The sequence below is a fragment of the Saccopteryx bilineata genome, chromosome 5, assembly GCF_036850765.1.
Source record: "Saccopteryx bilineata isolate mSacBil1 chromosome 5, mSacBil1_pri_phased_curated, whole genome shotgun sequence".
Taxonomy (NCBI): Eukaryota; Metazoa; Chordata; class Mammalia; order Chiroptera; family Emballonuridae; genus Saccopteryx; species Saccopteryx bilineata.
The window spans coordinates 231,916,588-231,988,676 of NC_089494.1; positions in this window are offsets into that span (position 1 = coordinate 231,916,588).

Genomic DNA, 72,089 nt, shown 5'->3' on the forward strand with positions numbered 1-72,089 from the left:
ATAAAGTCTCCTTCCTCTCTCAGCTATTTCAAGGATATCCTCTTTATTTTTTTCCTAAAGTTTTATGATGACATAGATTGCTGAGAGTGGCTATTGCACTCTAAGAATCCAGGGCATCATTACAGAAGGCATGTGTGAAAGGACGTTCATTTACATTATTATTTATAATGTTGCTCATAAAGTTGTGCATTATACAACGTATGTGACCAGATGAGACAATCCTATTGGGTGACATTTCATCCATTGCAGTGGGTACCAAGTAAATGTTTCAATGTGGAATTTTATGATTCTGAGTTATGAGATATTTTCTTGAATTGTTTTGCCTTTTTTTCATTTTCTCCCTTTTTCCACTCAATGTTTCTTTTTGAAACACCCACTATGAAGACATTAGAAATCATAGCTAAGAGACATTGATAAGAGTGTGGTGGTTACGGGGGGAGGGGGTAGAGGGAGAGGGAAAGGGGGAGGGGGAGGGGCACAAAGAAAACTAGATCGAAGGTGACAGAGGACAATCTGACTTTGGGTGATGGGTATGCAACATAAGTGAACAAGATAACCTGGAGTTGTTATCTTTGAATATATGTATCCTGATTTATTGATGTCGCCCCATTAAAAATAAAATTATTTTAAAAAAAGAAAATACTTTGAACAACAACAAAAAAAGAAACCATAGCTATACTCTAGCTTCTTTTCTTTCCTATTTTATTTCATTGTTTTACTCTATTGAAGATTTACTTAACTTTATCTTCCATTTATTCTGCTGATTTTTTCATTTCTAACATCATGTATTTATTTTTGAATGACTTATTTCTTTGTTCACTGAATCCTCTTTTTTTCAATATATTCTTATTCCTCTTATTTCTCTAAAGATAGTTTTCTAAGTTTGTGTGTGTGTGTCTGTGTATGGTTTTCTTCTCTCTTTACAACTTTCTCTATTAATTATATCTGTTTGTCTTAGTTTTTGTTTTCATAATGGAGATGTGCCTCAAAGGTCTGTTTATTTTTTATTACAGAATCATATTTAGAAGATGGGGACTAGGTGTTTTATAACTTCAAGTCTTACATGTAAACCTTTAATTAATTTAGAGTTTGTTGTAGTGTATGCTGTAAGAAGGTAGTCTAGTTTTATTTGATTTGCATGTATCTGTCCAGTTATTCCAATGCCATTTATTGAATAGACTGTCTGCCACTGTATATTCTTGCCTCCTGTATTATAGAATAATTGACCATATTGATGTGGGATTTTTTCTAAGCTCTCTATTCTGTTACATTGATGTATGTCTGTTTTTATGCCAGCATCATGATGTTTTGATTACTATACCCTTGTGGTATAGTTTGATATTAGGTAGCATGATACCTCCAACTTTGTTGTTCTTTCTTAAGATTGCTATGGTTATTTGTGGTCTTTTGTTGTCCATATAAATTTTTGAATTATTCCTTCTAGTTCTGTGAAAAATACCATTGGTGTTTTGACAAGGGTTGAATTAAATCTATAAATTTCTTTAGTAGTATGGACAATTTAATGATGTTAATTATTTATTTCCATAGGAACAGTATGTTCCCATTTATTTGTATCTTACTCAATTTCTGTCTTCAGAGTCTTATAACTTTCTGAGTTATAATAGGCAGTAAACTCTCTGACACTGCTCTAAGGAATACTTTTTTTCTGATATATTTTCTCAGGCAAGGGAAACAAAAGAAAGAATAAACAAATGAGAGTACATCAAACTAAAATTTTTTGCACAGAAAAGAAAATCATCAGCAAAATGAAAAGACATAACTATTGATTGGTAGAAGATATTCACCAATAAATAATATATATGATAAGATGTTAATATCCAAAATTTATAAAGAACTCATACAACTTAATGCCAAAGAATCAATTAAAAAAAAAAAGAAACAGAGGATCTGAATAGACATTTATTCAAAGAGGACATACAGATGGCCAATAGACATATGAAAAGATGGTCAACATTGTAAATCATCTGAGAAATGCAAATTAAAACCACAATGAGCTTTCAACTCATACCAGTTAGAATGGCTATCACCAATAAATCAAAAAACAGCTAATGTTGGTGAGGATGGGGGGGGGGCCCTTGTGCACTGTAGGTGGGAATTCAGGTTAATGAAACCACTGTGGTAAACATATGGAGGATCCTCAAGTAATTAAAAGTAGAATTACTTTATGACCCTAAAATTCCATTTTAGAGAAAAGATCAGAAGAAATTTTAAAAAAATAATTCAAAGAAGTATGTGCATTCCTGTGCTTATTCCAGCATTATTTACAAAAAACCCCAAGATATAGAGCAACTCAAGTGCTCATTTATAGATGATTAGATAAATAAGATATGGAATAAATGTACAATGGAATGTTACTCAGCCATAGAAAAAAATGAAATCTTACCATTTGCTATAATATGGATGGACTTAGAAGGTATTATGCTAAATGAAATAAGTTAATCAGAGACAGACAAATACTATATGGTTTCATTTATATGTGCAATCTAATCTAAAGAACAAAATAAACAAATAAAACAGAAATAACCTTATAGATCCAGATTAAAAGTTAATGGTTGTCAAAGGGAAGGGGTTAGGAGGTCTTGCTTTAAAAAGTGACAATATTAAAAAGTACAAATTAGTAATAGCAAAATAGTCATGGGAATGTAAAGTACAGCATAGGGAATATAGTCGATAATATTGCATAATTATATATGGTGCCAAGTGGGTATTAGACTTATTGAGGGGACTGGTTTGTAAATTACATAAATATATAACTACTATGTTGTACATGTGAAACTAATAGAAAATAATGCTATCAACTGTAATTGAAAAACAAAAATAAGTAAAAATAAAAGAGGGAGACTAATAACTGATTGGGTGACCTATGTGTATAGAAAAGACTGTGAGCTTTATTGTGAGTTAATCTAGCAGTGCTGTTTATTGAAAGAATTCTTGATGTTATTACTTCTAGAACTCTACTCTTGGGTTGGCTACACTCCCAGGAAAACTCTTTCAATTTTTGAAAGGACATAAATTATGGCTTTCTGTTCAAGGATCATGGTGAAATAATATATTTCGTGTCTAAATTTCCCAGTTTTTAGTATAGTACTCTGGTCTTTAGCACAGATCAAAATATTCTTATTTGCCCTCTCCTATTAAACCACCAGTCATCTGCCTGGTGTGTGTGTGTGTGTGTGTGTGTGTGTGTGTGTGTGTGTATGAGTGTGTGTGAGTTGTGTATAAGGCAAAAGATCCTTAGTTATGCAGAGGAAGGGAGGTAATTATGGTGTCTAAACAGAATTTCAACTGATCTTGCTTATTTTATTCTATCATCTTTATTCTAACTTCTATAAAGTTCTGATATTGCCAACTCTTGATTCTTTGGTCTGCAATGAATCATCTGAGAGATTCTCAGATTTCATTGTTGCATTATGATTCAGCTTTTTTGGATAGAATTTAGATCAATTTAATCAATACTACTTTTCCATCTGGTTTCAACTTCTAGCATGTTTTTCTCTTTGTTCTTGAGTTTATTCCTATTATAAAAATAGATTTTTAGAAAAAATGAGATTTTGTGAAAGAGTGAAAGGTACTGCTCTGGTAAACTTCTTATCTTTAATGAGTTGTCAAATAGTACTATTTAAAATGCATTGGTTTTGAGTAACAGTTAAAGATAAATCAAGACGTGTCATATTTTTCTTTTTATTAATTGGGGATATATTTTGTATTGCTTATTAAAGCAACATTAAACTATTGTAAGCATTTACTCACATATCATGATATATTTATCAAATACCGCATTTATGTTTTTATAGTTTTCACATCTCAGAATTTTTTGTCTTCATGCATGTTATACACCTTTTTGTACTAAAATTTTTTACTTTTATCGTATTGAATTTAAAGTTAATTTGGGCCATCTTTGTGTCTGCTTCTATTCACTATTTCCCCGCTTGATCATGGGTCACATTTTTTTTTTTTTACCTTTTGTTATTGCTGTTGATCATTGCTTAATAATAAGGCAAAAAAAGACATAATTTTTTTTAATAAAGTGCTTGGTACTTTTTTAGAATTTATTTCAATTAGAGTTCTTTGTGTTGTCATCTCTTTAATGAAGTTGTTTAAATGATGAATTCATAGCTATTGTCCTTTAAAATGTTTTGCATACATATGAAGGCATAAATCTTAGAAATTATTGTGGAAAAAGTAGACTGAGAATGCAACATGTGTTACCTGCAAATATGTAAACATAAATTCACATTGAAAGGTAAGAATGCCTATAACATTTGTAACATTTGAGGTAAAATGGAATGATACAGACAAGCATATCAGTGTGAGATTAGCATTCTGCCCCACAATAATGACACAAATGCCCACAGCAGTTTGAAATAACAATGTTATACTGAAAGTGCAGATTGTAGAACAGCTTGACAGAGAGGATTTGCCACTAGAGATGCAAGCAGTTTGTGCTTCTGTTCATAAGGGTTCATGTTCAGAAAGCTTTGCTTCAGGTTTTCAATATGACTAACAGCAGTGGGAGCTCTTGATTGCTTGCAGTTTTTAAGTATCAAAGAACTGATGTTGATTTGAATCATATAGGGAAAAACGTCTAAAGATAAAAAAAAACCTAGGCATAAATATTTATTTTGTTAAAATAACAGTTTTAATATTGAAAAATCTGAGTCAGAAAAAAAATGACAGCATTTTTGCATCATGTGTATGTAGTTCTTTTATGATAGCCCAAATAATGGCCTTCTAAGCTCTTTTCAAATGCACCAGCTATATATATATGAAATTGGAATTAAAATAAGAGAACTTAACATAATTACATACTTCAGCTAGTTCAGTGAGCAGAAATTGTTGGCACCATCTTGCTCGATTTCTCCAAACCGAAGCTGGCGTGTTTTGTATTATGAGCAGTTAAGCAGCTTGTGCATCGGTCCCTCCCCTCCAATTTAATTAGACTGTCTGTTGCAGACAAATCAGACTGTGGATTTTTTGTTCACCCAACTGCTATAAAATGCCAAGTCAAAATATGAATAAGAGGAAAACAAGATGTTCTGCAAACACATGCCACTTTACTGGGCAAAAACATGATAGGTGGATCAGCTCCCTGTCTCCATGAGAGATGAGAGAAGTGAGGCCTGGAGAACAAGGTTATGAAAGGTTCAGATGGATGCTGTTGTCTTTGTTGGCTCCAATAGAGCAGGGACTTGATTCCCTCCCCCCCATCATCCCCGTGTCATCTCGCTTTGACACTGCAGCCAACACAGATTTATGATTACACATTCTCCTACCATGAAGGGAGTGAGAATCACAGCAGAGGAAACACAAGAGACAAATAAGCTAGATTGTTGGAGAAATTTATAGTCCTGAATGTTTTGCATTCTTGTGAATGGTTTGAGCCATTATACTCTCATAGGTCACTAGAGTGTCACATTTTAATAATCTGTAACAAGGTTGAAAAATAGTTGCTTTCCTAGAAGAGAATGTTATCCACAGGCAGCCTTTAGTTATACTCCACGGAGGATAATAGCAGAATTGTGTAGGATGCCTTTTTCTAGATTATTGTCAGAGTTAAACAGTGATCCATAGGAAAGAAAACAAAAACAAAAACAGGTCCTAAAATTTAATTTCACAGCAGGAGTAATGCAAATGTAAAGCAATGAGGTAGAAAAACTGTCAACAGGTAACGGGTAAGTAAAACGTAGTGGTGCGTGTCAGGTAAGTAGGTAATTGGGTGTAGGCACCCAGACACAACTATGAGTGTCATTCAAGTAAATGAGGTCAATCAAATGAAGTCCAAGGCTTCAGGATGGCATGGAAAGCAAAAGGGTCTTAAATACTAGAGAATGATTACTTAAGGTTTGTGAACATAGCTTTTCAGTAAATGAGGGGAGAAAAGATGCACATTTACAATGAACTTCACTAAGAAACCCTGAAGAACTGAATCTTTCTTGAGAATCTGATGCTACACTTGATTATTAAATTATCTCACTACTTTCCTGAATTTTTTTTTCTAGTAATAGTAACATACTGTATGGAATTATATGAACCCTTCTGATTCAAATTCCATTGAAATGGTGTTTAAAAAGTTGATTAAAATTAAAGTTTGCATCTGACCTGTGGTGGCACAGTGGATAAAGCATCGACCTGGAAATGCTGAGGTCGCCAGTTCGAAACCCCGGGCTTGCCTGGTCAAGGCACATACGGGAGTTGATGCTTCCAGCTCCTCCCCCCTTCTCTCTCTCTGTCTCTCCTCTCTCTCTCTCTCTGTCTCTCCCTCTCCTCTCTAAAATGAATAAATAAAAAAATTTTAAAAAACCCTACTTAAAATTAAAGTTTGCATTTATAGGAGAAAATGTTGAGAATTTGTTCATCTTGGAACTTACCATTTATTAATTTGGCATTATTTTATGCTTAATACACTTAGCAGATGACCTCTTTAGACTTGAAACATTCTTCTTCACTGTTTCTTCTTGGTAAATGTCTTCTTATTTGCAAACAATATGGTACTTCCTCTTATGTACCTTCCTAATCTGCAAGGAATCAGTTATTCCATAGCAACTTGTATATACAATTCTAGTATGATTGCTATTATTTTCAAGAAATCATTCGTATTGAGTTATGATGCCAGAATGGTTCTAAATTAATGTGAAGAAGGTAGATATCTGAATGGCTACTGGTATCCTGGAAACTAATTCCACATCCTGAGCACAATATATAGAAGTAGATCTTTTCTCCACTTAAAGAGCCCATGTTCCTGTGAAGAGAAAGCATACTTTATCTACACCACTTTCTCATTTTGTTCTTCTTCTAATCAACATAACAGACTCTTAGGGAGAGTGTCAGGAGAAGCAAAAAGAAAGAGGTTATAACATTTCTCTTTGGGAATTACCACTTATTTTCTGATTTTCATTCTGTAGGATCTTAGCTTCTTATTACAGAAAACACCTGGATATACAGATTTATAAATACTTCTAAGAAACTAGATACTCCCACTTCTTAGAAACAAATGTCAAATTAAATCTATCTGGGACAAGCTACATACACCAAAATATGAGTGTGTACTCACAGAAACCTTTTAAGACAGGTAAAATTTTATAGCTTAGACAGATAATTACACATATTTGACTTGCATCATATAGAAGGTTATCAATATCTCACGGTCAAGGATAAAGGTCTTAGCCTTAGATAAAAAATAAAAATGTTTGAGAAGTTGTCTATTGCAAAAGATTCTTCTTTCCTGGAAGGCAGCAGAGGGTAAAGTTTGAGTATCCTCTCTTTTATTTATTTATTTTTGGTGGGAGGAGGGACCAACAGATAGGAAGGGAGATGAGAAGCATCAACTTGTTGTAGCACTTTAGTAATCCATTGATTGCTTTATCATTTGTGCCAAGCCAGCAACCCCACACTGAAGCTGGCAGTTTGTGTTCAAGGTAGCAACCTCGGGGTTTCAAACCTGGGTCCTCAGGGTCTGTATGCTGTGCCACCTCCTAGTCAGGCTGAGTATGCTCCTTTTTAAATCTGCCTTGAATTTTCCCTTAGTGTGATGTATTGAAATAATATCTGTAGTTACTTGTACTGAGAATAGACTAGTTTTTAAATAAATCTTTGTGGAATAAAAGAATTGATGAATTTAAACCAGAAAGACAATTTAAAGCTTAAGGCATATTATTCTTTTTTTATATTAAGGATGTAAACAGTTCTTACTATTTTCATTTAGCAGGTAGAGAACTTTATAAATTACAAAGCTGTTGACTTGAGACCAATTAAAAATAAAGTTATGAAGATCCTTTCTATCATTAAAACAATGATAACAAATGCCAATCTCTTTAACAAAGAAAAAAATGAATTTAAAAACTGAATATTAATAGCTGAATATAAATAAAGAATTTTGTTTTATCGGGGCCATGGTTTTGCTAATTAAAATCATGTGCTGGAATATGAGATAACATAATCATAATTCTGGCACTTGTTCTTGAACAAGAAAAACAAGGCACATATGCTAGGCAATGAGCTAAAAATCAAAAGTTTTGTGGCAATTTTTGCATTTTAAGTACATATTCCAGAAAATTAATCTATAGAACCATAAATGAATGGAGGTTTGGCATTCTCCTGAGGATTCAGATTTGTCTCAAAATCCAAATTCTTAAGAAGGCATCTCTTTTATATAGTAAGTTTTCTACCCAGTTTTATGCAATAGCAAAGTGATCTTTCTTGAATGATTAGTATTTGCATGATATTATAAAAGCTCTTTTAAAAGACGTTATTTAGGAAAAATATTATTATACTTTTAGGAAGCATAAACACTTTTTTTTTGAGAATACTAAGAGTTTAATCCCATCTTTAGCTAAACCCTAAAAAGAAAAGAGGACAGTAATGGAGAATGAACCTTATATATTTGTTTTTAAGGATGACCTGAAAGAGTTTATTTTAATGACAGGTTATTTTAACAATGACAACTGAACATTGCACTTCAATATGTTTTTACTTGATCTTTTTAGAAATATCAAACAAGATTATGTCCTCTTTTTGACGAGAGGATTCCAAACTTTGACTTCCCTTCTCTCTTTATAACAGATCCTTCTAGATGACTTGCTTAGACAAATAATTTCACTCACTAAACTCATATTATTTTATTAAACATCATTGTATTTTTAAACAGTTTGTTTTCCTGGATTACTTTACATGATTATCCAGAGTCACATTTATTTCCTTGCACACTTCTGAAATGGAACTGTATGGGTACTCCAATTCTGAATCCAAATTTTACTAATAGAACACCCAACTTATACCTGGTGATTAACTACATGGAACTTTGTCTCCCAACTCCTCATTTCTCTTCTTTCCTTCCTTCCTCTCTCCCTCCCTCCCTCCCTCCCTTTCTTCCTCCCTCCCTCTCTCCCTCCCTTCCTCCCAGCACATAGTTATTCGAAAAATTACTCATTATGTCTTGCACTGTTAGATCTAAAATATATTCAAGAACGAGACCAGCCTGACCAGGCGGTGGCACAGTGAACAGAACATTGGACTGGGATGTGGAGGACCCAGGTTCAAAACCCTGAGGTCTTTGGTTTGAGCATGGGCTCATCTGGCTTGAGTGTGTGCTCACCAGCTTGAGCACAGGGTTGCTTGCTTGAGCGTGGGATTATAAACATGACCCCATGGTCTCTGGCTTAAGCCCATGGTCGCTGGCCTGAGACCACAGTTGCTGGCTTAAGTCCAAAATCATTCACTTGAATCCCAGAGTTGCTGGCTTAAAGCCCATGATCTCTAGCTAGAGCCCAAGGTCACTGGCTTGAGCAAGGGTCACTTGATCTGCTGTAGCCCCTTGGTCAAAGCACATATGAGAAAGTAATCAGTGAACAACTAAGGTGCCACAACAAAGAGCTGATGCTTTTCATCTCTCTTCCTTCCTGTCTGTCTGTCCCTATCTGTCCCTCACTCTGTCTCTCTTGCAAAAGAAAGAAAGAGAATGAGAAAATATGTGGTATAAATAATTTGAAGAGAAAATAAAAATTTTTGAGGATTTAGTTTTATACCTGTATCAATTGATGATTATTGACATCAAGTCAAAACCAAGGGGAATCCCCAATGTGGGATTCAGTGAAGAAGAAAACTTTATTTAGTGCAAGCAGTGAGGAGGGCTATGGAAAAAGTACTGCTATGGAACCACTCAACAATGCTACAGTAGGGCTGACCCTGGAGCCTAGTCCCTCTCTAGCTAGACAGTTCTGCTCTGGTCCCTCCTCTACTTACTTCCGTGTTTCAGCTCAGCCAGGGAGACACAGTCTCCACTCTTCACTGGAAAGAGAAAATGTCCCCTCCAAGTAAAGGGGCACTGGTTTATGTGGACAAGGTTTATCACTTTTTTTCTCTGATTGGTTTTCCTTATGCAAATCAGGGTTCCAAATCTTAGATGTTTGATTGGTCCAAAAGACACTGTCCTGCTGGTCAGAATAGAGCCGCTTTGATTGGATAGGGAAAAATCTCAGTCTTATTGGTTGGAATTGAACTCCAGGATCTCCCTTATAAGAGTGGGCTCAGATGGCTGCAACAATGCAGGCAGGCAGTTCAATGCAGGCTTCTATGTGAAGTGCAGTTTGTGTGACAAGTCCCTGTGCAGAAATGGCCCCTAGGCTCAGCTTTTTTTTTTTGTACCCAATTAGCCATCAGAAGCCCTTCTTAATAGGTACCTTTTTTCTCCCCCTCAGGGTTTACACCTGTTCCTCTTAAAGTTACATTATAAAAACAGATCTTATATTTTTTGTACTTTTTCTCTAATTTTTGCATCTTTCACAATTTTTTGGAATATGTTTTATTTGTCCAACATCTATTTTCTTTTGAATAGTTTTAGAAATGGTTCTGATAACTTTTTATAGAAGTGAGTATGAGATCTGGAGTGACTTTATATGAGCAACCCAAATTCTTGGCACATACTTTAAGATGGTGCAGTCAGAGTATATCGTGGCGATTGATGTAGATACTGTATATGGTGAGAAACGTTTTTCCGAAACTAAAGCACTAAAGACCATTTTGGTCTTGAGTTTCCAGGGGACAGCTTTGTTAATACATGGACAGAATCAAATATGAAATGAAGCCAACAAGGAAAATAAAAGTGATAGATGGATAGAAAAATTCATTTTCTTTCTGACATTCTTCAAATCTCTGGATTCAACTTTACTTGAAAACTACTCTGAACTTTTCAATTATATAAACCAAATAATTATTTTTATTGTTTAAATAGATTCCAGTTATGTTTTGTATCCTGCAACTAAAATTTTAATAACAAAGATTTCTCTAATTGATAATGATGTGATAATGATAATAACAAAAGCAACATAATAATGGAGATTGGCTTATAGAATCATTTTTCTTTCCTTTCCATGAAAATAATATTTAGAGAATTTAAAATTTTTTTTATTTGAATCGTTTTTTTTCCTAAGTTGAGTTTGCAGAAACATTAGCAATGATTTTCCATAACCAATTAAACATTGCACTGTGTAAAATATTATACATTGTGTTTAATCTTCTCACAACATAGTTATCTTTAGCACATAAATACATGGTTATTTACTCTTAAAGTTTAAGAAGTGTCAAAAGAGCCCTATGTTTTTTAGAGCAGTGGTCTCCAACCATTCTTGGGCCATGGACCAGTTTAATGTCAGAAAATATTTTCATGGACCAGCCTTTAAGGTGGAATAGATAAATGTATCATGTGACCGAGACAAGCATCAAGAGTGAGTCTTAGATGGATATAACAGAGGGAATCTGGTCATTTAAAAAAAAATAAAACATCATTCAGAATTAAATATAAATAAAATGGAAATAATGTAAATTATTTATTCTTTCTGTGTGGACCGGTACCAAATGGCCCACAGACCAGTACCGGTCCATGGCCTGGGGGTTGGGGACCACTGTTTTAGAGGTCTCAACTCAAACTGTAATCCCATTTTTATGATGGAAAAAACCCATAGACACTTAATTGTAGATAATATTTGTGAACATTTATGATTCTGTCTCCATTTGAATACAGATAAAATGGGTGATAACATCTAAATGACCTAGAATTAATACATTAAATGATACAACAGATGTGGGAGCAACTGTGACCCTGACCCATAGTAGGCACTCAATTATATTTTAGTTCTTGTTCTTTAAGACCAGAGACAATCTGAAGCAGAGGTGTAGAATAAAAAATAATGTTTTTTTTTAAAGAAACATATTGTTAATGTCTTATTCACAGGTTTAAATAAAAAGATGAATGATTTATTTTTTCCCTTATACAATCTGCATTCTCAGCTGCAAACAAAAAGCACTATCTGGAAAGGTGAAAAGGTGAAGAACACAATATTTTTTTAAAATTTTTATTAATTTTTAATTTATTGTGTTTACATGGATTCAAGTGTCCCACTGAATATAACTCCCTCACCCCTCACCCCTGTGCCCCTTTTTATACCCCCTCCCCCCTCTCCATAACTCCCTCCTCCCTTCCTTCTAGGATTTGCTGTCCTGTCATATATATCTCTGTGTTGTGTATAAATAGTATCACTAATCCATTTACCTTCTCTGATCCCATCACCTCATCCCCCTTCCCTCTGACTGCAGTCCCTCTGGTCCCTGTGACCCTCTCTGCCTCTATTTTATTCTTCAGTTCACTTTGAAGAACATGGTATTCTTAATGGCTGCCACCATATTGCCCCTATAAGAGTGACATGTAGGCTTTAAATGATTGACTCATTACGATTTTTCAAATCGTTGAAAAGAAGGAAAACAGGAGAGAAAAGATTTTGTAACACCCCAAAGTATGCCATGGAAAATTCATATAAAATTTACAAACTTTAAAACATTTGTAGACTGACTAATAAAGCTCTTTCTCACTTTCCACACCCTACCACTATAATGGAATCTGTCATTAAGACATAAAATGTGTCTGGAGCTCTGACTTCTGAAGAAATAAAATAGCATCCAAAGAAAAATAGATTATAAACAGTTTTGAACACTTTGGACAACTAAGGCTGAAAGGAAAACCTGAACTCAGCCTGTAAACAATATTCCAGAGTTTATACAAAGTCAACTATGGGTAATTGATCATCAAGAGTAAAACAGGCCTGACTAGGCGGTGGCACAGTGGATAGAGCGTCGAACTGGGATGCAGAGGACCCAGATTCGAGACCCCGAGGTTGCCAGCTTGAGCACAGGCTCATCTGGTTTGAGCAAAAGCTCACCAGCTTGGACCCAAGGTTGCTGGCTCGAGCAAGGGGTTACTCGGTCTGCTGTAGACCCACGGTCAAGGCACATATGAGAAAGCAATCAATGAACAACTAAGGTGTTGCAATGCGCAAAGAAAAACTAATGATTGGTGCTTCTCATCTCTCCATTCCTGGCTGTCTGTCCCTGCCTATCCCTTTCTCTGTCTTTGTAAAAAAAAAAAAAAAAAAAAGAGTAAAAAAGATTCCTTTTTCTTTTGTTGCCTCTAAGAAATGCATCTGAGATGAGGTGGTATATAACAGAACCAAGGCAAATTACTCAGGTTATACATTCATCTTGTGTGAGCTTTTATGTTCTTTAAAGTAAGATATATCATATAAATGTGGACCTCATTTCAAAACTTTTGTCTCCTAGGTCATATGCTAGGAGAACAAGCATAGATATTTAAGAAAAGAGATTAGGTTCTTGAAAATGTTAATGCTTGTCTATTGATCTCTTACTCACCAAACCTTGGCTGGACGTTTATAACTGCAAGATTTTTTTTTTTTATTCCTACGAACAGAACAATAATTTAGCATATTTGCCAATATGTATGTGTCATATGTACTCCAAATCACTATTGTGTGTTCTTCTGACCTTAAAGGACAAAAAATAATTGTGTCAAAAATAGCACATAAGTAATTTATTATCTTTAATGAGCTTTCACATACATTACCTTACTTAACTATAAACATGTCACAACTAGCCAAAAACCTCCATATAGTTCTCCAGATTTATTTTTCTTCTATGATGTGGTTAAATTATTGATATCTGACTCAGTTCCATTCAAACAATGTTGGTATGATCTGACTCAATGCCAAGACGTATGTATTGGGAGGATGTGATGATGATATTGATAACTGTGATCCTGTGATGATGATCATGATGACCATAGAAATGATAATACTGATTGTAGTATTCACTAAATAATTTTAATATGCCCTGTTTTCATATGCAATAGAACGTATCTCTGGACCCTCTAATTTGTTTCATTACTTCACTTTTACATTTTAAAGGTAAGGATTATTCAGTACAGAGACTTTAAAATGTGTTATAATATCAGATAAGAAAGTTTCTGTTCACTATTCTTTTTCAGAATTTTATTGATGATTTGTAAGCATTTATTTTTCCACATAATCTGTCAGGTGTTTTTTTTTTTTTTTTTTCAGCACTTCTCAAACTCTTTCTTCTTCCTTCCCAGAGGTTCAGCTCTAATGGGATTTTATTAGAATTGTATTAACATTTGTTGTGGACTGTAAATGGCAAAAAGCCATTGTAGATTCGAGGCTTAGCAAAAGGCTAAGTTCTCCCCTCACCACCTCCATATTGGCTATGATGCTGAGTATTTGCACCCACTTCACTTGCTTGCTTAGGTTGCTGGAAGCAATTTACATGCCCTTACTCTTACTCTTTATTTGTTCAGATGTTGGTTGATTTCGCTTATGCATGGTGGGGGATTCCTGTTTATGCCTTGGGGAGTTCCTGCTTTAGCCTCAGATGTGTAACTTTGTATCAAGGACTTCCTTGATTTGCATATGGCTATATAATAAAGCAAACTGGAGCTATGGGGCACTCGGATATTGACATCAGCATTTGAAGAGTCCTCCCAGTCCCATCTTTTTTTTTTAATATTTTTAATTTAATTTTTATTTTATTTATTCATTTTTAGAGAGGAGAGAGAGGGAGAGAGAGACAGAGACAGAGAAGGGGGAGGAGCTGGAAGCATCAACTCCCATATGTGCCTTGACCAGGCAAGCCCAGGGTTTCGAACCGGTGACCTCAGCATTTCCAGGTCGACGCTTTATCCAATGTGCCACCACAGGTCAGGCAGTCCCATCTTTTTTGATAAGTCTGTTTCTTTAATTCCGCACCAATATTAGGAGCCGCTCTGGTCCGCAGCAAACATTTATTCATTAAATTTAGAACTACGAACATATTAATGATATTAAGGCTTCCTGTTCAATAATACGATATGGTTTTAATTGGCTTATTATGTTTTATATCTTACAATAAGAATTTATGAATTTAGAACCTGTCTTTACAATTCAATTTATTCATATGGATTTCATAAATTTTGTAGCTGATATAAATAAATGAAAATATTCCTTCTCTTTTTTTTGTTAAATATTTATTTTTGAGTAGAAAACAATATTGAATTACTAATTTTTGTTGATTAAATGTGCAGGAACTTTGTCGTGTTATTTATTCTATTAGTTTTTTCTTTTATCTTTTTTTTTGTATTTTTCTAAAGTGAGAAGCAAGGAGGCAGACAGACAGACTCCCTTAAGCACCCAACAGGGATCCACCTGCATGCCCATCAGTGGGCAATGCTCTGCCTATCTATGCCGTTGCTCCATTGTGATCAGAGCCATTCTAGTGCCTGAAGTGGAGGCCATGGAGCCATTCTCAGTGCCCAAGCCAACTTTGCTCCAATGGAGCCTTGGCTGTGGAGGAGAAGAGAGAGATAGAGAGAAAGGAGAGGGAGAAGGATGGAGAAGCAGATGGGCGCTTCTCCTGTGTGCTCTAGCCAGGAATTGAACCTGGGATTTTCATATGCCAAGCCAATACTCTACTGTTGAGCCAAACAGCCAGGGCTTCTATTAGTTTATTTTTTAAAGAAATCTTGGTTTTTGTCTATATAATAAATCAACTCATTCATAGTTTTATTTCCTAAATTTAATTTTTTATAAATATTATTTATTAATTACATTTTATTTTATTGCATGATTGCATTTGCAATATAAAAAATAAGTAGTGATGGTGGATCTCCTTGCTGAGCCTGAATTTAAATGAAATGCTCTTGAAGTTTATCTGTAGTAATTATTGTTTATTTTTATAAATTCTTTATCAAATGGTGGTTATGGGGGGGGAAGGGGAGAGGGGTAGGGGGAGGGGAGGTGCACAAAGAAAGCCAGATAGAAGTGACAGAAGACAATTTGACTTTGGGTGATGGGTATGCAACATAATCAAATGTCAAAATAACCTAGAGATGTTTTCTCTAAACCTATGTACCCTGATTGATCAATGTCACCCCATTAAAATTAATTGAAAAAAGGATAAATTTTTTATTATACTTAAGTAATTTTCTTCTATACCAACTTAATAATGATTTTTAGATGTTCTAAATTTTTATTATATGTGTTTTTATCATTTATTGATTAATAAATGATAATAAATAAATTTTATTAATCTAATTACTCTTTTATTCCCTTGGTTATATATTTAAAACCTGTTCAATATTTCTACATCTAGAATTCTGTCCCACATATTCATCTCAAATGGTTTAGATTTGGTAATGGGTGGAAGAGTAATTCCATTAAGTTCTCTATGTTCCTAAAATTTCCTATTTATAAATGATCCAAGATAATTTATAGGTTGCTTATTGTCATGTTCAGGTCATAAACAAAGGAACATTACATTAGGACATAATTTAAAAAGAAAATTAATGCATGCAAACAATGAAAAATAATTAGCATCTCTTTTATTTCCATGATTTCAAGCAAGCAGAACAATCTTTAAAAGTTGGAGCAAGTATCATTTAAATAAAATTAAGAACAGATTTATCAAATAATAGTTAATACTTAAACACAGCACTTTGTGTAGACAGGTACTCTTCTAATCACTTTACTTAGAGAATTGGACTTAACCCTTATAGTAACTTCATAAAGCATAAACTATTAATTTCCATTTTATGTAAAGAAAAAATGGGAAGGCAGAAAGGTTAATAAGTTTGCCTGGTGTCACATAGTTAACAGGTGTTGGCTGTAATTGAACACATGTAGTATGGCTCTTATTCATTGTCTAAAAGGAAAAATGAAGGGAGGGAAGCAGTGCAAGAGGTAAGGAATATTCTTGGGAAATACTTCCATGGAAGGTCAGAGGTGGGCAGGCCCTGCTTTTCACTCGTATAAACACATGAGGTTTAACAAAATGGGTGTTTAGCTACTGTCTCTTAAGAGAAGTGATCAGCAGAGTGTTTGGACAGTCTCTTATTTTTGAGATGTCATTCCCACATACTAACAGTTTCTCTCTTAGTGATTTTCTTTGACTCACATAAGGACAATATAACATTTGCCTTCTAAATTCTGAAATGAATCAAAATCATGTTTTAAGTATACCTATTCCAAAGACACTCAGACTCCAAAGCCTCAGTTCATTCTTATTCTATTCTTATCCAATAATGTGTCCAGCTATATAACACACTAGAAATTCTGCAGTGAGATTGACTACTATTTAAGATATTCCAAGATGCCAACATCAAGATGCTAATATTTGAATGCAAACTCCTATGAACTTCTCAGAAAGAAATTGAAGTCTAAACATATAACTCACTTTACATACCCAAGAAATAAAGTTCTTTTAGCCTTTTAATTAAAATTTGAAGAGACAGAAGTACAAAATGTATCCTCTCCCACTTCTCACTTCTGTGTGAGCTAGAATGATTCCTCATGCTTGGGTAGACCTGGCTTCTATCAGCAGCCACAGCTTGCACTGTTTCGGGAATAAGGTAATTCTTTTCATGGTCTGAGAAGTTGTGTTAGTTCAACCACAGAGCCTCTTATTTTAGAGTTCTAAGAGCTAATAAAAATTATCATATTCCTGAAATTAAGGTAACAGGCCAATCCTCACTTCTAAAATAAGTTATTCCAGGAAGTAAATTCCCAGAACTCAGTTTTTTATGATATTAAAGACCAGAGAAGAAACCCCTCTTATGTGATGAAGAAAATTTTTGGTTGCAGCCTCTCCAAGACACCACTCAGTCTGTTCCAGGTGTCCTAAATCTCTGACTGGTCAGAAAAGTCGTTAAGATTCCCAATGTCGTAAAATTCACATGGAGAAACCATGACTATCTGGTTTTAAGAATTCTGCTGTTTTCACAATTATCTTGTGTCTTGTCTGTGGACAACTTAACAACCCAGTGATAGAGCAGGAATACTGCCTCTTAGATAGAGAAAGGCCCTCTTGAATAAGACTCATCTCTGATGGTATTGAATACAGTTTTCTTACTTTCCTTGATGCTTACTTTAATGTGTTTTATGCATGGGGGGGGGCAATAGTGACATTTTTCTTGGAATATGATTGATAGTTTGTTTCCCTCAAACTTATTTTCTGGAAGACTCTGAAGAAAGCATAAGGCTTTTGAAATGGCTAGAGCCCAGTAAAAAGGATAGTTATTACATTGTCATCTTTCTTCCCCATCTTCTTACTCCTGAGTTTGCTTTCTTTTCTATTTCTATGATATCTTCTTTCACTTTTCTGAATGAATAGTGATTGAGCCAATGAGTAAATCTGAGACTGTAGAATGGCAGTAAAAGAAAGCAAATGGCAAAACAGTTACCTGAGAAGTAGTTGATAAGGGAAAGTAGAGCTGGAATTTCTGGTATTAGACAAAAAGGAAAATCTGTACAGACTAGTTATGAATCAGATAGATCAAAAAAAAATCCCCAAGGCCCTGGCCGGTTGGCTCAGCGGTAGAGCGTCGGCCTAGCGTGCGGAGGACCCGGGTTCGATTCCCGGCCAGGGCACACAGGAGAAGCGCCCATTTGCTTCTCCACCCCTCCGCTGCGCTTTCCTCTCTGTCTCTCTCTTCCCCTCCCGCAGCCAAGGCTCCATTGGAGCAAAGATGGCCCGGGCGCTGGGGATGGCTCTGTGGCCTCTGCCTCAGGCGCTAGAGTGGCTCTGGTTGCAACATGGCGACGCCCAGGATGGGCAGAGCATCGCCCCCTGGTGGGCAGAGCTTCGCCCCATGGTGGGCGTGCCGGGTGGATCCCGGTCGGGCGCATGCGGGAGTCTGTCTGACTGTCTCTCCCTGTTTCCAGCTTCAGAAAAGTGAAAAGAAAAAAAAAAATCCCCATGAAAATATAGTACCAGTATCCTTCATTTTGTGATATATATATCACCAAAAAATAACTAGAAATGACAATCTAGGCAAGTACCTCATTTAACATTTTTACTTGCAATGACAGCAATATCCACAACCACTTTGCTATTTAACCTTCATATACTTGCTGAACACAGAAAGGTAAGAGAAACGTCATCATTTTCTTCTCGGTGTTTTTGTTCTCACTGAGCCTTATTCAGCATATCTTGTTCTGTCTTCTCAGGAGGCAGGTTATGTACCTGACCTGCATTAGAAAAGTTGGCAACTTAAATAAGGTTTCCCCTAAGCCCCTAATAGTGTTCCTTGGAATATATTTGAAAGCTTATTCTTTAGTACAGTAATATTCCTTTCTCTACCCTTTTATTACTTTGAGATTGAATTTAATTCCCAAAGTCAGCACAGAAGCACACAACAAAACAGCTTACCTTGTGAAGAAACTCACTGGTGTTTGGTTGCACACACACACACACACAGACACACACACACTTCTATATATTGCCAAGGGGTTCATCTAACAAACAGAAGGAGGAAGAATTGATCCAAGTACAGAATTTTAATGTAATTAGGCCTTAGATGCATACACCCTACTATTCTCAAGGGAGTTCTGTTTACAATACATTTGTTTGTTTGTTTACTTGCTTTGAGAGAGAGAGAGATGGAGGAACAGGCAGGGAAAGACAAACAGGAAGGGTGACAGATGAGAAATATCAACTCATAGTTGTGACCTGATTGCTTTAGTTGTTCATTGATTGCTTTCTCATACAGTGTGTTACTTTACTGGGTGCTGCAGCCAGGGCAGTGACCACTTGCTCAAGCCAGCAACCTTGGGCTCAAGGCAGCAATCATGGGATTAGATCTGAGATCCCACATTCAAAGTGGAGACTCCACGCTCAAGCAAGATGAGCCTGTGCTCTAGCCAGATGAGCCCATTCTCAAGCCGGTGACCTTAGGGTTTCAAATCTGGATCTTCAGCATCCTAGGTTGATGCTCTATCCACGATGCAAACACCTGGTCAGGCACAGCATATTTATATACCCACAATTAACCAAAAATTTTTTCTCATCTAGGACAACCTTTCCATTTATTTTCATTTTCTAAATTCTATCTATTTTTGTTCTTTACAACTCATGAAACATTTCTACACCAATCCATACACAGCCATGCCTTTCTTTTCTAAACTTATGCTGTTTCTAATTATCATCAAAATTGATCATCTGCAAACTGGCCCAGCACATTATTGTGATGCCTACAGACATCTTTATACTACTGTTCTATTTAATTTTAATTTGTATAAATTGAATTTATGTATATTAACCTTTGAATAAGATCTATTGCTATAAGCAACTATCATTTCATGAGGAATAATAGCTCCAGAATAGTGTTTCTAAAGCTTCATATGGTGATGAACTTTATATTTTCCACTAAGGTGGCAAAGATGAAAGAAGAAAATATTAGTAATGCAGCGAAAGAGTCCAAAGCTAAGAATAAAATTAGGTTCTATATAAGATTCAAGTTTCATATAAAGGTAGAACTCAAGACACCATAGCGAAGAGTTGAGAATGAACAGAGGAAGCAGAGTCAAATTAGTTCCAGAGAGACAAGCATTGAGCCTCACTAAGAATCCAGTAGGGTGATAGGGACATTAATAGACCTGGGAATAGGGTTGTTCTCAAAGATTCTCTGGTCCCTTTTCCCCAGACTGTCAGCAATGAGAATAGAGATGTAAAACACTGAGATTTAACAAAACTTTTAGTTTGCCTATATAAGCTCCTGCCTTGAATTTTATTTATTTATTTATTTATTTATTTATTTATTTATTTATTTATTTATTTATTTGATCCTCAGCTCCATCCATCCTGTTTTTAATTCCTTCCATTGTGGTCTTCATTTCTGATATTGTATTTGTCATCTCCAACTGATTCTCTTTTAATATTTCAATATCCTTTTTTATACTTGCTATTTCTTTATTTAGGTGTTCATAATGACCATCCATTTTTGTTCTAAGATTTCTAAGCATCCTTACAATTATTATTTTGAACTCTGCATCCGGAAGTTTGGTTATTTCCATATCACTCAGTTCATTTCCTGGAGGTTTCTCTTGGGGTTTCATTTGGATTGCACTTCTCTGTCTTCCCATTATGTCTGTGTGTTTGGGTGTTTTCTTTGTAGAGCTGGTTGAGTCTAGGCTTGGTGTTGTCTGCCTCCAGTTTTCAATTGTGTTAATTCTAGGTCTTCTTGGGTTGACATCAGCTATTATTTGTAATCCACTTTTGGATTTGGGCCGCTTTGAAGTCTTGATTTGTTTGTTTTCTTAACAGGTGATAGTCTTGTTTACTGATCTCAGCAGGGGTCCTATTTGAAACTGTATCCAGGAATGCTGTGGCTATAACCTGAGACTCTGAAGGCCTCTTCTTCTAGTTACTCTCTCTGGGGACAGGGTGTTTTCTTAGCTTCAGTATGGGGAGGTGTATCTCAGATCTCCATGGAGACCTGAGTTACTACCCTTTCTCCCCACTTCTTGTTTTCAGCTGTGTCTTATTGCGCTGATTGGAGCTGGAGAGATGTCTGGAGATCTGTGACCTGGAAGCACTTTGTCTTTTGTTTTGTGGAAGGATCAGCCCCTCCCCAGCTATGGCCACCTCCAGCACTGGATGAGTCAGCTTCTCTGGTTGTCCCCCGCATTCTTCTGCCCTTCACCATCTGTCTCTCTCTCTCTACTTTCTTTTTGGAAGACAAACTGGCCCTTTCAACACACCTCATTTCCTAGTCACCAGGCAAGTGGCTGTGAGCAGTATTTTCTGCTCTTTTCCTTGAAGTGGAACAGCCTCACCTCCCCTCTGTTTCTGTAAGCAGGGGAGATTCAGGCACTTCCTACCAGGTTTGTTGTGGCTTCTTCTTTGCTCCTTGGTTTTTGAAAGCTGTTCTTGTAGTCCAGGGTTAGTTTTTCATGCTGATTATTCATAAATTAGTTTGTAATCCAGTTTGGTGGTGTGAGCTGGGAGTCTGCCTACTCCACTGCCTTCTTGATCCTCTATTTATTTATTTATTTGACAGAGACAGAGAGAGATAGGGATAGACAGACAGGAAGGGAGAGAGAAGAGAAGCATCAATTATTCATTGCAGCACCTTAGTTGTTTATTGATTGCTTTCTTATATGTGCCTGACTGGGGGGAAGGGGCTCCTGCCAAGCCAGAGACACTTTGCTCAAGCCAGAGACCTCAGAGCTCATGCTGGTAAGCCCACACTCAAGCAAGATGAGACTGCGCTCATGCTGAGATCTCAGGATTTCAAACCTGGATCCTCTGCTTCCCAGTCTGATGCTCTATCCACTGCGCCACCACCTGGTCAGATTTGATGAGTTTTAATATCTTTTTCTCTTAATTTTTTTATTTTATATTAAGACAATTTGCAAAGAGGGACTTCTTTTTACCTAATACGTCATATTCCCCAAACACATTGAGTACTGTATACTATAGGCTCAGGCTTACCTAATAGGGTTTCTTAAAGTAATAATTTGTGTTTTTTAGAGCAAAAGTTTATATACATGAGGATTATAACTCCATAGAGTTTATCTTATTTGTCTACAACTCAATAGTGAAATCACTAATATCATCAACTATTTTTAAGTCATCTGTTATTAACTGAACGTGTCCCTCCAAAAATTAATATGTTGAGACCTTAAACTAATGTGATGGTCTTGAGAGGTGCAGCCTTTAAGAGGTAACTGGGTCATGAGAGTGGAGCTGTCATGAATGAGATTAATACCCGTGTAAAAACAAGTCAGCTAGATAGCTCTCTTTTTACCTATGAGGATACAATGAAAATTTAGCTATCTGCTACTGGGAAAAGGATCTCACCAGAACCTGACCATGATGGCATCCTAGTCTCCAACTCCCAGTCTCCAGAAATCTCAGAAATAAATTTCTGTTATTAAAAAGCTGCCCAGTTTATGCTATCGTTATGGCAGCCAAAGCTGACTAAGATATTATCTTTAAATTCCCCTAAAATTTATGATGATGTTTTTCATATGGTAGATATTCACTAATATATGCTGATTAAATTGCCCTTCTAAATTCTGCATGCTTACCATTCAAATATGAATATTTAGTATACTTTCCTAAATGATATAACTCTATCCAATTAATTAAAAAATCATTAAAAACTTTGTCACATCACTGATGTGTCTTGAGTGCAATAAAATGTCAAGTGGGTGGAATTGATAAGACACCAAAGCTTCTTTTTCACCATTATTTCACAGTTCTGAGCTGTATGTGGAGTTACCTTTGAAAACATTTGTACTTCTCATTTAGATGAGCTCTGTGACATGCAGAGAAAGATGAAAAGCAATCTCTATGTGAAGTCGCGTATGAGGGGTTAGTTCTAAATTTACAATCCAGTAATTCCTTTGAGTGTTCATATTTGTTCTTTGATTACACATAACCACACCGATTTCAAAGCCAAAGAGCAGGAGGAGATGAAAATGCTTGAATCATACAACAGCCTCAGGTGGTGCCTTCGGCACTGAAGAGTTGGCATTTTATTTCCAAGTCACAAAATGTGTGAGACATCACTAAACTTTGGGTAAATCTGATGCAGCAGCAATAGCTTGTGACAAGATAGGCCTAAATTCTGAGAAGAAGACAGTATGGCTAGTGTGTAGAGATGCTGCAACCCAAAAAGGTGCATAAAAAGATGCAATGAGAACTTCCAAATTTACAGTTTCAGGGGAGAGTTTAGTGGCTTTACACCAGAAGTGCCATGGTAGCAACACCTCTGAACCACGGGAAAGCTCTTTGTCAAGCAAGTAGTACTCTGCCTTCAAAAAAAGGTATTAAAGCTCTTGCTTATTACTGATTGGATAAAGAACTATGTTCCCACAGAATGGCTGAAGGTAGACAAGTTCAAATCTAGTAAAAGAAATTGTAGAGCATATTATAGAAAAATAAAGTCTCCCTTAGGAATTAACAGCTAAAGATCAAATAGTAAAAGTCTTATGTTCAGGCAGTATGTAAAATTATACATCAAATCACTTTTTTTCTATAAATACATAATTATTCATTTAGCTTTTTTAAATATATTTTTTGTATTGATTTTACAACAGAGGAAGGGAATAAAGAGAGGCAGGAATATTGATCTGCCACATTTAATATTTAGATTACTTTACATTTATTGAGTGATTACTACATATCCGGTACTGAACTGAAAATTTGACAATATTATTGCTTTTAAGCCCTATTTGCAATCATAGGGAACATGTATAACTATCAAACCTTGTTTTTTTAAAATAAGAAACTGGAGCTTAAAGAAGTTAAATAAATAGCTCATAATCATATAACTAGTAATTTCAATACTGGAACTTGAAGCCAGTTTGGACTAATTCCAAATCCCATGTTTATAACTACTAACATGAACAGCCCTTAAAATCAAGAAGTAGGCATTTTAGCATGGACTATTTTGGTCTGCAGCTTAAGATACACAATATGGAGAAAATTCAGATGTGACATTTGTTTCTTAATAGTGTGGCACTGGAGACCTCTATCAGGAATCAGAAATTATTTTATAGTCAGTGTGTCTCAATTAGACATATTCAATTACAGTAGTCTAGATTTAAGTTTCATTATTCTTAAAATATTATTTGTATACATTTCTGAGTTACAAGAAACCCATCAGATATCATATAAGAATACTTTGGTGATTAATTTTATGTGTTAACTTGACTGGTAGATTAAACATTATCTCCTGGTATGTTCATGAGTGTGTTAAGATTAACATGTGAATCAATGAACTCAGTAAATTGTGCTTTCCAATGTGGGTGGACATCATCAATTCATTGATGCCTTAAATAGAAGAAAAGGTGGATGAAGAAGGAACTCATTTTTCTTTCTGTCTTTTTTTTTTATTATATTTTATAATTTTATTTTTTTAATGGGGTGACATCAATAAATCAGGATACATATATTCAAAGATAACTAGTCCAGGTTATCTTGTCGTTCAATTATGTTGCATACCCACCACCCAAAGTCAGATTGTCCTCTGTCACCTTCTATCTTGTTTTCTTTGTGCCCCTCCCCACCCCCTATCCCTCTCCCATTCCCCCCTCCCCCCTGTAACCACCACACTCTTATCAATGTCTCTTAGTTTCACTATTATGTCCCACCTACGTATGGAATAATACAGTTCCTGTTTTTTTCTGATTTACTTATTTACAGCAAAATGGTGGGATCTTGATAACATGATACGAAGCGAAATAAGTAATTCTTTCTGTCTTACTGCTAGAGTAGGAATCTCATCTCACCTTCTCCTGCTTTCAGAGCAACATTTCCACTAGTGGCTCCTCTGGTTTTCAGAGTGTTGGACAGGGACTGGAATACAACACTGGCTTTCTGGGGTTTTGGCTTAAAGAAGACAGATCATGGGACTTCTAGGCCACCATAGCCATGTGAGCCAAGTCCTCATTCTCCCTCTCTTTCTCATCTACATATAATTGACCTCTGTCTCTCTCTTTCTGTCTGTCCATCCATCCATTCATCCATCCATCCTTCTTTCTTCTCTTTATCTATCTATCATCTATCTATCTACTATCTATCTATCTATCTATCTATCTATCTATCATCATCATCATCATCATCATCTAACTCTTCTCAGTTCTGTTTCACTGAAGAACTCTAATACTGACACTTAAGTTAGGAGATAAATATTTTGATGAGCAGAAAAATAAAGTTAAATAAACAACTGTGAAGAATGTTGCCTTAGCAAGACTCTTTATTCCTTTTTCTGGGTGTGTTGTGAGCTGTGAGCTAGGTTTACAAATGTGAACAGTCAAGCAATAGCTTTGTAAACAAAGGTTGTTGCATTTTGTAATTCATAACAATTCAATTAGAAATTTTTTTTTTTACTTTTCTTTGTGACAGAGACAGAGAAAAAGACAAAGAGAGGAACAGGTAGGGACAGACAGACAGGAAAGAAGAAAGATGATATGCATCAATTCTTTGTTGCAGCATCTTAGTTGTTTATTGATTGTTTTCTCATATGTGCCTTGACGCGGGGAGAGGGGCTACAGCAGATCAAGTGACCCCTTGCTTAAGCTAGTGACCTTGCACTTCAAGCCAGGAACCTTTGGGGTCAAGCCAAAGACCATGAGGTCATGTCTGTGATCCCACCCTCAAACTAGCAACCCGTGCTCAAGTCGGTGAGCCTGCACTCATGCTAGCTACCTCAGGGTTTTGACCTGGGTCCCCTGCATCCCAGTCCAACACTATATCCACTGCGGCACCACCTGGTCAGGTCAAATCTCAAATATTATCAGTTTTACAGAACACATTGCATTCATACATCAACTCATTCATTTGGTCATTTTACAAGTGGAATGCCTGCTCCATGCATGCATGTTTTACATGTTAACAACAACAAAAAAAGATGTATGTATAAACAGGCAAACTCTTTGTTCTAGCAAACACATAAAAAACAAATGTGCAACATAACAACAGTTATAAAAGAATGAATAAAGATGAGAAAGGTAAAAGAGGTTATGTAGGAGGCTGGGGTGCTATTTAAAATAAAGTGTTCAGAATGGTCTTGCTGAGAAAGAAGCAATTGAGCAACCTCATGAATAAGACAAAGGAGTGAGCACATCTCTGGGGTGCTATACACATTCTGGACTAAGGAAAAAAGCATGACAACTCTGAAGTAGATGCCTGCTAGGCATGTTTAAGGTTCAGGCAGGAATCAAGGGGTTGAGAGCACAGCGAGAAATAAGGAAGTCAGTCAGGAACCAGATCACGTAATGCTTTGCACACTGTGTGTTTTGTTCAAAGAATGACGAGGTGCCAATGAGAGCTTTGGGTACAACATGGAAAGATCTAATTTGTGTTTTAAAAGGCACATTTTTGGGGTGTGTAGAACAGATTGTACATTGTATAGATAAGTGTTCTACAATTCTGAAGTCAGAGAGAAACAGACTCATTATTTGCACTTCAGAAGAAAAATAGTGTCCTTTATGAGTAATATCAGTGTCAGTTATTTTGCTGAAGTCTTTTTCTTTCAATTGTATTGACAAACATACAGAAATATATATATATAAATGTATAGCTTATGAATTATCACAAGGTGAATAAAGCTGCATAGCTATTATTGTGGCCAGGAAATATTTTCCTTATTTTTGGAAATTGCATGTGTGAATTCTCCCACTTGTATTGCTTTTCTCCTCCCAAAAGTACTTCTATCCTGACTTCTAGAATCATAGAGCTAATCTGTTTATTTTAAAAATATAGAGAGATGGAAGCATCTATCATGAACTCTTTGGACCCTCGCTTGTTGGGCTCAACATTGTATTTGTAGGACTAGGGTATTGTAGATCTATCTGCATGCATCTTTATTTTCTATTTCATTTATTTATTTTTTGAGATGACTATTCTTTTTTTGAATTTTAATTTTTAATTGAATTTATTGGGGTGACATTGTTGAATAAATTTATATTGGTTTCAGGTGTACAAGTCTATATAATACATCATCTGGATAGTGTGTTGTGTGTTCACCACCCAAGTCAAGTCTCCTTCCATCACCATTTATCCCCCCTTTAGTCCCTTTATTTTCTATTTTAGTAATTTATCTTGTTATGTTTATTATTATTCTTCATTCTTCTGTTTTAAGTTTTCTTTTTAATGCGAGGTGGTCTGTGTCCTTTTTATCTTATTCCTAAAATGTATCTTTTTCTGTCTTGAATTAAAACCTGGGATGTTTACACAGTCTCTCTTACTTACTAAGATTTGCACTACCCATTTTATCTTTGCTGTGGATGAATTTGTCCAATGCTCTTCGACAAATTCTTCTCTGTCACTGTCTAATCTCCTCCATAATTGGTATTTCCCTAGGTGGAGATTATGGTCCCACATCTTGGATTTACCTCCACACGCCTACCTCCTTTCCCAGATCTTGGTCTTGCAATTCCTCTCTGCCTTGAGAGCTCTTTGGTATCACCAAACAGGTTTGTATTGTTGTTGTTCTATATTTTACATTAGTGAGAATGTAGACATTAGAAAGAAGGTTAGCCTTTACTAGAACATTTCGATGAATATTCATTATTTTGTAAGATAGCTACTAGTCTGGATGCCTTGATTATTATCATTGTTCTTATCAACTTAAAAATATAGATTATTTTTAAACGAAACCCTCTTCATTCACAAAGTAAGCTTTCCAAAAACAGTTAAAAAACGAAGAAAGACTAAATTATACAAATTTAGTTTTACTAATTCTGTCCTGGACAAAACTTAGCACATCACATATAAGATTTATATATGCTAAATTTAAAATCATTTTCTTTGAAAAAAATTCAGACTCTTTGCATAATTCTATAAAAGTACTTTTTTATTTAGAATTAAGTAAAGTATAGTTTATAAACCAATATGACTTGAAGAAAAGTTACATACTAATTTAACACCTGATAAATGATCCTGGAGAAATCACTCACATTTAGGTAAAATGAAATTATTGTTATTTCATTCCCATTATCAATTTTTTTCTGCCTGCATTGTTAAGGGAGGGTAAGCAACTTCCCTATGTCATATAAAATGTGTAACAGAGATGGACCTCAAACTCTCCTCTTAAACTCTTAGTTTTTGTCTAGTTACTCGGCATCCTCATCCTATATTTCTTAATAAAATTTCTCGAAAGTGGAGGAACAATGATTATTTTCTAAACTGTTTTACTTCTTCTCTTCACAATCTGAACTACTAAAGATTATTCATACTTCCAAGCTTTTGGAATTTTGGAAGCCTAAACAAATAGACAAATAACTTTTTAATGGATCAAGAGATCAAAGAACAGATTCCTGAGTTTGGACAAAATCACTTCAAAATTACCTTCCAAGTTTGATACTGCATAATATTAAAACTATCTTCAAATTTTTTTATTATTTAAAAACAATGTGATAAAATAAAATGTTTTATAATAATTATTGTTTTATTCAAACATATGTAATATTAATATGCAAACAACTTTTATTTTTATTTTTAAAATTTATTTATTTTAATATTTTTTTCTGAATTCAGAAGCAGGGAGGCAGAGAGACAGACTTCCACATGCACCCAACTGGGATTCACCGGCATGCCCATTAGGGGTTGATGTTCTGTACATCTGGGGCATTGCTTTGTTGCAACTGGAGCCATTCCAGCACCTGAGGAAAGGCCATGAAGCCATCCTTAGCGCCTGGGCCAACTTTGCTCCAATGGAGCCTTGGCTGTGGGAGGGGAAGAAAGAGATAGAGGAAAGGAGAGGGGAAAGGGTAGAGAAGCAGATGGATGCTTCTCCTGTGTGCCCTGGCCAGATATCGAACCCAGGACTTCCACATGCCAGGCCAATGCTCTATCACTAAGCCTACTGGGCAGTGCTTGTAAACAACTTTTAAACCTTTTTGAAATTTATATAAAAACACCATAAAGCTCTATAGCTATTTTCTCTTTCTACTTGCCACTTACATTTTTCTTTCTAAATATATGGAATTTATTTTGCTATAAATAGTTTATCTTTCAACCCAGCCAATATGATGTCTGATAATGGCTCTCTGACATCAATCAGCAGTTGATTTCCCAGAAGGGAGTGATGCAGTAATAAGGATTGTCTTTGTGGTGCCTAAGAGTCCAGGTAGTAATTAAAGCAAGTAGCTATTGTAATCATGAGTTATTAGGGGGAAAATGCTTATGAATAAAATAAAGTATTATTATTTTATTTATATTTCAGGTTGCAAAGTCTGTCTGAAGGGAAGATATTTCTGGAAGAACTCGGGGACTGTGTTTTTTTAGATGCATATGCTAATCCCAATCCCCAACACTAAATACCTAACTACCTTTATCCAATATGAACATGAATGACTTTCCCACAGACAACTTGAGATTCATTGGATACAGAAAAAAGAAAGAGAAAGGGTAGATTATGATACTATAAGGGAAGCATCAAAAACAATAAAAAAGTACTGAACACTTCTATGTATGTGCCAAGCAACATGCTCGATTCTACTATAGTTTATAGGCAGAAATATTGAGTGCTCTGCCTTACCTCAGAGAACGTGTATTTACAAAGAAAAGAGACTATGTACATTTTTTTAAAATTTAACAGTACAATATAATATTGTATTGGCTTTCTATTGCTACTGTGACAAATTATCACCAAAAGTGATTTAAAAACAACTCGAATTTATTATCTTACAATTCCGTAGCTTTGAAAGGTCATCGGGCTAAAATAAAGATGCCTCCATAGAGTTGTAGGGGATTGATCTCCTCCATTGATCTCCGTGCATTTTCAGCTTACAAAAGCTGTGCACAATCATCTGCTTGGGGCTCTATCTTCTAAGTAAGCAACATTGAATTTCTCTTTAACCTTTTTTTCGTCATTGCATCTCCATCTGACTTCAGAAGAGAAAGGTTCTCCACTTGTAAGGACTCATATGGTTAGACTGGACTCACCTAGATAATCCAAGATAATCTATCTCAATATTCTTAAACTTTATCATAACTGCAAAGTTCATATTGCTAAGTAAGGTAATGTATTCACAAGTTTGGGGGATCAGAGCATGGATATCTTTATGGGCCATTATTCTGCCTACTATATAAACACTGAAAGGGTAGTTTAAGATAAAGTATCATGTGTGTAGGATGCTAACAGAAGTGTGTATTCAAGAGTTTGGAGATAAACTTATCTTTAAAATTTTTAAAAATTTTATTGATTTTAGAGAGAGAGGAAAAGAGAGAGAGAGAAACATTGATCCCTTCCTGTATGGGTACCCATTGGTGATCAAACCTATAACTTCTGTGTATTGGGACAATGCTTTAACCAACTAAGCTATCAGGCCAAGGCTAAATTGATCTTTCAAAAATAAATTATTTGCTTTCTGATATTCTCTTTTACCTCTTGAATCAATTTGACTTCCAGAAAATCTATTATTTTATAAAGGTTTTCCAAGTTACTGGCATAAATAATATTATTTTTTATCTAGATTTATCCTCCAAAAAATAAAAACCCTGTTAGGGGAGGTATTATTGTGATCCTTGGTAATAGATGAAAATATAGGTTAAGAAAATTAACCAATGTCACATAACTGGTATATATTGAAATTAAATTCAACCTACATAATTGGTAGCTGTGTGTACACTTAACTACTGTTTCTGTACCTCTTACTTTACATATTTCTTCAAATTTCTTATATTTCACTGTATTTTTATAAAAGATTTATATTTAATTTTTAAAGACTAAAATGTTACATTTGATATTTTTTGCTATATTTAATTAAATTTATTGGGGTGACATTGGTTAATAAAATTACATAGGTTTCAAGTGTATAGTTCTGATACATCATCTGCATACTACATGGTATGTTTACTACTTAAAGTCAAACCTTCTTCCATCACCATCCATTGACCATTTTAATCCTTTAATGCCCCTCCACCCCCTTTCCTCTGGTCACCATCATATTGTTGTCTCTGTCTATGAGTTTTTATTTGTTCATTTGTTACTTTCAGTTGTATATCCCACAAATGAGTGAAATGATACGATTCTTGACTTTTTCTGTCTGACTTATTTCACTTAACATATTCTTAAAAACTTTCTATGTTGTTGCAAATCTAGTTAGTTATTTGGTGAACGGCTTTCCAATATCCTCATGACTCTTCTTTGGATGGTATGTATTTATAAATTTGAGATAATAATATGTAAATGTTATAAGTTTTCATTTTTTTGTAGAATGTCAACAAATCTATATTTTTATGTCATCATTTTTGCTGATTGCACAGTAAGCCTTCAATGAAGATAGTATAATGTATTTAGCTAATTTTCTTTAGTGTGATGTTCCCCCCAATTTTACATGACTATAAACAACATAGCAATAAATACCTATACATTTCTAGTTGTATCTATCTACCTATATCCTCCATATATCTTATTTACCTGTATGTTTGATTATATTCTTTGTTAAATAATATATTATATTGTTAAGTATGTGCATTCTGGTCTTAGCTTTTCTAGAATTAAATCTCTTCTCCACCACTCACTTAATGTGTGAATTCGAACTCATTCAGTTCCTGTGTGCCTCAGTTTTCTCATGAATGGGGAAGTAATAATATTGGCCTCATGAGACTGTGATGAGAATTAAATAAGGCAGTTCACGTAATCTGCTTATAAAAGTGCTTGAAATATATTGTCAATAAATATTAGCTCATTACTTGAATTTATTCTTAGAAATAAAATTTCCAGATCAAAAAGAATTCACATTTTATGATAATTGGTAACTATATCAAATATACAGAACTTAAGTATATTCAGGTGGGGCTAATATTTGAGGTTTATCCCTGGAATTCACTAGTATATGTTATTGTTACCAAACAACATTTCTTATCTCATTTAAAATCCAGTATCATATGACTTCTGCCACCAGCTGGGAAAAAGTAACAGGGACTGGATTTACTTTCTCATTTAAAGTAACTGAAAAGCTGAACAAAGTATATAAAACAATAGTTCTCATGACTATATATCAGGCAATAAGTAGTAATGATCCTTGAGTATGACAAGACTTAGAATAATTACTCCAAAATAATACCTGTAGCAAATCTCCAGCTACAGGATAGGAAGGGGAAGGCAGGAGGAAGCCAGTGATCTTCCTGCATTAATGGGCTGAAAGTTTTTTATCACTCCTTTAGCAGTGGGGGGCAGGTAACATTCACAGGGAAGAGTAATAAAAAGAAGAGATGCACAGAGAAAGAGCTGTGCAGGTCATCTGAAGGTCCCAGGCTTGAGCCTTCAGCTGAACATGGATCAGTGTGTGTATAAGAAAGTGCCCAAGGCTCAGGAAAATAAAAACCATCCTAAGCAATAGGAGACAATAATACCAGGGGCTTACAGGGGCCAGGAGATTTGTATGTTTTCAACAGCCAATGTGGGAAAATCCCATAATTCATGTGGATTTGGGTAATGGACTCAAACCAACTTTGCCTTAACAATGGGGCAAAGTAGCCTTCATATAAATACTTCTTTAGTTGTGCCAAAGACTAAATGAAAAGATCTGAGGTGAATAAACTGTTTTGTTTTGAGGTTACTTAAATGTGTTATTTAATAAATCCTAATAATACTTATGGAAAAGTCAAAACATATATCATATATGCCCACCTGTATACATACATGTCTATACCATAAACATAATTCACATATGTACATATCCAGGGTGAGGAAAAAATAAGTTTACAGTTGTGAGTACATGAAATACAGTTTATTCCTGTATTATTATATATTTATTATTGCATTATTTTTCATGTAAACAACTGTAATCCTGCTTGTGCCTCCCCATATGATATTGCCTATTTTGATGAATACAATATGTTTAAGAGTATTTCACATTATACATGAGTACTATTATGTAAGCTCATTATAAAGGTGTAATTCATGAGAAGTGTGCTGCATTTGGCTTTATTATTACTGATTAAGAAGTATTCTTTTATGATCATAAGAAAAAAGAACAACACTAAATATGTGAATTATACCTTTATACAAAATCACATCATGTTACGTCACACAAAAGATTTATAGAATTATATTTTCACCTGACACACTTTAGCAAGAAGACACTAAAGTGGATCATGTCACAGAGTGCCATCATTCAGACTTATTATATTAAATTAACCATTTGCAGCATAAATTAAATTGGATCTATAGTTTGCTTTATAAAACTTTTTTATTATAGTTTATAGCAGCAGTAAGCATAATGATTTTTTAAACCTAGTTTTATATTTGTACATATCAAATAAATAATCTAACTGGGACATAAAATTTCTTTTTTGAAAGGAGTCCAAATAGTAGTTCAATTAATAATATGCAGGCTTTTATGGAAAAGAAATTCTTAAAAAATCCAGTGGATCCAAGTTTTATCTGGGAACTTTTCAGATATTAACTTCAGACAGGACCTTGACCTTAAAAATGATAGTTAATCTGAGTCTCTTGGTAATGTCCTTCTTTTTGTATATTAAAATGCAACTGTTTTGTATCCCTATTTGCTTAGGATATTTGTACTATCTAAAGTAAAAAATCTCTTACCTTGTCAGAAATTTTAATTTAAATGTTTGCAGGGTTGAAGGTTTGGGGGATAGACCTCTTGTTTCCATTGCTAGAAGGTGTTTCCTACCTTGTGCATTCACTAGTACAGGCTCAGTGCAAAGCAGTAGATACTTGGTGTCTTCATGGGTTGTAAGCAAGAGGAAGCAACTTTAATCAAGTAAAATAAAAGGATGATGTATTAGGAGTGTATGAGATGAAAAATATAGGCAAAAATCTGGTCTTAGATTTAAAGAGAAATGAGAGCAGTATCGGGGACATAGGTAGGTAGTGGGGACAATCACTTCAAAGCACCCCATTTGAACTGAATGGCTTTCAACCATGTTACGGTTATTATGTCTTCATAAAAAATATGCTAAAACTTAGCAGTTTAAAACAATCATGTTATCATATTTCTTGAGTCTGCATGTCAAGAATAAAGACAGGGACCCTCATGTTGAGGCTTTTTCCAGAAAAACTCAGTCACAGGTGATGTAGACAATGTATGACTGGATGCTGGAATATCTGCAGGCATCTTCGTTTTCAGCTGACAGCTGATGTTAGCTGTAGGCTGGGACCTCAAATGGGCTTGTTGACTGGAGTGCTGTCACAAGACCTTTCCATATGTTCTAGGCTTCCTCACAGCATAGTGACCTCAGGGTAGTCAGGAATTTTATGTGGCCACTCAGAGTATGATTTAAAATGTCTCAAGTTATTGAGCCTATGTTTCACTACTTTTAAAGACCTAATCTTAGAAGTCATACAGAATCATCTCTGTCCTTATCCTATTGGTTGAGTTAGTCACTAGTGCATCCAGAGTCAAGAAGAAAAGACAGACTTCAATTCTTAATGGGCATGTGACAACATTAGCTATTAATGTAGAGGACCATGTGGTTATGGCAATGTCATGGTGACATTTGGAGAATATCATCTGACAATACCTCTTTCCTGTTTATACACAAACACACATTTGATTTGAGTGGCATCTGAATGGGAAAGTTTTGTCTCTGTATTTCTGTTTAGAATCTCACTTTCTTAACCAGAAAAATGGTGATATGTGACAACGAGAATCTTCAGATTGAGAGAGGGGGATATATCTACAGGAAATGGAGGCTCCAGAGAAGAGAGTTGGAGTCTAGGAGCCTTCTGCTATCATAAATGTGATAAGCAAAAGGAAATACAGAACAAGGCGCAATGACTCTATGAATATCCTAAGACTTCTTAAAAATTTGAATTTCCCTAGGTTTGTTATTATGTTCTTCTGTTTCCCCAGAATAATTTAAAGTAAAAACTTTAAAGCAAATAAGCATATATTTTTGTCTTTAAGCATATCAAAAAAATGTTGAGGTGGAGAAAAGATAAACCATTGAGGAGGCAAATGTGGAAAGGAAAGAGCCCCAAGAGGAAGGGTGTGTAATGTCAAAAAGTTAAAAGAAAGGAAAAACAGACTGGGTCCATGGGGACAACACAAGGGAAAAAATAAAAGCACAACAAACGGACCTTCATTTTATTCATAGCCCTGGGAATTTTACAATTGGAAATTCCTAGAAGAGTAAGGAAATGACTTGAGGCAAGCTTACTGTTAACTATGCTAACTAAATCAAGACTATATCCAAAACTTTTTGATGAAAAATATCAAAATCTAAATCAGGGACTGTTTACGGTGGCAAATGTCGGATTATGATTCTTTTCTCTGGTGTCCTTCCACTGGCTCTATTTCTCCTTACTTTCTCTTTTCTACACTCCCCACTATTTTCACTTACCCTTAAGGCATATTACATTTTTATATTTAGTGAAGGTAGAAAGAGAAAGGAAAATAATCTTTGATTATCTAATTCCTCACTCTCCTTTTATCAAAATGAAAGCAGCCCCAAGGAGGCAGTGATGAACTCAGAATCAACAGGGATTTTTTTTTGACAGTCACAGAATTGCAAGTGAATGTTGCTCTACTGACCCTTACTGTGTTTCCCAGTATATAAAACTGCCTTTCTTATTTAGCTTGAGGCTGAAGTCCCAGATGATGAAAATTGTAAAACTATGAAAATGTACCTATATCCATTTAATATCTCTGGAAAATTGATGCCAATAGAGAACTGGAAGGGCATGAGATTTATTGCAGGAAACACTCTATGAAGAATAAAAAAGAATATGAGAGAGAGACAAGATCATGATGCCAGTCTGACATAGTGAAGGGGACAAGGTAAAAGAAGGAAGAGACTCCAACTGCTACACAGTTCTGATAATATGTCAACCAAGTTGATGGAGTGCCCAGAGCAAAGATGAACCATTAGAGGGGTCCCACTTTGGGCAGAAATATCTCAGCTCTATTTTCAGCAGTCATTGATAGTCAATGGCTGAGAACAGGGTTGGAGTGGTGGGGAAAGGAAGAGAGGGTAGTGAGAACACTGTAGTCGATCCCAAAAGTGTGGCAGCTGCAAGCTTTTAGTTAACTACGTAACTTGTAACAAGTTCACCTTGAAGCAGACCTGAGTCATATACTTTTTTGACTGCCTCAGTTGTGTTCTACCTACTTACTTCAAATACATCTGTAGTTAAGTTGGGTAAGTGCATTAGTTGTCTATTTCTGTGTTACAAATTACTTTAAAGATAAGTGGCTTAAAATATAATGCAAGTTTGGATCCTTCTTACTGTGTATAGTAAAGTGATGGAGAAAAGAGTTGAATTGTTAAGTAAAAAAGAGACTTTAAATATTCAGAAAATTCTTAGCCCATCCATATTTACACACACACACACACACACACACAAACAAACAAAAAACCACAATGTGTTCTAAAGAGAACACCAAGAATGTAACTAAAAAATCCTTTCGTAACAGGATTGTGGGTGTGACTCATGATCACAAAAAAAGGAAAAATTTTCCCTGGGATTTGAACCTAGTGATCCCAGTTCCAGAGTTTGTCCTTACATCGAAGCTTTTTTATTATTAACATTTTAAAGGCTCTGTTCAGTTTTTTTAATCAATTCATTTCTGTTTAAAATCTCAAATTTATTTGAGTATCACACTTTGTTATTCACAGAATAAATATATATTTTATGTAGCACATGATTAGAAATTTCCACATCCTCTTGTAGAACAGATTGTACAAGAGTGGATATATGAGTTGTTTAGGGGTGATGACAATGTAAGAGGACACTTGGTCAGCATGAGAATTTTTATCCATAGCATGATATGGAAGCATTTGAAGTCTTGTATTTCCTAAAGTGGGTTGAGTAATACGTTATGTTGGATAGAACAAAGAGTCTCTATGTCTCATTGTGAATATTTCACAAGAGTTTTAATATATAAGGGCTGAGTATCATTGGAAAATGCCGTAGATTTCTGAATTGGATTGAAAAGTAGGGATAAAACTTTTTTTTTGTCATTGTAAGTTCATTGGCAACTTTTAAGAAAAGCATTTTGGCAGAGCAGTAGGAAAGCTCCAGCTTATTATAGACATGCATTATAAGAGAGTGTACTTCTTAGGTTTTTCACTTTTTCTTTCTCCTTTCTCTCTCTCTCTCTCTCTCTCTCTCTCTCTTTCTCTCCCTCCATCTTCCTCCCTTCCTTCCTTCCTTCCTTCCTTCCTTCCTTCCTTCCTTCCTTCCTTCCTTCCTTCCTTCCTTCCTTCCTTCCTTCCCTCTTTTGTTCTTCTTTCCTTTCATTGAGGTTTCATGCATCTGGATTTTTGTGTAAAACTGCCTTTTTTTAATGTTGACAGGTACTTAAAAATTAAGTATGGTGAGAACAAAGAAAAGTATGTATGCACTGAATCAACACCTAAAACCTCATTTGTAACCTCTGTCTTGCACAGCCAAACCGTGATGAAAATAGAAAGACTAAACAGGTCCCATAACAGAACAGCTAAAGCTGATAGCAGAAATTTATAGTGCAATCAGTCAACCTGGTCAAAGTTAGCAGTGTTGAATTGGAGAAAATAGTTCTTCCTAACATAAAGAAGTTTGGTTCTGTGGGTTTGGCAGGATACCAGAGGGGGAAAAAGTCTGTATAGAAGGAGGGACATTCATAAGGAATATGGTTAACAAGCTGAGAGAGCCTACAGGCTTTCCTTCAGGGATTTTGAAACCTTTGAGTAAAGTTTCTAGAAAGAATAAATAATAGATAACTTACCAGAGCCACTAGGTGAGACAAGTGACACCCCTGTGGAGGCATTCACTCTCAGGTCACACAGGTTCAGGGTGGGGGCTTGAACAAACCTAAGAGCCAGTGCCTCCTTATGTTGCCCGCCTCTTCAATTTACCCCACTGGAGCTTACATTATTTCAAACCATTTATTCATTTTTCTTAGTGACATGGCTACATTTCAGGTTTGAGAACATCAAATCTTAATTAAAAATAGTAAAAATTAGTAAAGAGAAAAAATTCTAGACACTTTAGTTTTCTTTTTTGATAGAAGAATTTGCATCCTTATTTGTGTTTTTTCCCTGTAAATCAATTTTTATTTATCAACTGAAGATTTTAAGTTGTACTCCCAAACTCTGTTACAATTTTACTTTTCTGGTTTGCATATTTCTTTATCTAAAAATATGTATTTATTATGTGCCTATCTAATGTGTCAGTCATTGTGTTAGGCAATGGTTACATGTTGGTAAATAAAACAAGAAAGATCACTGTCCTCTCTGAGTAAGTACAGGAGAAAGAGCCATTTAACAGGTATGTAAGTAAATGAATGCATGCTTACTGTGGTGAGGATAATGAAGGAGACAAACCAATGTAGCAGTAGCTGGCTCTTAGTTCATATTAGATAAGATAATCAGGGACCACCTCCAAGATGTGAATAACAGAAGAGATTAGCCATGCACAAAAAGTTAGGGGATGCAGTGTTAGAAAGTATTCTTGCCAGAAGTCTTGATACACTTGAGAAAACAATCTATATAAAAATCACTTTTTAAATATTAAAATAATTAATGTATGCTGTAAAAAATTAGAAAATGTTTTAAGTATACAGGAGAAAATTAAACATATATGATAACACGAGTAAGATACTACTCTTAAAGTTAGTTTTTCTAGTTTACTTCTCATACAATACTTTAATAAAATACATATCACTCTTTAATCACTTTATTCTCTTCTTTGTCTTTATTCTTATACATTTAGAAACTATCTACTTTTAATTTTCTCACTCGAGATACTTTTGGATATTATAAGACTTTTGTTGCTATTGTAAATAAGGTCAGGTCTCTATATTTTCTTTTTCATCATTTTCATAAACTATGTACTTAGTGTAAAAGTTTCATTGTGGAAAAATTTATTTATTTATTATTAATTTTTTTTATTTAGACAATTAAATTTAACAGGGTGGTATTGGTCAATCAGAGTACATAAATTTAGAGAAAACATCTCTACATCCTTTGGACAGTCGATTATGCTGCATACCCATCACCCAAAGTCAAATCATCTGTCACTCTATATTTTGTTTCTCTTTAAGCCCCTTGCCTTCTCCCCACCCGCATCCCTCTCTCTACCCTTCCCTTCCCCTGGTAACCACTGCACCCCTGTCTATGTCCATGAGTCTCAATATTGTGTCCCACCTATGTATGGAATCATACAGTTCTTAGCTTTTCTGATTTACTTATTTCACTTACTTATTTTGAGATGAAATGTCTTATAGATGTCTATTATGACCATTTGTTCTAGTGTTTCATTTAAGGCCGATATTTCTTTATTGATTTTCTGTTTGGATGAATCACCTAAAACCATCAATGGTGTATTGAGGTCTCCAAGTATAATTATATTTTTTTCGATTTTTACTTTTAGATCAGTTAGTAATTGTCTTATATATTTTGGTGCTCCTTGGTTTGGTGCATATATATGAAGGAATGTTATGTCTTCTTGATACAATGTCCCCTTTATCATTATGAAATGTCCATCCTTTTCTCTGGTTACCTTTGTTGTTTTGTAGTTAACTTTGTCAGATATGAGTAGAGCTACTTCTGCTTTTTGGGGGATATTATTTGCTTGGAGAATCGTTTTCCAACCTTTCACTTTGAATCTATTTTTATCCTTGTAGTTTAGATGTGTCTCTTGAAGGCAGCATACTGTTGGGTTTTGCTTCTTGATCCAATTTGCTACTCTGTGCTTCTTTATTGGTGAGCTCAATCCATTTACATTTAGTGTAATTATTGACACATGAGAATTTCCTATTGGCATTTTATTTACTACTTTTTGATAGCTTTGTGTCTTGTTTGGTTCTTTTGGTTTTTCTGTCATTTGTTGTTTTTTTTTTTGGTGATATTCCATACTTCTATCTTCTGTTTCTTCTTTTTTTAAAGCTATATGTTTCAGTAGTGGCATTTTCAGGGTGGTGACCATTAGGTTATTAGATGAAAAATTATCATATTTATTAGAGTCCATTATCTCATGAGTGCTTCTGCACTCCATCCTCCTTTGTTAATGCTGATCTTTATCCTCTCCCCTTTTATGTTATTGTTGTCACAGATTATCCTTGTTTTTATTGTGGTTTTGTTAAAAAAATTTTACTTGTAAATTTGCCTTGTTTTGTTCTTTGTATCTGGTTAGTTAACACCCTCTTAGTATTTCCTATAATGGGGTTTTTTGGTGACAAATTCCCTCAGCTTCTGTATGTCTGTAAATGTTTTCATTTCTCCTTCATATTTGAAGCATAGCTTTAATGGATATAGTATTCTTGGTTGGTATTTTCTCTCTTTCAGTACTTTAAATGTTGGGGTCCACTCTCTTCTGGCTTCTAGAGTTTCTGCTGAGAAATCTGATGATAGCCTAATGAGCCTTCCTTTATATGTTATATCCCTTTTCTCCTTAGCCGCCTTGAGGATTCTTTCTTTGTCATTGATTTGTGATAATTTAATTATGATGTGCCTTGGAGTAGATCTGCCTGGGTTGAGGTAACTCGGTATTCTGTTTGCTTCTTGGATTTGAGGTTCAACTCTTTCCACAAGCTTGGGAAGTTCTCACTGATTATTTGTTTCAATATGTTTTCCATTCTCTTTTCCCTCTGTAAAGCCAGAAGCCAGAGCCAGGGCCACCATCACAGCCGCCTGGCCCATGCAGGTTCGCATTGGATTCGGACAGTCGGTAAAGAAACAACGGAGCCAAGAACTGATGGGCTGTCATCTTTAATTCTAGCTTGCACCCAGCGGGGAAGTAAAAAATACACACTGGGCTCCAAAACCCACTCACATTCAGTGCTCACAAAGCTACTGACTTATCCGAGTTTCCTAGAATCAAAGGTTTCTAGCTCACCAGACTTATTCACCTCTGTTCCCCATCTCCTTCCTTCTCCCTGCATAAACTGCACAAACTGGCCTCTCACTCAACACTCCGCCATCTTGGCTGCTTCTCCTGGCCACATGGCCTCTTTCTGCTCTCTGCTCTGCTCTCTCTGCTCTCTCATGCTAATCATCCCAGGAACCAAGAGAGCAAGCTCCTATTCTGCCCCTATTTTATAGTGTAGCTTCACAACCTTTAATATACAAAATAGGGAAGTCTCTAATACAAAGTCACTTCTCTGAGTCATGATGGGATTGTACCACCCCACATCAAAACGGGTGGGAAAGGCTTAATCCCAAAACCAAGCCCCAGGCTACAAGGACACATTAATATCACCTGGGCAACAGCCTCCACTTGGGCAGCGCCACTTTAACAAAGTGAGCATAATACATTTTATCTGCCCAACACCCTCTCTTCCTCTTCTAATATACCCATTATTCTCATATTGCTCTTACTGATGGAGTCAGAAAATTCTTGTAGGGCTTTCTCATTTTTTTTTTAATTCATGAGTCTCTCTTCTTCTCTCTGTAGTATCTCTAGTTGCCTGCATTCAATGTCACTGATTCTCTCCTCTATCTGGTTTGTTCTATTGGCTAAGCTGTTACCTCATTTTTCAGTTTGTGTATTGAGTTTTTCATATCTTTTGGTTCTTTTTTATAGTTTCAGTTTCCTTGATGAAGTACTTTTTTTGTTCATTAAGTTGTTTTTTGAGCTCACTAAATTGGCTTTCAGTGTTTTCTTGTATCTTATTGAGAATTTTTTGAACTTCAATTTTTAATTCTCTGTCATTAAGCTCTAAGGTTTCTATGTAATTGAGATATTTTCCTGAAGATTTTTCATCATCTATCTGAGCTACGTCTCTGTCTTGTATATCCATATTTGATTTCTTTTTCCTTGATGTCATTTGTGGGTGATATTGTCAATAACCACAATAAGAGATAATTATTTTTTCTGGCAGGGTTTGCACTACAAGATTTGCCTCTCTGAGATTCTTGAAAATTCTGTTTAAGCTTAGCTGTGCCTCTGTAACGAAGGCAGCTTCGTCGCATTGGTAGGAGGGGCTTATTGCTAGGGCTTTGCAACTGACCAGGAGTCCTCCAGGACCCTCCCCCATGTCCCAACAGGGCAGGGGATCTAGTTTCCGGGTGACCCCACCTCTCACAGGAGAGAGCAGCCTGGAGACTTAGTGGAAGGGGGTCCACCACCACTGCTGATTTCACAGCAAGAAAGCAATGAGGAACTGGGAGGCTAGGGTGACAAAGTCCAGTACCTCCTCCGATACCACTCTAAATAAGTTTCCAAGTATAGCCTTGGGCAAGGTAGAGTTGAGTGCCACAAGCAGGTGTCTCTGAGTTCAAGAGTAGCAGTGGCAGAGATTGTAGATCAGGGGCTTCCCACACTACACTTCCTCTGGCAAGCCGGTGCCCGAACTTCAGATCCGGTGGCACACAGATCCCAGATTCCAGATCAAGTGCATCTGGTGCTGCAAGGCTAAATTGTGCTGGTCGGGCAGGCATATCAAGCACACCCCAGTGTCCTGTGGGCCAATCTCCACAAGCTTCTTGCCTGCAGTTCTTGGGAGCTTGCCACTGGCTTTGTGTGTACCCGGTGCCTGTAATAGCTCAATCATGCAATCATGGGAGCAGCAGATGCTAGGAAGCAGCCCTGCCCCCCATTCTTGGTCATCACCCCTTACTCTGCTCCTTCCCTCCAGACTCTCCACCCAACTCCTCTGGCTCTGAGACTAAACCTGCACAAACAGTGCTTCCCTCCCTCAGGTCTGTGAGGAAGGAGAAAGACTCAGTCCTCTGGTATTATGTTTTCTTCTGTGCTTTGGCCCGCCTTCTTGCGCAATCATGCCTTTGTCTATCCAGTGTGTGTGTATTTCAGGTTCATCTGGGTTTTCTTCTCTGCATATAGTTGTAGAATTTGTTGAAATTTCAAGGGGAGAGATGAACAGTATCTCTCACACTGCCATTTCTCTGACAGCACTGGAAAAAATTTTTAAATAGGAAAAATTCTAAAAGAAAGAACAAAATCACCAACAATATCTTTGGTTAATGTTTTCAGCATAATGTTCTAGATCTATGTCTCTATATGCAAAATAGCACTGTTTTATTCATCATATGTGATTAGTATGTTTTTTAATTATTATTTACTTATCTAGAAGAAAGTTAAATATTACTGTAGGTAGCTTGCATGTGCTATTCTATTGTATCTAATCACTAAGATTTTTAATCAAATGCTTTATCTTCATTTGCTAAAATACAGCAGATTCTTGAGTAATGTTTCATTAAATGTTGTTTCATTATAACAACTGATGAGATGTTGTAAGAACTTAACCCTTGTTGTAACAATTAGCCTATAGTAAAGTTAATTTGTGTTGTTATAAGTTGTTTTTCTAAAGTTCCAATAATCTTTTAATGAAGTTAAGTGAAAACTTATTTATTTTAATATTTCATCAGGATAGACTTACAGATTTTCTAAAATAATGATATCCTTGAGTTTCTGGATAGAATTTACCTATTCATGGGAAGTTATTTCTATTTAATTAGAATAATTTACAGAGATTTTTAAATTTTTTTAAAAATTTATTAATTTTAGAGAAAGAGGTAGAGAAACAGAGAAAAAGAGAGCAATTTGTTGTTTCACTTATATATGCATTCACTGGTTGACTTATGTATGTGCCCTGACCAGGGTTCACACCCACAACCTTGGCATATTGGGACAATACTCTTAACTTATTGAGCTACCCAGCCAGGCCCTTTTACAGAGATTCTTAATAACATTTATTGCAATTTCAAAATCTATATACATTATATATCAAAACATTATTCCTCTATACCTATGAGATAATCTCTCCATAGAAATTAATTCTCTCTTTTTTTTTTTGTTATTTTCATTGAAAGACATTTCTTTGGCATTTTCACATCATACTCTTTTCAGTAGTCCATTTACATAACATTAAAAACATAGTTTTATATTTTTAACCATTTTAGTAATGAAATTGTACAGATTTTATTATTCTAAACAATGGTGTGCAGGAAGGAAAAAAGCTTTAATTTGTTGCATTTGCTTGTCTCTGTGCAACAAATTAAATCTTCCCACCATGGTTGTTTTAGAGCTGCAAGTATAACATCACTGAATGTGGATTTCAGAAGATGTGCACACAGTGTAATTTCATAAACTTGTAGGACCAGCTCTAACACTCTGCTGAAATTGATGGTACAGGAATTGGTCACTGAGATAACTGCATGTAAGAAAAGTCTTAGTAGTCCTAATATACACAGTGGATATGGCTTTGTGCAATAAAATAAGATTGCCCAATCTCATTTGTATAATTCAAGTTTTGAAGGTTTTCTCACTCTAAGTATTGCAGTTAAAAAAAATACTGGAACTGGAGCAGGCAACATAGGCATCAATTTGTTTGAGCTTTACCACTGACTGGGAGTTAAGTTTCTGACTGAGTAACATACATTTCCTGTGTATCCATACTGAAAGAAAGTAATTGTATATGTGTGTACATACATGTGCACACACATATATGTTATACTTAACTCCAAGTTTCTGTGACACACAAATGTATTCATTTCTTTATATATTATAGAAATGAACCTTTTCCAGCTGTTTGTAGAAATTGTAATTGATTTTTAAGAATATACTCAAGTTCCTAAGACCTTTCTCAAGTCTTTACTGGCTATTTTCAATTTTCATCTTCACTCATTTACTTTCTTTTATTTCCTATACACTCACTTTTCCTGTCACATAGTGCACCATGTTTACATGTACCATTTGCATTATTCACAGCTTCATGTTTTATGATCTTTCCTTTTCAGATTAGAATCATAAAAATCCAAAAATTTAGCATATTGCCACATATATTGCAGTGATCTAATTAATAACTGTTCGCTATAAATGAAAATAGAATATAACTCTGAATTTGAAAAAGTAAATGAATAAAAACAAACCTTTGTGTAATAATTAGATCTACGTTGGTATTTTTGAACTTGAATTATTGTCATGTTTATTTTTGACTGCTTAACAAAGCAATGTCTGACAAAGTATCATGCTTATCATTTAAGTGCTTTCAACATGCCAAGAACCCTACTAGAAACCTTTCTTATCTTATTCCATCCTTACAATAACTCTAATAACATAGCTCATTTCACTCTATTTTTGAAGGATATCATGCCTGAGAGATATTAATATCATCAAGGTTAAAAACCCCTTTTTCTCTCTTTTTCTTTTCTCTCTCTTTTTCCCCCCTCTTCCTCTCTCACTAAAATCAATCAATAAAAAGCATTTTAAAGATTAAAAATCTTATATGATAAATCCAAGAATCAAATCCAGGTGTGTCTAAATCCAAAGCACATGTCTTAAAATATTGCATCACAAGTGCTAAAAGTATCTTTCAAAACTTTACACAGAAATTAAGAATATTTAAATATATGGGGAAAAAAAATTATATACTCTTAGTCTAAATAATACTAATAGTTGGATATAGAGAAAATCATAAGATGGCTGCTTCAATTTAACCTTGCCCTAGAAAGAACTCTAATTCTAATCAGTAAATTGAATCAACCATTAATAATACAAGGTGATGTGCAGAGAAAACTCTCTTAGCCTATAAAAGTGATTCATTCACCCTCTTTCCGGAAACAACATTGAATTGGGGCAAATCAATGCTTTAAGCTGCTACTGAAGACGCTATCTACATGAGCCAAAATCACTGAAGTTCACTTTTATCTTTGATTGTGATTCTAAAAGGTACTTGGCAAATGTTGCAGGATGTTCTGTATAAGAAGGCAAATGGTAATAATTGGGGAAAATTGGGTATTGTACAAGAATGGACATCTGAAAGATCCCTGGCATCAATTTAATTTGTATTATGAGTTTTAATTGAGGGTTGGCACTAAAACAGCTTTATAGAAAATAGGTTGTGGCCCTGACTGGTTGGCTCAGTGGTAGAGCATTGGCCTGGCATGCAGAAGTCCCGGGTTCAATTCCCGGCCAGGGCACACAGAAGAGGCGCCCATCTGCTTCTCCACTCCTCCCCCTCTCCTTCCTCTCTGTCTCTCTCTTCCCCTCCCACAGCCAAGGCTCCATTGGATCAAAGTTGGCCTGGGTACTGAGGATGGCTCTATGGCCTCTGCCTCAGGTGCTAGAATGGCTCTAGTTGCAACAGAGCGGTGCCCCAGATGGGCTGAGCATCGCCCCCTGGTGGGCATGAGGGGGGGGGATCCCGGTTGGGTGCATGCAGGAGTCTGTCTGACTGCCTTCCCATTTCTAACTTCAGAAAAATACACACACAAAAAAAGAAAAAGAAAATGGGTTGTGTTGTTTTAAATTCTAGCCAAAGTACTTAAAAGATAAAATAAATATTAAAAGATACATACCTGAAACAAAAACTTAAAACTTGTAGAATTACATAAAATTGCTTATTTTCTTTGAATAGATAAAGATTTCTGTTATACATAATATTGACATTGAGATTTGTTGGTCCCCAATTTTTGATATATATATTTTTATAATTTATTAATTTTAATGCAGTGACATTGATAAATCAGGGTATATATGTTCAGAGAAAACATCTCCAGATTATTTTGACATTTGATTATGTTGCATACCCCTCACCCAAAGTCAAATTGTCTTCCGTCACCTTCTTTCTAGTTTTCTTTATGCCCCTCCTGTCCCCTATTTTCTCTCTGTCCTTCCTCCCTCCACCTCCGTTACCATCACATTCTTGTCCATGTCTCTGAGTCTTATTTTTATGTCCCATCTATGTATGGATTCATATAGTTCTTAGTTTTTTCTGATTTACTTATTTCACTCAGTATAATGTTATCAAGGTCAGTCCATGTTATTGTAAATGATCCGATGTCATTATTTCTTATGGCTGAATAGTATTCCATAGTATATATAATATATACCAAAGCTTTTTAATCTACTTGTCCACTGACAGACACTTGATACTCAGAAATCAGAGGTATTTTTATACACCAACAATGAACAGTCAAAAGAGAAATTAAGCAAACAATCCTTTTCACTTTTGTAACCAAAAAAATAAACTACCAAGGAGTAAATTTAACCAAGGAGATTAAAGACTTGCACTTGGAAAATTATAAAACATTGATAAAAGAAATCAAGGAAGATACCAACAAGTGGAAGCATATACCGTGCTAATGGTTAGGAAGAATAAACATCATTAAAATGTCTATATTACCCAAAGCAATTTATAAATTCAATGCAATACCAATTGATATATTTTGAGTAAGAGAAAGAATGGGCTAGGATTACAACTGTTAAGTCACTCAACTTACCTACACATATCAGTTGCTCAATAAGTATTTGTTAAATGAATTCTTTAACTTCCTATATATTTATGTATGCATATATAAACATATATATGCATATATTAATATTTTCATATATGTATAATTTTTTACAGGAAAATTATAAATCTACATAAATTTACAAGCAGCGTTTCATATATATTATATATACATATATAGAAAATAAATATGTACATGTCTTTGCATGTGTTATTGAAATATATGACTTGAGTCAAAAATATTCTAAATTCAGGACTTCTGTGTGTTCTGTGCTGTAGAGGAAGAAATGACTTTAGAAGCAAACAAACACTTGGCTTTGAATGAAGTCTTACCATTATGCACACTCTAACACTGAGCAGTTTAATGTTTCTGATCCTCAGCTGTTATCTGTCAGTTCACCGACTTTTTCAGATTATTTGAGATGATTGCAGAAGATAAACCCAGTACAGTGTCTGATACAAAATAAGTAAACAAAAGTAATATTTCCCTTTTTTTCCTTTCCTTCTTTCATCATACAAGAAACCTACTCAGGCCTGACCTGTGGTGGCACAGTAGATAAAGCATCGACCTGGAAATGCTGAGGTCGCCGGTTCGAAACCCTGGGCTTGCCTGGTCAAGGTACATATGAGAGTTAATGCTTCCAGCTCCTCCCCCCCTTCTCTTTCTCTATCTCTTCTCTCTCTCTCTCTCTCTCTCTCTCTCTCTCTCTCTCTCTCTCTCCCTCTCCTCTCTAAAAAAATGAATAAATAAATTTTAAAAAAATTTTAAAAATATTAAAAAAAGAAAGAAACCTACTCAGTATAAACTGTTACACCTAATGAAGTTCTTCAAATGGTTAACTAATTTTTTCTTCCCACAAACCTCTTAATAGTGCCTAATATCATTTCTCCCCTCTAGTATTGTTAACATTTATGGGCATTTTCTGTTTACTTTTATTGTGAAGATATCATTTATGCCTTTCCAACCACCAGAAAACTTGATACTCTCATTCCTGCCTAGTTAAGTTCTCCACTTTTTCAAGGTCCATCTCAAAACTTAATTCTACAATAGCAAACATTCTTTCTTTAAATTAACTCTCTCAGCATGCGTCTTTAACTGGTTGTATGTAATTTTCTAGTATGTTTTGGTGGCCTTTTAGAGCTTTGTATTTTATTTTATTTTTTAAGGTGTGCTTTGTTTCCCAACAAGACTATTTCTCTAAGCTTTCCAAGGATTTGAATGTGTTTTTAAATGTCTTTTTTATCTCAAAACCAAGTTGACTGCTGGTATATGTAGGAAAAAAAAGAAGCAAACACTTTATTGACAATTACTGAGAACTTCCACATTGCATAGAGTAGGTTTGTTCAAGCAGATACTTTTCAGATTCTTGGATTTAGTCACCTCATACCTGCTCTCCTAGAACATGTGACTTTCAACAATTAGCTGTAGCTCTACATTGACCTACCTAGGACTGGGGCAGGGAGGATATACACTAAGATTTAATTCTAACCATGAGACCAGGGTCTGACCCTTGAAGTTCACCCTTGAAGCACACATTTCTAAGACAATATATGCTAAATGCATAATGCCTAAATATAGGAAGAATTTAATACATGTTAATAATTTTATTTTTGAACAAACCTTTGGAAACATCTTACACTCAGCATTTATGCTTCCCTTTTGTTATGATAACAAGATTTTTAGATGATCCAACATTTTAATGTTATGTGGTCTTAAGTTTTAGTTTCACTTTTGAAAAATTTCAACATTTAATATAGCCATTGGGGCTTCATTTCCCATGTGTGCTGTTTCAAGAAGGACACAGTGTTGTGCAATTCTTCCTATAGTAATATTTTTAATGAAATAGACATACCATTAGGACTAAAAATGCAAATACTGAAGTTATAGGTCACTATAACCAAATTATTATCTTTACTTCAGAATTTTAAACATAAATTATTATCTTATGGGCTAGATGGATATTGCTTGTGTGAAAATACATGATCTTACTTGCTTCATTCTTTGCTTTGTACACAACTTGGTAAGTTCAGATGCAATTTCCTTTTTTTTAATATTCATGGATTAATTAAGTTGTTTTTCTGCTAGTGTTTAGGCTGCTTTTATTTCATTTAATAATAGAGTGTGATTCCAGACATTCTATTAAGTTAAATGGACTTGGAGAGTCACAAAATGTATAATTCAATGGGGAAACAAATCTTTAAAGATGAACTAATATGCACTTAGAATTTTACAAATAGATATCAGAAGTTTGGAACCATTAAGTATATACATAATTCCCATTATAAAAAATTAGAAGCAATATGATTTAAAAAACTGACCAACCATGTAAGTTAAAAATAATAGTTTTAATTGGCAATAAACTTTTCTTAATCTGTTTTTTAATTAAGTGAGAGGAGGGGATTAGAGACAAACTCCTGCTAGAACCCTGACCGGGATCCACCCAGTATGCCCCCTGTGGGGTGCTTTGCCAATCTGGGGCATTGCTCTATTGTTCAGCAACCAAGATATTATTAGCACCTGAGGCAGAGCCATCTTTAGTCCTGGGGCCAACACACTCCAATGGAGCCATGGCTGCATAAGGGAAGAAAGAAAGAGAGAGGAGAGAGAGAAAAGTGAAAGGGAGAGGGGTGGAGAAGCAGATGTTCACTTCTCCTGTGTCCCCTGACTAGGAATGGAACTCAGGGTATCCACATGCTGGGCCAATGTTCTACCTCTGAGCCAATGGTTAGAGCCTCTAACTCTTTTATAATGAATAAAAATAGCATTGGCTAAGCTTTAGTTCTCATAATAATAAATCACTTCCAGGTATATGTATAGTTTTGTTAATATTTCTAATTTAATAATAGTAGACTGTATTCATTCTACCTCTCTCCCATGTCTGTTAAATTCAGAAACAATAGAACCATTATAAAAATAAGTATATCTGATCTTGGAATGTAAGAAAGGGCAATATCAATAAATAAAAAACTAAAATGAATTCCCCACAAAAATACAATGAAGCAGAAGAGAAGTAGCATTCCTATCTCATGACTACTATTAAGAAAAGATAGGTAACACAGATAGCTGATGTCATCCACTGAAGCCCATGAGCTGCAGTTCAAAAGTGGAAAGTGCACCCACATATTTCATTTTATTTAAAACAATAATGCATGTCTTTCTCTCCAGATTTTTATGTTTATTACTGCAAGGAAAATGAAGCAATTCAGTAGAAAGATTTATTACAATATTACTTTAGAAAGGTTTATTTCTTAAAATGTACTAAAAACTCAGGGTATTTTAAGGATAGTGATTAAAATTCAAATAGATTTATACTGATGACTCTTCTTACTGATTTGTTTGTCCAGAAGTAAATAAATAGCAGAAGCTTTTTCAAAATAATAAATGATGCAAAAATGTGTTACAATAAACTTGATCACCATATATTTAAGAAAATTCAAGTTTATGGAAGACTAGCAAACTCAACATATAGAATTTGCACTCAAAGAAACAGAGTTAATAGAAAAAAAAACATGTGATCTCTTTACAATAACATACTTACAGCCTTGGAAATACAACAGGAGACTAAGATGTAGAAAGGCAATTCTGGTAAAGAACTCAATTCAATTTGTGAATATATAGTTTTTGAAATGTATTCTTTTTTGTTATGAAGGAGATGTCACTGGAAATGGTAAGAACTGGGCTTCATTCTTCGATGTCTCCTTCCCATTCTTCTAAATTTCAAGTGCATTTTAGTTGTTTAGGTTTTTGTTTATTTATTTATTATTTTTGCCTACAGCTGACATTTTATTTATTCACTGGGAGATTACAAAAATTTGCATACTTCCTTTGCCTATGTGACTTAAATTTTGGCTCTCACTGTTATTCTGTATCTCAAATTATAAATGAATAAATAATTAATAGATATAAGTGAATAAATAAATAAAAGCTAAATGTAGAAAATTAGACCCAGACGTTTTCTGTTGACCGCTCTTCTACTTCCTGTGAATACTGCACAATCATCTAACTCTCTGGTGTCAGCCTCAATTTTAATAGTCATTACATTCCACTACTTCTTCTGCTGTGCTCTCCTGTGGCACTGCTTCCTCTGCTATCCCTTTAAGCAAGTAATTTACAAGACACTGACTCCAGACTGATTCACACCCATGAACTTTTGAAATCCTTTTTAATCATAGTAGCTATACAGCTCTGCATGCCTTCGTCTGGATTATATTAGTTTACCTTATGGAATCTACCTACAGTGAAAACTTTGGTTTCTGGTCCACTGGCTCCTCCATTCCTACTGCATTTCAATGCAAATAACATTTCCTTCAGTATCACTCATCCATTTAATGACACCCTTATATAGTCATATTGTGAGGATTTGTAATCACCCTAATTCCCCCATTTCCAAATTTATTTACTGGAACATTCCATTTGCCAACCCCAACTTCCTGTCCTTCAGAACTGCTTGTTTAAACATTTCCATAACAACTTTTCTTTTTTTGGCCTTATTGGGATTTTCAACTCATTGATTTCTCATCTTTCTCATTACCCATCGTTACCTTCTTTCTTCACTTCCTTCTTTATACAGCTTAGATTGCATAGTTTAGCCACTGTTGTCCCAGCCTGAAACTCTTTGCCCCCTTGATGAGCCAACTGTCCCCCATATCTCCACCTGGACAAGGGAACATTGTAGAGATAAAATACACATCCAGATTGGAATGACACTATTGTCAATTTTTTTCTATCAGTATAAACACTGTTTGAACTCTAAACTTCATTTCCCTAGTCATCTGATTGTTTTACTTTCCACAATAACAAGTTCAGGTCTTTTTATTCTACCTAGACTCTCAGCCTCATCTACTTCACCACACTCAGCAGAGTTTCAGAAGTCTTTTATTTCTAATAGAAAATAAAGGCCAGTAGTTTGAAACTTCTTCAGCCTCCCACCACTAAATGTAAATACCGCTCGGAATCATCATCCATCCTTTTTCACTCCACGTTTAAAACAGAGAAAACTATTTTTCAGGAGCTGCCAAGAGCTTTCATTTTCTATGCATTTCTTCGTACTTTAATGACCTGCAATCCAAATTATTGAATTGAAAGCGACAGAACCACTTCAATAAAACTATATATCAGTTAAGAAAAAGTAGGCAATCTTAATTCATTAAATGACTCAATTTCTCAACAGTAAGATCCTTTGCTTTATGATATACAGTTCTTACATATCTTTATTACTTAGATTTATCTTGTCTTTTTTTTTTTTCTAAAACTCACATATTTTCCTACTTTTTTCCATTTTTAGCCTAACTTCTCCACATGATCACATCCATTTCTGGGACTTCAATCAATATCTACTAAGACTTTTTTCCTGAGTTCTAGAGCTATACAATTATCTGCTTACTTGACGTTTATACTTGGACTCTCCAAAAGCATTTCACACTTTACATGGCCAAACTGAACTCATGACTCTATATTTCATAAACTATTCTTGCTTTTCATAAACTATTCTTGCTTTCCCTAGTCTCCTATCACACCCAGACAAGTTTTCAAGTCATAAATTTGGAACGTCTTGATTCCCCAAACCTTATTATGTTCTGTTTTATTTCCTTTGTTAGTGGATGTTATTTTTTCCCCCATCTATACCCTACTTATCTATCTACTGAACTACTGAAATAACCTTCCTATTAGTCTACTTTTATTCAAATATGTGTTTAATTAATGTCTTAATAATTGAAGGAATGAAGAAGTTACTTCAATGATCACTGTTAGAAAATGTATTCTCTATCTAGAAATTAATTCCTACTCTAAGATCTAGAACCAATTTATTCCTTTGGATGTTTAACAGATATTTTGGCCTTAGGGCCTCCTTTCCTTGATATTATGTAACTCTAGAGATTGTTTTTTGGATAATTCATGAAGGTCTTTCTCTCAGAACTTCATACAGTCTATAGTGTGAGAGAAAGATGTTCAAATCTTTGTAGTACTAGAATGGGCGCATTGAGTCCCCTACTCTAAGTAGTGGAACTGGGGTCCACTGTTCTAAGCTTTAGAATAACCTTGTTTTGCAATTAGAAATATTAGAGTTCCATGACCAACATTAGTGAGTAGGTTTAGCAAAACAAATAATGTCCTTTTACATAAGTGTCAACTCTGTTCATCATTACCAGGGTTTACACGTAAGTATATGGAACTGAAAGTTACTTATCCTAGTCTAGAGCATGATTCTACAGTTTGAAAATTTGGGATTTAATTGTCTATAACAATTTGAAATTTATAGGCCCTGGCTGGTTGGCTCAGAGGGAGAGTGTCAGCCCGGTGTGTGGATGTCCCAGTTTTGATTCCCAGTGACGGCACACAGGAGAAGTGATCATCTGCTTCTGTACACCCCCCCCCCCCATCCTTCTCTATATATATTTTCTGCAGCCACGCTCAGTTGGAGCAAGTTGGCCCTGGGCACTGAGGTTGGCTCCATTGCTTAGCCTCAGGTTCTAAAATAACTTGGTTGTGGAGCAACAGAGCAGCAGTCCCAGATGGGCAGAACATTACCCCATAGGGGGTTTGCTGGTTAGATACTAGTTAAGGTGCATGTGGGAGGCTGTCTCTCTGCCTCCCAGATTCTCACTTAACAAGAATTTAAAAAAGAAATTTATACATGTTCTTCTCCTTTGCTATACCCATCTCTGATATCTGTCTGATTTTATTTTTCCTCATCTTGATTGGGTATGGTATTCTGAGATAACTCATGAGACAAGGGTCCTGCTTTTTTAGTCTTCACTCTTTTTGAGAAATGGAGTAATTTCTGAGACCCATTCTTGGTTTCTGTGTCTTTGATTCTTGCTGGAAAGTTGTGGCACTAAGCTTCCAGTAGGCTGCTTTTATATTCCACTGTACAACTAGATTTCTATTCTGTTGTTTATTACTGGAAGCTTGCTTGCAACTTCTTTTTCTGGTTCTGGGGAAGTTATGTTCATTTCATCACCGAGTCTAGTTACAACATGCAGCACCCATGGAATTTTGTGTTTGTTTATTTTAATCTGGTTAAGAAGATAATATGTATCCAACATAGAATATTTGGAAGGTCTGAAAAGACTTTCATTCACAAAACACAAATATAAACACATATACTCACAAATATACACATATACTCACAGTTCTGTCAGAGACAGGACTGACTTTCAATTGAGGTCAAAATGTCAAAATCTTGGATTTTAGGAAGATTTTGAAAGTACTCAATGCTTTGATATACTGTGAATATACTCTACAGAATCTGACACAGTATTATTGTTGCTTATTAACTAAATGCAATTAATGTAAAAGTAATTTAATCAGCCTAGGGGGAAAAGAGTCACCTAGTTAGTTAACATATGAATATATAATTATATTAAATATTATTCATGTATTATTTTAAATATTTTTCAAATTTATAAATTTTTTCTTTTTGGATGAATAAAATGCTTATACAAAGCTGGATTCAATACATCAGTAGAGCACAAAATTTACAGTACATTTAAAATAGAACAATCAAATTCAAAGTGAAATAATACAATCCAATATACAAAATATAAACTCAAATAACACAAATATATGTGAAAGAGTCTAGCCAAATTGATATTATATGTTATTTAAAGAATAAAGGAATATTTAAAACTGAATCTTATGCAAGCATTTTTGGAACAGCTAAATGTTTCTGTTATAATGAATGATTTGTTATTTGGAGAACTTATTCAAGGCCAAGATTTATTTATTGAAAGAATGTTGTTCTTCCTTTCAAATATTGTTATATCCTTTTATTGATATGGCACAAAGTTACTGGATATATTTCCTGCACTCTCTTTGAATAGACTTTTTATTTTTCCCCACACGGCCAGATTCCAAGCAGGTACGAGAATCTAAGTGATGAAGAAGTTTTACTTCTCCTAGAAGTCACTCAGAATTTTGCAATTTCCCCTCTATATTTTTCTTCCAAGGTCCTGCTCTCTCAATACCTTTTCTGGAACAGTTTACTACATTTTTTTGCTTTGCTAAAAAATGATTCATTTATTTTTTGTGGTAAATTATATTGTCTTTTCTATTCACAGCTAAGAACACCTAAATGAATAAAATAACCCAAATGGAGCTTTCAAGTTGAATGTTGCTTTGGAATTATGTAAGCTTGGTCTGCTTGAGTATTAACTATTTCACAAATAGTTAAGTCTTCAAACTGTAATTTAAATTCTGGCCATTTTAGTTTTATTGATAGAAAATTCAGATGTTTCACATGGATTTGGAGAATTAATCTTTCACTTTGTCTTAGAAAAGAAAATGAGTTAAATAGTGTGTGGAGGTTAATAAGACCCAAAAAAAGGAAAATGGCATTCATATCTTTATATTTACACAGAAACTTCTTTATAATAGTCTTTTAAAATGTAGTTTGATTTCTAATTTCTCCAATAGTTTAATTTGTTTTACGCACTTTTGCTTTCCCAGAAAGGCAACATATAATTCATTCATTGAATTTTATCTTTGGGTTCAGTGAGACAAAATACTAGCCCTACTATTTTCCGCGTGAAGTCCAGAGCAGTGTCGTTTGAATTCAGTCACGGTTCCAATTCATTTTATTTCTATAAGGCATGAAGTAAGGTGTAAAATGGGGCCATACCACTCTCTCAATTTAATTTTCAACTAATAGTTTAAACACCTACCATACTAATTTAAATTTTCTTTCTATCCTGAAGCCATGACCAAAAAAACCCCAGAGGAATCTGTAACTTGATCTCATTGAACCCTGGAGAAGAGCTCATTATTGACCTTATTATGAATTTTGGTGGGGGGAGGTGTTTTTGCTTTGCTTCTCTGCTGATGCTCTGTGGGAGCCAATATTAAATATGGTTTTGGATTTAATTTCTAGCCATAAATTGCTTACCTGCATTATTTATAGAAATAACCAACTTGCTTAAAGAAAAGTGCTTGCCAGGACTTGTAGTGTGTTCAGCAAACTTTTAATTGATGAATAACAGCATATTAAGAATGCTGAATGCAGAACTCTGTACATATTGTTTTTCTGTAAAAATAAAATTATACTTCTGACTGACAAACCATTCCCTGTCAAGAGAACTCAACATGAACCTCACCTTTCCTTAGTAAGTATATAGGGATAAAGTCATTTTTCTACCTGTATCTGTTGGGTGCCTAACAAGATATATACTTAAGTGGGATGACCATGTGATTTATTAGTCAAAAGGAAAATACTTTGAAGAGGAAAATAAGATGTTATTAATCTTTAAATAAGGCAAAAACAAGGAAGTCCTAGGAAAACCAAGACAGAACATGACTCTAGAAACTGTAATAAAGTAGGCCAAATAGTGATTGAACTTTAATTTTGAAGAGTGAAACCTGAGTTTCATGATTACCAGATCTCTCTAGACATATTCCGTGCATAAATATTTCAGAATTACTTAAGTGAAGCCTCAGCTTCACTATTAAACACTTTCAACAATAAACAATATGCTGTAAAGTTACCAAGGAATATAGATAGCATGCTTCTGCTTGACTCTGTTCTTTTCCAATAAGTTTCTTTGTTTTTGTTCAGTTTAAATCAAGATTATGGGAATACCATTTACATGCGGTAAAATATATTCTTTTTAGGTATAAATTTGCATGAATTTTCCCACCAACATCATCAAGATTTACAATGACACATTACCTTGCAAGTTTATACCCTTCAGTAAGTCACTGGTGGCGGGTTTTTCTCAAAGTTTGTGTTTTACTCCTAGTTTCAGTCATCCTATATGCCTGTGCCATAGAGGATATTGCTTCCACACTCTTCTCCCTTCCCTAGGGTGGGACTCTTGCGGCTTGTACTTGGTGTTTGCTGGACAGGTTGTTGGTGTAGTCTGTCTTTAAATATTGGGTAGGCCCTGTGTGGGCTCAGCAGTAAGGTTCTCTCTGCATTCCAGCTCCTCTTTTCTACGGAAGACAATCAAATTGTGCTTTGTGACTACAATGGGTCTTAATGCAACAGAAAGTTCTTTGTCTCTCCCCAAATGTAGGATATGTCTGCTAGTGCAGGTGTAGGATGCTGTACTCAGGACAGTTAGGTGCCCCTGGGCCTGGGGTACAGAGCCGTTTTCCCCTCCAGTGACAATGGGCTTTGCCCACACCTGGGAGCAACAGTTTGATGCTTCTCCTTCAGAGATTTCAAGTTTTTGAGAGAAGGGGATGGAGTAGTGTGATTTATCTAGGGAGAGCTAGTACTTAAAAAAAATAAGAAAATAAAATGCCCACCCCAAAAGACCCTTTTTTGTCTTTGCACTTGTCCTCATTCTTACGACACCTTACAGAGGTTCGTGGATAAGAGACTATCTTTGGATATAAATTCCTCTTCTTTGGACAGCTCAGGGAGTTTTATGCGGTTTTCTTACCCTACATATAACCTTTAGAAATTTATTAAAAATATTAGCTGATTTCTTCTTAATTGCTTGTGTGTGGCACTACCTGTTCTCATACTCTGACAGGACAAGTCCTATTTATTTGCTTGAGGAAGCCTGTTTCTCTAGCTTTCAGGCTTCTTGTTTGATTTAGGAGTTCAAATCTCTGACGTGCTAAGAAAAGTTATTTTGTGTCTTACCTGCCTGGCTGTTTCTTATTGTAATAAGAGTAGTGGCAACATATTTTTCCCCAGAATTTCACGTTCTAAGCATAAAGGGAAACTCCAATGAGTTTATGAGTCCTAAAAACGTACAAAACAATTAAATGAAATAATGAAAAGCTTCTCACTTTAAGGATTGTTTTAAAAATATTTCACTAATGCTTACAAAATATATTCAGGAAATGAACGGAAGATCATTATCTCTATCTACATTTTGTTCAATATAGATATATTAAAATTTAAAAAAAGAATATGTTTTAAAAAACTGACTTGTCCACAATCTTCTTGCTTGATAGTTTCAGGAAATTTTTACTTCTAAACTCTATTGTTTTTAGAAGCATTTTATCCTGAAATATCCAGGTCTTTTAACATTACATGCCAGACTATATGTGTATAAATATTAGATCATCACCTTCTATTACTTTTCTTATCATTATGCTGTTTTTTGATGAAATTATTTTTTAATTTATGTCTTTGCTCCATCCATGCATTTGTTTAAAATTTTAACCTTTTTGTCTTGACTTATCTAATCTATATTAATAACCTTCCTTCCCAATATCACCATCTATTCTGCTAAATTGTCCTTTGGTTTTCCTCAGAGCATATTGCAACATAACATTATACATAGGTTTCCCACCAAGCAGCATGGAACCTTTATTTTTAACACAATTTCTGTGTATCAGTAGTATGATGGGATCCTTTTTACAAGTAGCACCAATTAGGAGAAGAAACAATGCCAAACAGTGATATTTAATGTGAATCCTTAGGAGCTTCAGAGTCAACTCCAGCCAAAGTTTTGTTACTATGTCTCTCAGCTTTGCATGTGACTATTCTGAGATCTTTTATTTGTTGCTGATATTGTCCCAAAGGCTTAGTGTTGGCAGACAACATGATTCAAGAAAGCATTCTCAAGCATTGTGATCCTGCCGGACTCCATCTTATCATGACACCTCTTTACACCAGCATAGATGACAGGCACATTCTCTTCAACAGCCATGGGAGACTACTGTATTTGCTTCAGGAACTCAATCTGACTCAGACTAAGATTCGAGAGTCATGAGTAGCAACAACACTGAGGTCAGAACTGCGTTGGGCAAGTTAGTGACCGCATAATATTGAAGCAATTTATGGTATCTGCCACCCATTTCAGAGTCTGATTTGGGCAGCAAATGTGACAGGTACAACAGACAGGCCAATGTGAGTACAAGAATGGATACTTTGAAAGAACAACTCTGTCTCGCCCTCAGAATTAAAGTACACAAGGCTGGGATTTTGTGGTGCACATAGAGTTATTTTGTTGCTGAAAGAATATGTGGTAGACAGGTAAATTTTATAAACAGATGTTCCAAATGTATTTGCTGAAAAATGAATGAAATTAAGTACAATTCTTAGCAAAGTTCAAAGTATTAAGAACTTTATTTTTTAAATTTATAACAACATTAAACCATCAGCTAGCGTATGATTCTAATACAGGGGTCCCCAAACTACGGCCCGCGGGCCACATGCGGCCCCCTAAGGCCATTTATCCGGCCCCTGCCGCACTTCCTGAAGGGGCGCCTCTTTCATTGGTGGTCAGTGAGAGGAGCATAGTTCCCATTGAAATACTGGTCAGTTGGTTGATTTTTTTTTAATTTTTATTTATTCATTTTTAGAGTGGAGAGAGAGAGGGAGAGAGACAGAGACAGAGAGAGAGGAGAGAGAGACAGAGAGAGAGAAGGGGAGAGGAGCTGGAAGCATCAACTCCCATATGCGCCTTGACCAGGCAAGCCCAGGGTTTCAAACCGGCGACCTCAGCATTTCCAGGTCGATGCTTTATCCACTGTGCCACCACAGGTCAGGCTCAGTTGGTTGATTTAAATTTACTTGTTCTTTATTTTAAATATTGTATTTGTTCCCGTTTTGTTTTTTTTTTACTTTAAAATAAGATCTGTGCAGTGTGCATAGGGATTTGTTCATAGTTTTTTTTATAGTCTGGCCCTCCAATGGTCTGAGGGACAGTGAACTGGCCCCCTGTGTAAAAAGTTTGGGGACCCCTGCTCTAATGAGTCCCTTTTTTATACAAATATTTATAATTTCCAACATTTTAAAATTCCTTCATTTTACTCATGATAAGTGAAAATGTGTCAGTTTCCTTATCATGCCTTTGCAAATTTTTCTTTTAATCTAATAGACACACATGTGGATCACTTGTGTTATCTTTCTAAATATTGATACCTTAAATCTCTGGACATTTTTCTTGGTTATTCTGAAATCATGAATTCCATAAGAAAATTTTAAGAAAAAAATGAATAAAATATAGATACTTTGTTCTTTATTCCTACTTTAAATTACATTATACATACATTGCTTAGTGAAAAATAGTATTTTTAAATATGCTTTTTCTTAGTTCATGGTTTTCTTTCCTTCTCTTTAGACATGTTGCTTAAAAAAGTAGCATTGGTCTTCTTCTTCTGAGTTATGTTCTTCCAATTAAATTTGCTAATCAATTCCAACTTTTCACTGTGTCATATCATGCTCACTTCTATTGGCAGCTATAAATAGATAAAGATTTGTTGTATTTTACCTATTTCAATTGCATTATTTTATTGCTAAATAAAATGCAGCATCATTTAGGGAATAAAATCTGGATATAGTAGCCTTTCAAATTAACATTTTTCAATAGAAAAATGTAAAAATTACTACACATAATGTTGGCTGAAAGTACCTGTTAAAACTATATCCTAAGAGGTGAATAAATTGAAAATGAGATTCAGACATTCTTTTTTTATGAATTCACCTCCAATGAAATAGCATAGCAATGAAAATTATCTATAATCTTGTAATCATTTTAGAAAATGTCAATTCTACTCAAAATTCCAAATCTAATCAACAATTTAAACTCTAAACTTTCTCCAAAATATAAAACCTTTGTTCTTCATTTCTCGTTCTTTGCAATGACTTTTCTATTGTAGCCATAACTCTTGATTCTTTTTTTTAACATGTGGAAAATGCATGCATAAAAAGAAGAGAAAAGGAAATTGGTTAAAAAGGATCACTTAAGAGTAATTAATTTTTGTATATACATATAGTATATATTATATAGTATATATATATATTACATATATATATAATTGTCCTCATTTATTGACTTTTCTCAGACAAACCCTAAGCTCCCCGGAAACAGAGCTGAAGCTGAATTTCACTTACCTTTTTTAATCCCTATGACTTAAATCATATGTACAACATAGTAGGTATTCAAATAAATAATCTTTTAACAAGTCCAATGCAATTTTTCAGGCAAACTTTTAAAGAGGGGTCCTCTGGATTGACTGCTTCCCCTTCCCATGAATAATTTCCAAGGTTTCTGACTGACATTATGCTGGAGACAGATTAGAAGTCAAGAAACAGAAGATATATTCATGTTTGTTTGTTTGTTTTTACCTTAAATACTATTAATGTTGCACAGTGAACATCTTAAAATCCTCAACAACTGAAATGCTTTCTTCTTTCTCAGAAAAGAATTGGAAGAGAAGGCAGACTAAGGCCAATGGAAGAAGGTTCAGAAGTGTTCTTTCCATATATATATATATACACACACACATATATATTTATAAAATTTTATATATATAAAATTTTCTTTCTTTTTTTTAACAGAGACAGAGAGAGAGTCAGAGAGAGGGACAGACAGGAAGGGAGAGAAATGAAAAGCATCAATTCTTCATTGCAGCTCCTTAGTTGTTCATTGATTGCTTTCTCATATATGCCTTGACCAGGTCATGATAGACAATAAAACCACTACAGCAGAGCGAGTGACCCTTTGTGCAACCAGTGACCTTTGGCTTAAGCTAGAGACCTTTGGTTTCAAGCCAGCAACCTTTGGGCTCAAGCCAGCGACCATGGGGTCATGTCTATGATTCCACGCTCAAGCCTGTGGCCCTCCGCTTAAGCTGGTGAGCCACGCTCAAGCCGGAGCATCAGAGTATCAGACTTGGGTCCTCTATGTCCCAGTCTGACTCTCTATCCACTGAGCCACTTTTTGGTCAGGCTCCCCTTTGGATATTATTACTGTTGTTTCATAGTTTGGAAAGCGGAAAATAAGATGTTATTACTTTATCAAGATCACAGAACTATGGCATAGTAAATTCATACACCTTGGTTTACCTGCTGAAAGAACATACTTTCACCTTTCCATCAGGGCTTCCCAATAAATGCAAGAACAGATTATAGGTGTGATGTGAGACTGATTCTCTCAGCCCGAAGGTCAGCCAACAAGGCCTGGGGCAGCTGAATTCCTGGCACCCTGCCTCTGACATTCATAGTCTCATCAAAGGACCCCAAATTTCTTTTACTCTGTGCATCTTTTATATTTATGTATTTATGAATGTATGTATATATGTATGCATGTATTATGACAGAGACAGAGAAAGGGACAGACAGGGATGAGGGAACAGGAAGGGAGAGAGATGAAAAGCATCAATTCTTCATTGCAGCACATTAGCTGTTGTTCATTATATGCTTTCTCACATGTGCTTTGATGGGGGGGTCTACAACAGAATGAGTGACCCCCACCCCTCCGCTCAAGGCAGCAACTTTGGGCTAGAGTTTGTGAGCCTTGCTAAAACTAGATGAGCCCTGCACTCAAGCCAGTGACCTTGGGGTCTTGAACCTGGGTCCTCTGTGTCCCAGTCCAATGCTCCATCCACTGAGCCACCTCCAGGTCAGGCTACTCTGTGCATCTTGATGTGAAAATGGCTGAGAGGCATCTTATCGTTCTGCATTTCTAACAATTTTTAAAGATAAATATAAAGAGCTGAAGGAGCAAAATCTGGTTACAAAGTAAATAATACTAATAAATAAGAAGACGTGGTTTGTAAAGATAACATAATTAGAGTAAGGTATATTTAAAAGATGCAAAAAAGTTGGAAGTCATGTTACCAAATAGCAATAAATATTAAGTGAGTTAGCCGAAAGCAATGAGAATTTAACTATAATAGATGACTCTGGAATTAAGAGAAAATAGGAAGTCTAAGAAAAACATTTACTAAAGGATCAGAAAATAGTAATAGTGTGTAGAGGGACAGTAATAAGATTTTTAGCTAACATGTAACTAGCATCAGGACCCATAAATTTTTGTGTATATTACTCTTCTGAGTGTTAAATATTTCTATTATTTAAACTAGGGGTCCCCAAGCTTTGGCCCGCGGGCCGCATGCGGCCCCCTGAGGACATTTATCTGGCCCCTGTCGCACTTCCAGAAGGGGCACCTCTTTCATTGGTGGTCAGTGAGAGAAGCATAGTTCCCATTGAAATACTGGTCAGTTTGTTGATGTAAATTTACTTGTTCTTTATTTTAAATATTGTATTTGTTCCCATTTTGTTTTTTTACTTTAAAATAAGATATCTGCAGTGTGCATAGGGATTTGTTCATAGTTTTTTTTTTATAGTCCAGCCCTCCAACGGTCTGAGGGACAGTGAACTGGCCTCCTGTGTAAAAAGTTTGGGGACCCCTGATTTAAACTATTAATTTACCTTACAGAATTTCCACCATATGTATAAATTATATATGTAAACTACAGCCTTTTTTAGGGTTACACATTTTTTTGATGATGTCTAAACAAATAAATGTTAGTTAACATAATGAAAAGCTCTATTTTCTATATAACTTTAGGCCTCTTTATCATACTCTGGCCTCCAGTGATACACAGAGAAGACATTCTGGCTCATAGACCTCTAGGGAACCTTATGTATTCTACAAATCCTGAAGTCGCCAGTGAATGGGCTGGCCACAGCCTGAGGTATGATTTTGAAAATAAAATCTTCAGTAAGTTGGTAACAATAACACTGGCCAGATAGCTTGGTTGGTTAGAACATCGTCCAGAAGCAGAAGGTGTCAGTTCAATTCCCAGTCAGGACACATACAGGAACAGATTGATGTTCCTGTCTCTCTCTCTCTCTCTCTCTCTATCTCTCTCTCTCTCTCTCGCTCCCTTCCTCTCTCACTGAAATCAGTAAATAAAAAAAAAGAAATTTAAAGATGATAACAATGAGAATCTTTGCATTACTGCAATAATGTATCCAAACTCCCAAGAGTTACTCTGCTCCTGTTTTCAAAATAACCCCTATCCCTTGAAAGCCATTTTGCATAGTGGTCAATACACAGGCAGTAAAACCAAGCTGCTTACATTGGAGCCTGGCTAAATAACCCGGAGAAGATTACTTAATTCCCTGTGCTTCAGTTTCTTATCTCAAAATAGGAATAATAATAGTACACATTTCGCTAGTGTTTTTATAAGGATTAAAAGAATTAATAGATGCAATGTGCTGAGAATTGTGCTGGCATACACTAAACCTTCGACAAATGTTAACTATTTTTAGTATCACTTTACAAGAAAGAGCTCAAGTCCTTAACTAAAATGCTGACTTTTCATGTTGAACCCTTGGGAAGTGTTAATGTTTTCATTAACATTTCAGAATCTAAAGTACTAGCAATTAATTTACAATGTGCAATCTTCCCGGACTGCTTGACATCTCATATTATTTAAAGTCCATATGTGTTTTCCCAGTGTGTAATATGCACACATCAAAACTCTTCAGTTATAAACCAGCTTGACAACTTTCTCATTTCTCATATTCCTTGCCCACTTCAGATGCTAAAGAAGAACGTCCCCAAGCCTTTTCTTAAAGTATGGCAGCATCCAGAATATAGGAGAAGGCATTATGGAATGTCATAAAAAATAATAAAGTTGTTATTGGACAACAGGACAATAGAAACTTTATGGACATTCGAAATTAGAATAAAAAAAGGAGAATATGCCCTGGTCGGTTGCCTCAGCGGTAGAGCGTCGGCCTGGCGTGCGGGGGACCCGGGTTCGATTCCTGGCCAGGGCACATAGGAGACGCGCCCATATGCTTCTCCACCCCCCCCCCCATTCCTTCCTCTCTGTCTCTCTCTTCCCCTCCCGCAGCCAAGGCTCCATTGGAGCAAAGATGGCCCGGGCACTGGGGATGGCTCCTTGGCCTCTGCCCCAGGCACTAGAGTGGCTCTGGTCGCGGCAGAGCAACCCCCCCCCCAGGGGCAGAGCATTGTCCCCTGGTGGGCAAAGCTTCGCCCCTGGTGGGCGTGCCGGGTGGATCCCGGTCAGGCACATGCGGGAGTCTGTCTGACTGTCTCTCTCCGTTTCCAGCTTCAGAAAAATACAAAAAAAAAAAAAAGAGAGAGAGAATATTCAAATTCACAATCCATCTTCCTTTCAGTGCAGTTTGCTTTTAAGTGTTACTGAATAATATGGTGATAATTGTTAATATTAGGTTGTTATACTATTAACTATCCTGATCATTTATTTCACAAGATTTTGTGGAGAGATCCAATTCTACAAATAAAGCTCTGAAGTGTGTTTTTCTTGTTTTGTTTTTTGGGGTTTTTTTTTGTATGGTTTTCAGAGTAGCATTATAAGTCAAGGTCTAGGGAGGTTCTAAGACAACTGCCTACTGGTGTTTTACTGAATACCCCAAGGACTTCCCTGTACCAATAATGTCTCCATGATAAAAACATAAACAAAACCTATAAAAGGTGCATGAAGTCAAGAGAAATATCCAGATGGCTATGCCTACCCTTAAGAAACTGTCAGTGTCAACCTATTAGATGTACCTTTGGCCCCTTGGTTACATAAGTAATTCTTATAAAGTTGCTACTGAAACCACTTTTGATGAACTAGTTTATCCTTATAAAGGGTCAGCCTGAATGATATATTTTTGTCTTTTTCTGTATTTTTTATAATTTTCCTAAACATGTATAATAATGAATTAGAAATCCTGATAAGATTAAGTCTTCTTAAATTAAGGAGTTTAAAAGTTGTTCAGAGAGATAATATACTGCTCACAAAAGTTAGGGTATATTTCAAAATAAATATGAAGTGATAAAATTTCCCTAATTTTTGTGAGCAGTATATTAACATATATGAAGTAGTATCAGAACATATAAAATAAATGTATAAAATGTGATAAGAACTTTGAGCACTCCAAGAATTCATAAAAAAGGAAAACCCATGGGCGTGGAGAAGGTGGGAGAACACTGGACTATGGAGTAACTTGGAGAAGATGACCAGGCTCTTAAGAGAACATGTGCCTGACCTGTGGCGGTGCAGTGGATAAAGCATTGACCTGGGAACACTGAGGTCGCCGGTTCAAATCCTTGCACTTGTTTGGTCAAGGCACATATGGGAGTTGATGCTTCCTGCTCCTCCTCCTTTTCTCTCTCTCTCTCTCTCTCTCTAAAATGAATAAATAATAAATAAATAAATTTATTAAAAAATTTAAAAAAAGAGAACACACTTTTTTTCCTAAGGAACTTGCCTCTTAATTCCTCTCAGCAACTTTTGAGCATTGCTGCGAAGCCATCGCTGACATATGCTGCTTAATCTCGTCCTTTACAAATGCAAATACTTAGTATTATCGTGTCCCTATGCTACCATTGCTTGTTGGGTTTGTGAAAGCAGAGAGTCTGTCTGTTTAGTTCGGAAATATATCAATCAAGAGGAATCTTTACCTAATGGTGATATAGAATGTCATAAAGTCAGAGTGATCTGGCATGTTGTGTGTTTAGCTGTGTCTTTTGGAGAAGGAGTGAGTCAATTTTGTGGGCAGAAGGGAAAAAAGTAAATATTTTGACAAAGAAAATAGACAGTGATATACTTTACAAAATTTTTAAATATTAGCTGGGGTGTTTTTTTTTAAGAAAATACTATACGTTCCAGTTCTGTTGACAACAGGATCAGCCATGGGATGTCCTTTGCCTCTCTTTGTGTCATAAAGATACATCCTATCTTATTGACATCAAGCTTCACTAAGTGACTTTCTTTGTTTAATGAAATGTGAACAGATGTGAAATATTACAATTTTGAGAAGAGGCTTTACAGCTCCTACCATGTTGTTGTTTTATCAACTAGAGCAATAATGTCAGTCTCCCAGGGGAGACTAATCTATTAGCTTGAATACTGGAGTAGTGAGTGTAGAAAGAATCACAAATAGAGATTAATACAGCACGAGTAAAAAATAAACTTTTGTTGTTGTTATTGTTGTATACTACTAAGAACTGGGAGTTGTTTGTTATTACAGCATCACTTGGATAAGCTGACTGATCCAGAGAGATAGAGTTTGTACTGGAGGAAGGAAAGACTCAGTTTCATATAACAATAGCTGCCATGAGTGAAGGGAAGTTGTAGGATGTGTAAGAGGAATAGTGAAGGAGTCGACCTGAATAGAACAGAAGTGTTACAAAGACGGTAAGTAGGAACATTTGTGTGTAGATTATTTTTAGGCCTTGGGAAATCTAAATAGTAGGCATGGAAGCTTAGCCTTGCAGTAGTAACAATAATAAATGTTTAAGCTTTTAAGAAGAAGTCACATGATGAAAATACATATAATGATAATTAGTTTGGCTGTTATAAGCCAGAAAAATTGATTGGGAGAGGAAGCAACAGAAATTATGAATAAGCCAAAAAAAAGAGATTGTAATTGTCATTTGACTGTGAGTGTAAAGTGGCCCCTTATTGTATAGATAGGAGTTGGAGTTCTTGGTTATTCATAGAATAAATAGAGAGACTAAAGAAAAGAAATGAGTCAAAGCTAACTTTAGAGTTTCAAATCTAATTAGCTGGGAAAATGAAAACACCGTGGACAGAGATAGGTAAATTAGAAGAAAAAGCCAATTGTGAGTGAACATTTTGTGTGTGGAGTAGATGTGTTATTTTTGTATATTTGAGATGAACCATGCAGTGAAAGGTTGGAGAGCTCTACTGCCTGAGTCAGAGATCAGGTCCCATGATAGAAATTTATGAGTAGTGTTCATGGGGGTAGTTACTAATGCCAAGAAAATGAATGAGTCTTCTGAGACAAAACATAAAGCAAAAACGAATGAAGATTAAGACAGAAGCCATGGTTAAGGGGTTTAAAGGAGGCAGAGAAGTTTTGGAATCAAGAAGTTAGATATGCATATATACTAGATTTATGTATTTTCAAAGAATTGATTTTTTATTTCAACTCAAGTTTTTAAAGATTTTTTGAGGCATAAGAGAAAGTAAGAACATAAAGGAGAGAAATAAGTTCATTGGATACATCGATTCTTAGGATTTGTCTAAAGAGTCATTTTTTTTTTTTAAATAAATTTTTATTAATGGTAATGGGATGACATTAATAAATCAGGGTACATATATTCAAAGAAAACATGTCTAGGTTATTTTGTCATCAAATTATGTTGCACACCCCTCGCCCAAAGTCAGATTGTCCTCCGTCACCCTCTATCTAGTTCTCTGTGCCCCTCCCCCTCCTCCTAACTCTCTCCCTCCCTCCCTCCCATGTCCTCCCTCCCCCCCCCACCCTTGGTAACCACCACACTCTTGTCCATGTCTCTTAGTCTCATTTTTATGTTCCACCAATGTATGGAATCATGTAGTTCTTGTTTTTTTCTGATTTGCTTATTTCACTCCTTATAATGTTATCAAGATCCCACCATTTTGCTGTAAATGATCTGATGTCATCATTTCTTATGGCTGAGTAGTATTCCATAGTGTATATGTGCCACATCTTCTTTATCCAGTCTTCTATTGAAGGGCTTTTTGGTTGTTTCCATGTCTTGGCCACTGTGAACAGTGCTGCAATGAACATGGGGCTACATGTGTCTTCACGTATCAATGTTTCTGAGGTTTTGGGGTATATACCCAGTAGAGGGATTGCTGGGTCATAAGGTAGTTCTATTTGCAGTTTTTTGAGGAACCACCATACTTTCCTCCATAATGGTTGTACTACTTTACAGTCCCACCAACAGTGAATGAGGGTTCCTTTTTCTCCACAGCCTCTCCAACATTTGCTATTACCCGTCTTGTTGATAATAGCTAATCTAACAGGAGTGAGGTGGTATCTCATTGTACTTTTGATTTGCATTTCTCTAATAACTAATGAAGCTGAGCATCTTTTCATATATCTGTTGGCCATTTGTATCTCTTCCTGGGAGAAGTGTCTGTTCATGTCCTCTTCCCATTTTTTTATTGGATTGTTTGTTTGTTTGTTGTTGAGTTTTATGAGTTCTTTGTAAATTTTGGATATTAGGCCCTTATCTGAGCTGTCGTTTGAAAATATCAGTTCCCATATAGTTGGCTGTCTGTTTATTTTGATATCAGTTTCTCTTGCTGAGCAAAAACTTTTAATTCTGATGTAGTCCCATTCATTTATCTTTGCCTTCACTTCTCTTGCCATTGGAGTCAAGTTCATAAAATGTTCTTTAAAACCCAGGTCCATGATTTTAGTACCTATGTCTTCTTCTATGTACTTTATTGTTTCAGGTCTTATATTTAGGTCTTTGATCCATTTTGAATTAATTTTAGTACACGGGGACAGGCTGTAGTCGAGTTTCATTCTTTTGCATGTGGCTTTCCAGTTTTCCCAACACCATTTGTTGAAGAGGCTTTCTTTTCTCCATTGTGTGTTGTTGGCCCCTTTATCAAAGATTATTTGACCATATATATGTGGTTTTATTTCTGGGCTTTCTATTCTGTTCCATTGGTCTGAGTGTCTATTTTTTTGCCAATACCATGCTGTTTTGATTATCGTGGCCCTATAATATAGTTTAAAGTCAGGTATTGTAATGCCCCCAGCTTCATTCTTTTTCCTTAGGATTGTTTTGGCTATTCGGGGTTTTTTATAGTTCCATATAAATCTGATGATTTTTTGTTCCATTTCTTTAAAAAATCTCATAGGGATTTTGATGGGAATTGCATTAAATTTGTATATTGCTTTGGGTAATATGGCCATTTTGATTATATTTATTCTTCCTATCCAGGAACAAGGAATATTTTTCCATCTCATTGTATCTTTTTCGATTTCCCTTAACAATGCTTTGTAATTTTCATTATATAGGTCCTTTACGTTCTTTGTTATGTTTATTCCTAGGTATTTTATTTTTTTTGTTGCAATCGTGAAGGGGATTATTTTTTTGAGTTCGTTTTCTAATATTTCATTGTTGGCATATAGAAAGGCTATGGACTTTTGTATGTTAATTTTGTATCCTGCGACCTTACTGTATTGGTTTATTGTTTCTAATAATCTTTTTGTGGAGTCCTTCGGGTTTTCGATGTATAGGATCATATCATCAGCAAAAAGTGATAGCTTTACTTCTTCTTTTCCGATATGGATGCCTTTTATTTCTTTGTCTTGTCTGATTGCTCTGGCCAGAACTTCTAGCACCACGTTGAATAAGAGTGGAGAGAGTGGACAACCCTGTCTTGTTCCTGAATTAAGATAGAAAGTCCTCAGTTTTATGCCGTTTAATAGGATGTTGGCTGATGGTTTATCATATATGGCCTTTATCATGTTGAGATATTTTCCTTCTATACCCATTTTGTTGAGAGTCTTAAACATAAAATTGTGTTGTATTTTATCAAAAGCCTTTTCTGCATCTATTGATAAGATCATGTGGTTTTTGTTCTTTGTTTTGTTGATATGGTGTATTACATTAACCGTTTTGCGTATGTTGAACCATCCTTGAGATTCTGGGATGAATCCCACTTGATCATGATGTATTATTTTTTTAATATGTTGTTGTATTCGGTTTGCCAGTATTTTGTTTAGTATTTTAGCATCTGTATTCATTAGAGATATTGGTCTGTAGTTTTCTTTCTTTGTGCCATCCTTGCCAGGTTTTGGTATGAGGGTTATGTTGGCTTCATAAAATGTGTTTGGAAGTATTGCTTCTTCTTCAATTTTTTGGAAGACTTTGAGTAGAATAGGAACCAAGTCTTCTTTGAATGTTTGATAGAATTCACTAGTATAACCGTCTGGGCCTGGACTTTTATTTTTGGGGAGGTTTTTAATAGTTTTTTCTATTTCCTCCCTGCTGATTGGTCTGTTTAGGCTTTCTGCTTCTTCATGACTCAATCTAGGAAGGTTGTATTGTTCTAGGAATTTATCCATTTCTTCTAGATTGTTGTATTTGGTGGCATATAATTTTTCATAGTATTCTACAATAATTCTTTGTATTTCTATGATGTCTGTGGTGATCTCTCCTCTTTCATTTTGGATTTTATTTATTTGAGTCCTGTGTCTTTTTTCCTTGGTGAGTCTTGCTAAGGGTTTGTCAATTTTGTTGATCTTTTCAAAGAACCAGCTCCTTGTTTTATTGATTTTTTCTATAGTTTTTCTGTTCTCTATTTCATTTATTTCTGCTCTGATTTTTATTATCTCCTTTCTTCGGCTGGTTTTGGGTTGTCTTTGTTCTTCTTTTTCTAGTTCCTTAAGGTGTGAAGTTAAGTGGTTTACTTCGGCTCTCTCTCGTTTGTTCATATAGGCCTGAAGTGATATGAACTTTCCTCTTATTACTGCTTTTGCTGCGTCCCAGAGATTCTGATATGTCGTATTTTCATTTTCATTTGTCTGTATATATCTTTTGATTTCTGCACTTATTTCTTCTTTGACCCATTCATTTTTTAGAAGTATGTTGTTTAGTTTCCACATTTTTGTGGGTTTTTCCCCCTCTTTTTTGCAGTTGAATTCTAGTTTCAAGGCTTTATGATCAGAAAATATGCTTGGTACAATTTCAATTTTTCTAAATTTGCTGATATTGTCTTTGTGGCCCAACATATGGTCAATTCTTGAGAATGTTCCATGTACATTAGAGAAAAATGTATACTCTGTCGCTTTGGGATGAAGTGTCCTGTAGATGTCTATCATATCCAGGTGTTCTAGTATTTCGTTTAAGGCCACTATATCTTTATTGATTCTCTGTTTGGATGACCGATCTAGAGCCGTCAGCGGTGTATTGAGGTCTCCAAGTATGATTGTATTTTTGTTAGTTTTTGTTTTAAGGTCAATAAGTAGGTGTCTTATATATTTTGGTGCTCCTTGGTTTGGTGCATATATATTAAGGATTGTTATGTCTTCTTGATTCAACTTCCCCTTAATCATTATGAAATGACCATTTTTGTCTCTGAGTACTTTTTCTGTCTTGTAGTCAGCATTATTAGATATGAGTATTGCTACACCTGCTTTTTTTTGGGTGTTGTTTGCTTGGAGTATTGTTTTCCAGCCTTTCACTTTGAATTTGTTTTTATCCTTGTTGCTTAGATGTGTTTCTTGTAGGCAGCATATAGTTGGATTTTCTTTTTTAATCCATTCTGCTACTCTGTGTCTTTTTATTGGTAAGTTTAATCCATTTACA